Source organism: Talpa occidentalis, unplaced genomic scaffold (assembly GCF_014898055.3).
Source record: "Talpa occidentalis isolate TD23 unplaced genomic scaffold, MPIMG_talOcc4v2.1 talOcc4.8, whole genome shotgun sequence".
NCBI lineage: Eukaryota > Metazoa > Chordata > Mammalia > Eulipotyphla > Talpidae > Talpa > Talpa occidentalis.
In genome coordinates, this window is record NW_023605194.1 from 20,954,857 (window position 1) to 21,016,348 (window position 61,492).

Here is a 61,492-nt window from a genome sequence, read left to right on the forward strand (position 1 = left end):
TGTTCCAGAGACCCTTATTTAGCAATTTTTAATGGTTATAGATATTTAGAGTTTAGAAAGGATTAAGATTTTTTCAAATAAAAGCATACTTGAAAAATAGATGTTCTATTTTTTACTTGCTTTTTAATTGCACATTTTCTTAGTAGAATATATCTAGTGCTTTGAAGCAAAACTCAGAATTGTATCACTTCACTCATTCATGTCTATTTGCTGTCTCTTACAATGGGGAAGAACAGAAGTAAATGTTCTTCCTTCAAGGGCATTGACAAGCCACCCCTTTATTCCTATATGATCTTGTTGCCAATAAATAAATAAATAAATAAATGGGGGGGCCTCCCTGGTGACCTAGGGGTTAAGTCTCTGCCTTATCACTGCTAAGGTCTGAGTTTGATCCCCAGTCAGGGAGCTAACCCACATATGGTGCAGCAGACCAATCCTGTCTCACCCACTCTGCCCTCAGCAGTATATTTCAGTAGATCTGCCTGTTCTGCTCCCCACTCTGTCTCTGTGAATCCTCTTACTCCCCCTCCACCCTGCACCTCTGTACTACACCCTGGTTCTTCTATGCAAAAAAAAAAATCCCGAACATGTAAAATGAATGGGGAAAAAAGTTGTTTTCAGGCCCCAGGCCATGCCTCTTTAAAAGCCTTCTATGTCTAGCTTTATCACCTTAAAATGCACTTCTTTTCTTGGCACCCACCCCTCTAAATGTCTTCTGTCTGCTGAGCTTGTCTTTTGTAGTGTCTGCTCTATCTTAGGTGTCACACCTTTAAATGTCTTTTCTCTTGAATGCACCTGTCCCTTTAAATAACTACTTTATCCTAGACTTTGGCACCTTTGTTTTTTTAAAAATAAAACTCAGAATTTTATCACTCCCATTTTGTCTTTTCCTTATTTAAATAATTGCTTTTCTGTCTTGGAGGGATGGTTTGTGTGGAAGCATTTTATATTGTTTGAGGGAGAAACAAGTCATTGATTTTCGTGGTGTACGTGTGAAATGCCTGGGATCTGGATCAGTGATTTGGTCGTGATTGTAAAGAAGACTAAATAAGTCTAAAAGCAGTAAAATTATAGAATAAAGTGAACTGGTTAATTGGGTTTCTGATTAACTATGGGTTAATGAGAAGACACTTTTTGTTTGAAATCTCTAAATTGCCTCGGTGCATCTTCTTGCTTTAATAAGTTGTCTAATGAATATAATTAAATCTTCTCTTACTGATTCAGCATCCTGCAATGCCTTGGGATCATTACTTGGAACATGCTATATAATTCTACACTGCACTGTAGCTACAGAAGGCGGAGGAGCTCAAGATGACTCCTGGTCCTTTCTATACTTTTCAAAAATAAATCCCTGCGCTCATGCATCTCTCTGTGTGTGGCTTACCTTCATTCACTAAGTAAATGCCTATTACTTATCTTAGACTATTTAATACAGAAGAAACTTTTGAGATTTTGAAATGCAATGCCATTATTTAGCAGACAGGAACACAGAGACCCAGAAAGTAGCCAGGAGGGTTAGTGCAGCTGGATGGTGGTCAATGTCTCCTGGGAGCAAGGCCAGTGGCCCTCACTCCACCAGGCTGCACCTTTTAAATGATTTGGGATTCTTGTCTTTTGTCTTCCTCCCTCCATTCAGGTGGAGTCCATTCTTACAACTGGTTATTGGGATTAATACATTTTTGCTTAAATATACCTAAGCCCCATTAAAATGTGAACTCTCCAGGGGCAGGGAATTTTGTCTCTTTTGTATACTGATGTATGCTTAACACCTCGAACAGTGCCTGCTCCTCAGAAGTTCCTCCATAAATACTTGTTGAATGAAAGAATGAGATGAAATTGGAATATTAATTCTGCACAAAGTCACTTGATCTCTCAAGTTCAAGCTCACGGTTACACATAGTTCTGTGTTCATTTAATCAGCATTTGTAAGACCCACAGCAAGCAGATGGCAAGTTGGCATCTGCAGAGCCAAAACTCTGAGCTTATAATTAGAGAAGGAAGGAAGAGGATAAATATGAAATAATTGTTGTGATAAAACACGGTGAACTTCTGTCTCATTTTGTGTATCTCATTTTCAAACACCATGTGAGAAGCCCGGAGACTGAGTTGTAAAAACCCTTCAGATAAGTCAAATGAATAAGCAAAATAGAAAATGTCACAACTCAGCTTTGCAATAAAGGGTTTGTTAAACATGAATTCAACATACAATTTAAATGTGTCTTTTCAAACAAGGCAAAGTCATCAAAACGAGGGAGAACAGAAAATTCTTGGACATCGTACCCTGTGCTTATTATCAGATACGCCCTTTGACTCACAAAATTTGTAGATATGCTTGTATTAAGAAATACCTCAGAAACAAACCCAAAAATAAATGAATTGCAAAAGCCCTCTACTTAAGGACCTGTTTAAAATTTAACAATGTAAACATGTAAGGTTAGATGCATACATAGGTGTATTTAGATTAGGAGTCAAGGCTTCAATAATACAAAATCAGAAGATGGTACTTATCTACAAAAGTAGAACTTTGTGTTTACTTTCATATTCCACAAAATTCCAGGAAGACTTTATATTCCAGAAATGGCTTTAGTTCTACCATTCTTTGAATTTTGTTTTTCTTAAATCCACCACTAGACCGTCAGTTGTTTTAAATTGAGGATCATATCTAATTCACATTAGAACCTGCAGTGCCTGGCATTATGTTGTGAAATAAAAAGAACTTAGCAAGTAGTTGTTGAATAAATGCATTTTGGGAAAGACTTAAGGGCCTTCTTTTAAATTGTAAGGATAGAAGGAAATGTTGATAGAAACGAGTTTATGATAGCCAGGAAAATGTAACTAGAGTAGAAGTGATGGGTAGAGATTAAGGGAAATGAAAGACTTATCTTTTGCATCCCCAACCTGGAGTATTTTTGAGTTTACCTCTAAGCTCCTGAATCCTCAGTGTGACTGTCCACTGGCAACATAACCTTGGGAGATACACATACGTACAAAAACGTGTGCAGCTGGCAATTACATTGAAAAGACAACTTTCCTATAATTTCTTCATTTTTAATTTTACCTCGTTTCTGAACTACCGTGTCTTGATAAAGTTTATATGTGCTGTGGAGATATTGCTGTCTGGGTAGGAATCTGACTTCCTGCACTCTCTGCACTGAGATTTCTACTCAAATCAACTTGAGCCTCTTCTGAACAAGAGATTATAAGGTAGGCGTGATTATAAGGTGGTGAAGCGAGTGGACATCGGGAATGCAGAGAAGAGACTCCCCAACCCCCTAAACTGGGAAGATAAGACTGGGGAGCAAGGAACCTAGGCCCACCAAGTCAAAGCAGAGGGAGTGTGCGGTTTCCTAACAGATCCAAGGTCACTTGGAGGTCAGTTTGATGCCTCGGATGTCAGGGCTGTGGGAGGGTCTGGTTTCCTGTACTTAAGGCTAAGAAAAGCATTTTCAGGCCAACTTTTCCTGATATAATTTTAGAAATTTCAAGATCAGAAACAGAATCTGTGCTTTATGGTGACATTTTGCTAGTTAGCAATTGGGCTGAACATAGAAAGTTTCTGTGGTAAACAGCACTTTAGGTTAATGTTTAATTTATTAACCCTTAGGAGAGGAAGTGTCACCTTGTATTTTTATTATTGACTTTAAGGTTTTAAACATTTCACACAAATGGTTTTATTAGTTCTGTCAACATCCCTCTAACTAGATAAGCAGGCAGAGATGGCTACACAACAAATCAAATCCTTGAACTACAAAAAAGACATTAGCTGACCATGAATCCCCGTTTTTCAGCTTCTCTTTTGTTGTTGTTTTTAAATATTCTTTTCTCTCCACTAGGCAGCTTCTTCACTGAGAAGCTGGGAACTTAGAGAAATAGCCCAAAATTTCTCATCTGAGCTTTTTATCTACTTGCTATTTCGGTGAGGACCTTAATAATCTATCCATGAAAACCTGACTTCCATTGGTTAACCTCGTCCTAACAGCAAATCCTTTGACCTTCTTTGAAGGTGAGGATTAGGGCTGACCTAAGGCAAAATGATGAAATAACGTTATCTACCCCACTCTCCTCCCACCTACAGGTCAGTGCTCAGGCCGGAGACCTTCCCAAGCCTGCTCCTCCCCTTAGCTTCCTCCTCCAGGTCTCAGCTGCACTCAGTCTCCTTTCTAGAACCCAAGTTCTTCACTTTCATCTCTCTGGACCATAAATTGGTTCATCTGATCAATTGATTAATGAGTGGCTTCCATTCCCTCGATCCATTTTCCCTTTCTGCACTCACCTTAACGCATTCTGGCTTTTGAGTGGCTCATTTGCCACTGTAGGGAAACTGGTTACAAATTACTTCCATTGGGGCCTCCCTGGTGGTGCAAGGGGTTAAGATGCTACCTATGAAGCTGTCTGCAGCCACTGCAGCAGGAGTTCGATCCCCGGCCAGGGAGCAACCCACATGGCACAGCAGATCTCTCCTGTCTCGCCCGCTGCTCCCCTCAGCAGTGTGTTTCAGTCAACCTGCCTGTTCTGCTCCCCACTCTGTCTCTGGTGAATCCTCTCACCCCCCACATCTCTGGCCTGTACCCAGTTCTTGTATACACACACAAATAATTCTTTTAAAACACACACACACAAAAATTACCTCCATTGTCTGCATTGACCCCTTATTTCTTAAATAGGTTTCCCTTAATCTGAGGACTCCATCCTCTCCTGCTTCCCCTTATCCCTAAGCTCCTCCTCAGTCCTGGCTACTCGGCTGCGCAGCCCCTTCAGTGTGTTTTCTCAGTGCTTTCCTAGATCACTCTCTTTTATAAACATGATATCACCTCCCTGCTGGACTTGCATTTCCAGTTGTTTGCAGGACTTTTCCCTCTTGCATGCTTCATGGGACTTGCAGCTCTGCAGTCAGCTCTCATCCTCCAAAGTTCCTCCACGTCCATTAACTGCCCAAGTGGCAACACCGTCAGCCCATTGCTTATCGCCAACAGTGTAAGTTCAACCCCACCAAGCACCACACACTGCTAGAACACAAGCACAGGGCTAAGGACAAGCTTGATACTTGCGCTTCTTAGAATCCAATGGGGAAGACAGACGCTAAGCAAATAATTGCTCAAATAACTAGTCATTATTGTTATTAGCACTATCAAGGCAAAATTAAAGAACCACTTCTGTTGCTTCTTCCTTGTTAGTATCACCTGCCATACTGTTGACTCTAACTCCTAAATACCCCTTCAGCTTGTCCCCTGCCGCCCACTACCACCCATACCTCTCACAGGACAACTGAAAGAGCTTCCTTACTGGTCTCGCCATGTTTCCTGGTGTCTCTAGTTTCTTCACCACAACGTTCATAGGAATCTTTTAGAAGCACAAACCTGCTTGTCGCTTCCCAGTTTAAACCCCTTCCATTGCCCTTGGGACAAAGTCTATACTTCTTGTCAAGGCTTACAAGGGCCTCTCTACCTCTCCTTTCCTGCTTAAATCTGGCTTATCTCTGCCCATCCTTCTTCCGTTCTTCCTTGTTCTCTACTCCATGATACTGTTTTGTTTTGTTTTTGAACATCGTCCTGTTCCTTTCCCTCACTCCCCCCCTTTCCCACTAAGCTTTCATGTAACTAGTCCTTACTTTCTTCAAACCCCCCAAAAGCACATCCAGGTGCGCTCCTTGTTACTCCCTCATCAAGTCCTCTGAGGTTTCTGTTTTTGTGACACTCATCGCGTTTGTCCTCCACAACCACAGAGGTCATGTCTGTCTCCTTCACTATCACCTCCCTAGGGCTCCTGGGGCCTATTTAATATGTATTTGTTGAACTCTCAGCTTTTACATAAACCATAAATAGGAGACATTTAAAGGACTCTCTCTAAAGCCTGCTGTCTTTGAGGCAATAAATATGTATTAAAATGAAGACTTTCTGGCTCTATCCCAGTGTTTTTTAATTCCCCAAATGTGTGACAAATCATGAGAATTTCAGGGCACCTAGCAAGGGCAGAGTGGAGATATGACGGCTCAGTGTGGAATATTTTTTTGCAGCAGGGACTTCAGTCACACAGCATAGCACCTAGAGTGGAATTTGGAGTCTAACCAGGTGGGGGATGTCCCTGCAGGGGGTTGCCTGATATTGGGTATTGGACCCCAAGCACAGGCATCCCTTTGCCTAAGAACAGGGTATTTAAATATTATCAGAGCATTTCCCCGCAGAATAACATTAAATGCTATCCTTCCTTCACCTCCTTAACCAAGTAAAGGAAATTGATATCCCCAGGAATGGAACAAATCTAAACCCTGTGCCCCCCTGAAAAGATAGAGAATCCGGCATCTACACAAGGTGGCACTCCTGCCCGAGAGGCGTGACCTGAATCTAATCATGAAGAAATTTTAGACAAACTCACATTGAGGGCTATTTCAAAAAATAAGTGACCTTTATTCTTCAAATGTCCAGATTGCAAGTCAAGAAAACTCCATTCCAGATGGATGGGAACTGGAGAGATATGCTACCTGTGTGCAATGCATGGTTCTAGATTAGATTCTTTTGCAAAAGAAAGAAAAAGGACATTATTGGGACAATTGAATGGAATCTGAGGCTTGATGATTACCACATGGTTATATAGGAGAACACCCTGGTTTATTGGAAAATTACACTAAAAAATTCACAGGAGTTTTAGAACATCATACTGGCAGCTCACTTTGAAACAGTTCAGAAAATGTTCTTTGCACTATACTTAGAGCCTTTCTAGTGTTTCAGATTGTTTATATTAATAAGATCATGTCTAAGTTGATAAATTATTAAACAGGAGGCCTCCCTGGTGGCACAAGGGGTTAAGCCTCAGCACTATGAAGCTATCTGCAGCTACTGCAGCACAAGTTCGATCCCTGACCAGGGAGATGACCCACATGGCGCAGCAGACCTCTCCTCTCTCACCCGCTGCTCCCCTCAGCAGTGTATTTCAGTAGATCTGCCTGTTCTGCTCCTCACTCTGTCTCTGGTGAATGCTGTCACACACACAACGCTCCTGCCCCCCGCACCTCTGGTCTATACCCCAGCTCTTGTATGCATAAATAAATAAAATAAATCTTCAAAAAATATATTAATAAACAGAGGTGAAGGCAATCTCAGCCTATTGAGGTAAATGCTAGAAAAGCTGCTGGTTCAGAGGTCTCCTCTGATACAGATAATTCCACTCACCTGTGGACTCTAAAGAAACAAAGCAACAAGTGGACACAAAGCAAAACAACAAAGCAAAACATACTCTTGGGTTCTGACAACAGAATTGACGTTACCTCAGGCCACCTCCTCAGGGGATCCAGTGGAGGCTGGTGAAGGGTCACTAGTACTTTGGTGGTAACATGGGTAGTAACATACATGTGAAGAAGAGCAAACCTGTACTCCTAAAACATATACAGAGTTGTAAACCAATGTTACCTAGAAAAAATAAAATCATTCCAAAGAGTTTTCATGAAGCAAAAAATAACATGGAATATTTCATATTTTTCCACATAGTCCCATTAGATTAAATATTGCCTCTTTGAAAAAAAAAAAAAAAAGAATTTGCCCCTGAAGAATGGTTGCAAAGAGGTGGGGGTGGAGAATTGATGTCCCATTATAAACTAGTCTCTACTTTTTGATCTGCTTTCTGTACATGTAGAACGTTAATACAAATAAATGAATCTTAGCACCTAGTTGGATTCAGGGAAGAGGCACCCCCTGCCTTGAGCCCTAGGTTTTTGGATCCCCTTCGATCTTTCTTCCTACAGGTAAAGGCATCCAAGGGACAGACTAAGTTCTTGGGGCTTGGGACCCCAACATTTCTTGCCCAAAGGCTGGAAGCCTTCTTCCAGAGACTGTATGGGACTCTTTTGGGTCCCCAAGGGCGCACAACACCACCTACGCCCACATCACCAGACCCAAGGAGTGACAGCTTAAGGATGTGGGACTGGATCTGAAGGGCTGAGTCACCAAGTTCATCTGAATGAACACGAGGACCTTCCAAGTATGGAATAGAGCCAGGGTAGGGGGAGAAGATGCCAGAGGTTGGGCCTGGGTGCCAGCTCTTCCCACGCCATCCCTCTCTGGCATCGAACTCCAGGGTGTTTGAGAATTCTAAACCCAATCCAAGAATATGAAGGCATGTATGTCAAGGTAGAAGGAAAGACTATTTTATCCTATTTTATGGACCAATTTGTTAGAGTGATTTAAAAATTTAAATTTAACATTTAAACAACGGCATGTGGGCCTTTATTTGTTCTCTCGCTATAGTTCTGCAAATGTTAGGGGAAAATCTGTTGAAAATTGCTCTGGTAACCTTTGTTTCTACCTTACAATTAAAAGAAATCATGAAAATGTGTTTTTAAAAGCCCTCTGGGCCTATCTGTGCCGTTTGCTGTAATACTTCAAACTGTAAACATTTCATAAGCCAAGTTGACACAGAAATAATTCAACTGTGGGGAAAACCAGCACATGCCAAGCAGTCACTTTAGATAACCCAAAGGTCAGGTCAAAGGGGGAAAAGAATAGGAATTTATTTATATGTTTATCATATAAACAATATGATATATTGTTTTCTTTTTAGTAAAATATTTCCTGTGTGTAAATTTTTAAAAAGTCACCAAAAAAAGAGCTACACTTTAACATTTAAGATTGAAATCTTAAATTGTTCATATTTTCTGGTGGTTACAGAATACAAGGATAGTATCAAATACAATGAAATATATTAAATATTTATATTAAATGTATATTTACATGTAAAAATTTGCACAATAGAAAATTTTACTATACTTCATATAGTAAATTATATGTATTATTTCATATATTGGTAAATTTCAAAAGTATTTTTCAGAATTTTTCTCAAGTTGGGGTAAGTAGGGTAGATGGGCCTAGCTAAATAGGAAAACCTACAGGCCTAAACATTAAATAGATCTCTTTTTTCATTCAGAGGCCTTAATTGATATTTTATAAGTAAATGGCAGTTCTTATTTTTACCCTTTTTTATTGCTTTTTGGGAAAGTATCCCTTAGTTTAATGGCATTTTCATTCATGTATTTTCTATTCCAAGTCAGAATTAAAGCCTACACAGTTAAAATTAAGTGTGAAGCAAGACATTTACACAGCTTTAATTCTAAAACATTACTCAATAAATCATTGTTTTTGTAAACAAGTAAGTGAATTTATTCTTAGTCTTCTGGCTTAGAAATGATTTTAAGATCTTGGTGCTTAGGGGGCCTCCCTGGTGGCACAGGGGTTAAAGACACAGGGCTATCAAGATATCACCAGCCACTGCAGCACAAGTTCAATCCCCACTGACCTCTCTTCAGCAATGTATTGCAGTAGATCAGCCTGTTTTGCTTCCCACTCTGTACCTGGTAAATCCTCTTACCCCCACACCTATAGCTTACAAGAGCTTCTTGTATGCATAAGTAAATAGAGCTTAAAAAAAAGATCTTGGTGTTTAAAGACACTGTTCCAGATCAGTTTTTCATCCTATATTTTTTAACAGACCCTTACATTCGTGTCTGATAATAGGAACTGCAAAGGAGCCTAGTTTATCATTTATCAATGAAGACAAGTGGTTAAAATTGGGGATGGCATGACCTGGTTAGAAGAGCCCCAGCTCCCTTAAACACTATTCAGATTGAACCTCACTGCTCTTGTTGCATGTGACCTTCCAAATGATTTGCCTGTTCTACAAAAACAAAGATATCATGTTTACTTGAGTGAAGGTTCATATTTTTAATCTGGCCCATATTTGTATTTTTCTAAAAAGTTTGAATTTGACACTACTCTGATTCTGTCTCTCTCTCTCCTTCCTTTCCTTTTCTCCTTTTTTTCCCTCCTTCCTTCATGAAGACAGAGCTCATAGACATTTGCTCCCAGAAAAAAAAAAAAAAAAAAAAAGAGGAATTCTTTTGTCCCAGGAAGTAAACAAGTTTTGTTGTTTTTTTTAATAAATAAGATATCAGACTAATTTAGCAGCCCAGAGTCCATTGCTTTGACTTCCCATCCCATTTCTAGGGGGTGATTAGGAGATCATCAGGTGATTGTAAGTAAATTCTGTCACATCTTCATGCCTCTTTTTCTTACTATGCAGAACTGACACTTCTCTCCTACTGCCCAAAGGAAGTGGCTATCTGCATAAACTGAATAAGGAAAGAAAAGAACAAAATGTCATGTGAATATGTTTTATTCATGAGAAATGGTATGAAAGCAGAGTACAGTGAAGAAAGAACTATTGGTCACAGAGGGTATTTTTTTTTTCCAGCCCCACCCACGTGCTGTCAGCAATCTCAGCCAGTTGTATTTTCTCTGATTACAAAGAGGTAACAGACAAAAAAAAAAAAAAAAAAAAAAACCTCTGGCTGCCCCAGAGTCCCACCTCATATAAAAGGGACATTTTTGGAAGCAAGACTCATGGGTAGCATCCTGAGCGGTAATCACAAGGACAAGGTCCCTTCCAGTTCTGAGACTGTAGAATTTTAATTGTTTTGGGGATTTTTTTTTTTTTGAGAGTTTGGGAGTAGGACTGCTCATCTGAATAGGAGAAAGCAGTCCACTTTTATATGTCAACATCAAAATCCTGCCATAGCCCAGTCTGAGGTTGAATTTGATACCTGATCTTAATATGGACTTAAGTGTTTGTAGCTCCACAGGACTGCAAATACAGAACATTGCAAATCTATTAGCTTTCTTGCGTAAATACAGCAGATTGGAAGGTATACCATTTACTGGCATAGAAAAAAAGCTTAACCAATACCTTTTCCTTTTATTGACTCTGTCTCTCTCAGATAAATATGAGGCTGGGTAGGAAGAGGTATAGATTCCCAAAGCAAAAAATAATTGAAGCTAAGTCCTTTAGTGTTATATCAAGAACAGGTTGATATGGGCCCAATGTCTGTTTCCAGACAGAGGGTACAGGATGAATATATTGAGAGCTAATGGAAGTTTATGTCTCACAAAATGGAGAGAAACTACTACTAAAGGAAGGGGCAGAGAAAGATCCCTTTCACCCTTGCTCTAACAATCACTCTACCCCTCTGGCAGGCACCAGCCTGGCACCACTGTTTTTGAGCCTACACCAGTCTGGGGAGATCCTCCATCCTCATTATCACCTCATGCTACACTCTTATAAAGTCCCTTACTAAATAAAACCTGTGAAGAGGTCTACTTTCTTCACACAAGTCCAACAGCTGTTGGGAGTGCCACATTCCCCTTGAAGTTTGGGAACATTTGTAGATGCAGCAGACTGGTCCTCCCTCCCAAGAACAAAACAAGTGAATTCTGGGTGTGTCCTCTTGATTCTTATGGTAACCAAATAATTGCAAAAAAATAGGTGTTTCTGGAAAATATTTAAAGAAAATAAAAAATATTACAGTTGTTATTGGACATCTCTTCATGAAGAGATTCTTTTTCTTACTTTTTTTTTTTCCCCAGAATCCCCCGTCTTGCTCTGATGTCTAGCTGCACCTGGAATTTCCCTCGTGAAGGAAATCTAAGGTTCTTACTATGCCAGGCAGGTACTTGCCTGTTATCTTCCTCAATGAAAGATCACCATTTCCCTTTGCAACTCTTTGTAAGGATTCCTCGGGTAGACTCATTGGTAGATTTTGGTTTGAAATTCAGCTTTCATGGTTATGTCCAAGTGACTAATGTGGTTCGGGCGGCATGAAGAATTTAAGGAATGTCTTAGATGCCTGTTCTATTTCTTTGCCAAACTTAAACTGGGGGAAGATTGCAGGGGAAGTTTATTTTTTTCAACACAGAGGATCCCAAGCCAGTTCTTAAGTTTGCAAAACTTTCACTTCATCTATATAGATGATATCACTATGTAGATAGATTTCATCTCTATAGATAGATGATCCTGTATATATGTATATACTATACATATGTCCTATATATGCATATGATCTGATTATATGTACATATATCCCATATATGTGTGCATACTCATATATAGGATCATCTACATAAGTAGAATCCTACCTATATAGCATCATCCATACAAATAGTATCTATGCAATGATGCCATAGATATACATATCTATGTATGCAAAATCTATTTCATACAGGTCTGTTAGTACCTAGGACACTAGTTAATATTTAGCATATATTTTGCACAAAAACCTGGAGCTGAATCAACCTCCCTATTTCAATGTGCAGGGAGAGCTCAGTTTGATAAAGAGGGAGACTTATATAGAAAGTATAAAAGCCACCTGCTTCCAAGTCCCGAGTTGCTTCTGACCTTATTTCCCTACGCCATACCAGAGAACTCTGCAAATATATTTCACTCTACTGATTACTGCACTGGTAATAAATTAATGTAGGCAAGACCTTTTGAAATGAGAAAGTAAATTTTACAAAGAGTCACAAACAGAAGACTGGAGAAAGCCTTCTTGTTTACTCAGATTTTACGATGTTACATAACATGTTGTTTGCCCCAAAGGAATAGAGTTGACTTTTTAAAGTGTTTTAAAAGTCTTCCTGTTACTTTAACAATAGCAAAGAGCATTTGGACTTAGCAATTACTTTGAATGTTTGATAGGTCAAGCATCTGGCAGGATAGGAGCCCAGCGCTGCAGCCCTGCTCCCTTGTTCTAACCCTCCATTAAGCAGAGCTTGTATTGTACTGAATGCGTTGTGCATGCCAGCTGTGTTCCAGCTGGATGGGAGGAGCAGAGATGCCTAAGATGGTGACACCTTCACTTGTGAGTTTATCAGTCAGTACAGGAGATATGGGGGATGACTCAGAGACAGTCCAGCCAGGACCACAGAGGTCTGTGACAGGGTGTATATAGCAGCTACTCCAGCCCTGTGGTGGCTTGCCGGTGCTCACCATCGTACATGGGCAGGCAGGAGCATCAGTTATCTGTGGTAACAGATCTGCCCAACAGAAACCAGAGGCAGAGGGGGAAACTGGGAGGACAAAAGACTACGCAGGAGAAGAAAAGTCTTTCCTCAAGCCATCATTAATGTTCTTAAAGGATGTGAGAAAATATTGCTGCATAGAACAAGACAAGATGTAAGAAAAAGGAAAATTAGAAAAGAATTTGGCTGGGGTTAAAGAATGATAGCAGATCTGACAAGGTCATAGACGGTTTGTGAGAGGAAGTTGAGGAAATAGCCTAGAAAACCAAGACAAAGGGCTTCCCTGGCGGCGTAATATTAAGTCTCGGCGCTATCACCACTACAGCCCGAGCTGATCCGTGTATGGAGAGGACAACAGACCTCTCCTGTCTCCCCCACTGCTCCCCTCAGCAGAGTATTGCAGTGGGTCCACCTGTTCTGCTCCCCATTCTGTCTCTGGTGAATCCTCTCCCCCACCCCCCACTGCACCTCTGGCCTGCACCCCAGTTCTTCTATGCCTAAATAAATAAATAAATCTAAAAAAAAAAAAAAGCCAAAGAAAAAGACATGGAAAATAAAATACAGAGGATCAATGCTGGAGGGCGGGGGGTGGGGAGGGGGGGGAGAGACAGAGAGAGACCAAAGTAAATGAAGAGAGGGGGAAGAAATTTTTTTTTTTAAATCTTAGAGCTGAGGAACAAGCATTTCTAGATTAAAAGTGTCTGCCAGAAATCCTTGGTACTGGATGGAAATGGATCTGGACCAGAGCACATTACCATGAAGTTTTAGAAAACTGAGGACAGATACTATCTGTCCTTTTTCACACAACAAATAGAGAAGGAGCATTTCACACATACAAAAAATGGAGAAACCCACAAAGAGGAGCACAGATGATGCAGGAGCAGGAAATGTAACCTAGGAGAGAAGAAAGGGGCTCTGGAGCTTGGCTGTGCAGCGGTTTGGCAGCCCAGGTGGGGCGGCCAGAAGGCCCCAGCAGAGCAGCTTTCTTCAAAAAGGAGAACGGCAGAACAACCAGTGTCCCCACAGGTACCGGGGAAGATGCAGACGATTGGCCGAGGGCAGGTGGAGCGAATACCAAGTACGCAGAAGAGGAAAAGGAAAAGAGATAACAGTTCCAGGTAAAATAAAACTTATGCAAGGGAGGAATCATGGCTACGTTTCATTTCTCATGTGTGCACGGTTTTCACTCAGTCATCGAGGTGTAAACGCTGACTGTTGCTGGGACCAGACGTTGCAACACAGCTGTGTTGGGAGAACAAGGAAAGTGAAGGTGGCGCGTGCTCCTGCCAAGGAGTGAGGACACGGCCAGCAGGGTGGCGACGGGGAAAGGGGACATTCTCATCTTCCTTGGCAGGCCATCAGTGAACAGTGCGTAAAGTCCCTTAAAAGGCAGTGAGGGCCCACATAGGCACGTCCCTGAGAGATGCAGATGGGATGAGAAAGAGCTGAAAATGGCCATCGCTGAGGAACAGAAAATGGTGAGAACAGGTGGATGGGTCAGAATAAGCTTTGTAAATGATCTGACCTTTTAACTCTGGCTACGTATAACTTAGCTATAAGACAGAAACAAAATGCAGATTACAAGAGACTTTTCAATTGAGACTACAGGGACAGTTACTGCAGCTCCACCCGTCTCCTGTCTCCTGTGTCCCCTTCAGCAAGCGCTTCTCCACACAGACCAGGCTACTCAGAGAGTTGTGGGCCCTGGGATCTGCGCTGCCTGGATCTTGTCAGCGTCCCTGGGTCATCCTCCCTCGTCAAGACATGACTTCTCTCTAGGTGATTTAAAGGTTTTCTGCTGAAGTAACAGCTATCAGAACCAGATGGCCGCCCCTGCAGTATTTCCTCTTCCTCACATTCCACTGAAGAGCTTGCTTCCAAGACCCTTCATCCTGGGTCAATTGGATCAAAAGGGGGCACTTGTAGGTTGAAGGATAGAACTGGACTTTTAGTGTGAATTTAATGTAGTATATCGTTGTTGATTTTTAATAATGCATACATGAAACTTACATAATGTAATAATGCCAGGTTACGCTATTAAAAAAGAGAAAAAAGTAGTTAAAAAGAAAATTTTAATATTAAAAAAGTCCTTGATTTTAAAGTCACCTTCTACTTTTTTTTTTTTTTTTTTTTTTTTTTTGGTATGTTCTCCTGTAGAGATAGAAGTAACCTCAGGGTTCATCTGCTTTGAGGGGTGGGGATGATCACATTTGTCAGATCTGTAGTACTTGGGTGCAAACTATTTTTGTTATCTTTCATCTCACTGTGTTACCTTCATCAGGGTTAAAAGTTAGAGGTAACATCAGCAGTGGTTCTTTTTTGTACAGAATATTACCCTTCGCCTGCCAAATTCTAGAATATATTCCCTTTCTCTTTCACTGGTTCTTCTATTGCCTCCAGGCCCAAGGTTAGGAAATGATGTAGCTATGGGAACTGTTGGAAGGACAGAGAGTAACCCTGGCAGGTCAGGTGTGCTCACCCATTTATTACACAACATCCAGGGGTGAGGAATGTCTCACTTTAGATTGTTTAAACAACAACACAAAACATTTCATATTGTCCTTGGTACTGACCTAGACAAACATTTTATCTGTGATAGTCGATGTGCTTATCCAATTTTCAATTAAACAAAGCTAGAATATCTTGCAATTAAAAAGTGAGTTTCAAAAAGTTTTCAAGAGATGTCAAAGTTAGGCTTCACAAGTTAGAAAATTTACCAGGGATGCTTATAAATCCCATGCTTATGTTCAAAACCTTTATTTCACAAGCACAGAATGGGATGGGCCTCCCCGGTGGTGCAGTGGTGGAGTGCTGGGTTGCGAGGCTGCCCGCGGCCTCTGCGGCGCCGGTTCAATCCCCGGCTGCTCCCCGGCCACCGGAGGAGGGTCCCGCATGGCGCGTAGACCTCTCCTGCCGCCCGCTGCTCCCCTCAGCAGTGTACTTCGGTCCTTCTGCCTGCTCTGCTCCCTGCTCTGGCTCTGGTGAATTCTCTCACCCTCCCGCGCTTCTGACTGTACCCAGTGCATGTATAAACAAAACAAACAAATAAATAAATAAAACATGCCTCTAAAAAAAAAAAAAAAAAAAAGCACAGCATGGGAAAGACAGCATAATAGTGAAAAAAGGCACTGAGACTTAGGTCACTGCAGGTTTAGAAAGTTGACAGCAGGTAGTGACTGGGGAGCAGAGGCAAGACTGTTCATGCTGTATCAATCAGTTCACCAATCAGTATTTTCCGAGATCTGCTATGTGTCTAGTATGAGGAAAGTGCTGGATCATAGAAAAGAAGCAGAAATCATGGATCTTTCCACAGACTAACAGAGAATCCACCCACAGGCAATGAAGGCAGTGATGATAACTGACATTGGAGTGGTACTCTAATTTATCATGTCCAGTTCATCTCTTTTGACTTATAGCTGCCCTATGAGATGGTAGATCAAAGACAGTTGGCATTTTAAAGGTGAGTAACTAAGGTTCCCAGAAGTAAATTACTGATTCTCAAATATTTTGCCCTTGGGACCGATGTATACTCTTAAATTTATTGAAGAACCTCGCACCATAGGCAAGATTAAATAAAAATAAATAGAGACCTAAATTAATGTAAGAGCTAAAACCATGGGCCCCCCCGGTGGCACAGCGGTTGAGCGCTGGGTTGCGAAGCTGCCCGCAGCCCCTGCAGCGATGGTTCGATCCCCGGCTGCTCCCTGGCCACTGGAGGAGGGTCCCACATGGCGCGCAGACCTCTCCTGCTGCCCGCTGCTCCCCTCAGCAGTGTACTTTGGTCCTTCTGCCTGCTCTGCTCCCCGCTCTGGCTCTGGTGAATTCTCTCACCCTCCTGCGCTTCTGACTGTACCCAGTGCTTGTATAAATAAATAAAAATAAATCTTTTTTTAAAAAAAAGAGCTAAAACCATGAAACTTATAGAAGAAAACACAAGGGTTCATCTTTGTGACACTGGACTGGGCAATGGTTTCTTAGCAATGACATCAGGATCATAAGCAATAAAAAAACAAAAAACAGATATATTGGATTTAATCCAATTGAATTTTTAAATGTTTGACATTTGTGCTTAAAAAGATACTATCAAGAAAGTGAAAGGACCACCCACAGAATGGGAGAAAAATTTGCAAATGATGTCTCTGGGACACAGAAACTTACACCTGAATGCTCATGGCAGCATTGATCACAATACCCAATAAGTAGAAACAATGTAAATATCCACCAAATTTGGGTTAGATGAATGGATGCCAATATCTTGTATATCCATGTAATGGGATATTATTTTTAATAAAAAGAATTAAGTCCTTATACATGCCACAGCATGGATGAACCTTGAAACCAGGCTAAATGAAAGAAGCCAGATGATGGATTATATATCATATGATTCTATTTATACAAACTATCCAGAATAAGCAAATCTATAGAGTCAGAGAATAAAATAATGGTTTCCTAAAAGTGGGGTATGAGTGGAGAGTAACTGGGGAACACGGGGAGTGATTGCTAGTAGGTTATTTTTGAAAATGTTCTAAAATCAATTGTGATGATAGTTGCACAATGGTGACTATACTAAAACTCATTGAACTCTACACCTTAAATGGGTGAATTTCAAGGCCGGTGACTTATATCTCAATAACATGGCTTAAAAAAATTGAGGCTCCTGAAGAGTGTTTATGTGGGATTTATCTTTTAAACATTCACCAGAGTAGAAATTAAAGCATAATAAATTTAATAAATTAAATTTATTAACTTGGCTTTGTTTGTTTGTTTAGAAAAGCACTTGGAGCATCTAAAGAACCTCACTTGAAACCATGCCCTGGTTTCAAGATACCAGGACACAGATTCACCACACCCTGGATCTTCTCCCCAGTTCTTCTGCTGCAGGCTTGGCCCTCATGTTGAAAGGCTGCTCTGAGAGCTTTGCTTTCCCCAGAACATTGTAGTAAGTAGCCCAATTGCACCACATCAGTGACAGGCACAGCGCCAATCTTGGTTTTGGCAGCATTACCCGTGTCTGCTCATTGACCGGGGCCCTCAGCTTATCAAGGTTGACAGCTGGGCAGAAGCCCTGATTCCTCTTTAAATGGAAGTGCCTCGTACCAACTTTCCCAAGGTGACTCAGATGATATCTACCGAAGTTCATCCTGTGGCAAGGCACGTATGCTATCAGCATTACCCCAGCCTCCTGGGTGCATCCTGTGTTTGCCAATGTTGCCTTGGCTTTGGCTCATGTGACCCCAAAATTCTGGGTCTTACTCAGTCTGGACAATGGTATGTTGGCAGCTGAGATGAAAGAGCATTGATTTGTTTTTGAAACAATAACAAACCTATTACATAAACAACATAACTCTATTTTCCCAAAAAATTTAATGAGAATGGTATTGTTTTACATTTTTACTAATCTCTTAATGTCTGACTTAATAGGAGATAGTTGGATTCTCATAGCTGTTGCTATGATTCTCATATGCTGGTTGGTTGAAGTATGAAAAGAATCCTATCTCACAAGTAATTAGAAAATGGAGGAGTATTATAATCACTTTGTAAAAGAATTTAGATATTATTCACTGATACCATACTAAAACTCAAGGCAAGTGATAGCTTTGTAAACTGAAGCCACGCCAAGGAGCTTTTCATATGCTGTCACATATGAACTCACTCTTCTCTCTTATATTTAAATGTATCTTTTATGAACCAGCGATTTGGTGACACTGACTTTTTGTCATTTGGAAATTGCTGGTTCACTGAATAATGCAAATCTTCCAAAATGTTGACACATTTCATTCTACAATATATAAAAATCAGATTCTCTAATTTCAACACTGCTGTCATCACATGAGTAATTATTGGAATGCTGTCAAACTCAGGGCTGCACACAAGGTTTCCAAAATTGTCATCTTTTTTCTTGAAAATTCAAATTTTATCATTGGAACAAATATTGCATGTTGCAAGTAACACTCCTATTTCATTAATGTTTGAGAAAATGTCTGCAATTACTCAAGTTGCATATGCATCATTCTCTGTCATTCTTTGAAGTAAAAATGATGTTACATGGAAAGAGGGGTTAATTCAGCCCAAAGCTAAAATGATGTGCCTACAACAGCACCATTCTCGGATATGCAGAAGTATTTGTGCAGATTTCTGTGTGATGGCACAGAATTTTAGAAAGATGTATTCTCAAAGGCCATGATTTCCTCCAATTAGTAATTTGTACTTCGTTAGCAAGAACACTTTTAAGTGGATTGAACTCCCTGCAAGGGGTGGGGGGTGGGATAGTGTTAGGAGTCCCTAGATCACATATTGACAACCTCTGTGTTAAGTGACTCTTCCCAAATTACATGCCTACTAATTAGTGGAGCCACTACTTGAAACTCAGTCCTATTGACTCCTAGTCTAATTGTTTTTCCATCGAATGACAAAATGAGCAATATGGATATGAAGTATAATGTAAAATCATATTAAAACCAAATTACTAAAGTTCTTCTAGACATGTAGTTTGGAACATAAAGAGTGGTTATCATTCATGTGTGATCATTTTAAGTTCATCTAAGCCAAGTCAGAAAAACAGCTGAAATAGATGTGTTTAAAATCTTGAAGAGATGGATATGGCTAGACAATCAAAGGAGACTTGATTGACGTCCATTCCACAGACTGAAAATAACAAAACTTAACTACTGTCACCTATGGTGAAGGGACTTTCCTGTCTTTGGAATCATGGCATCTTAAAACTAGGTGGAAACTGAGAGGTAATCTAGTCCATACCTTACCCCATAGAGGAGCCACCTCATATCTTAGACAAGTTGGACAGATCTGTAGATATGTATGTAGACCAGTCAAAGTTATTACACCACCTCCTGCCCACCATTCAGCCCTGCTCTAATTCTCATGGAGTGTCGCTCCTTTATCCAACCCTCTCAGAGAAACAAGGAAGAGGTTTATTTCTTCTTTTGTGAAATATTTTAAGTCAGTTACCAAGTCCCTTTATAACTGTTCTTTTTAGGTTTGAATTACTCAGTTTCTCCAACTTTCTTTTTTGTCTAGACCCATTCCAGGGATTTTGTTTTCTATTTTATTGGCGGGCCAGGTGTGGTCTTTACTAATCTTGCTATGCCTTGCTTCCTGTGTCACCTCCTCTATGCAGTGGTCCTGGGTTACCCTCCCATTCACTAATGGGGTCTTTCTTGTATTTCAGGCATTCATGCTCTCTAGTGTTGTTGAATTCCCAGACCAATGCTGTGAAGAGAGAACCATCAGCAGTACCCCCTTATTTTAAGGCATTATACGTTGAGGATTTTTGTTAATTTATACAGCTGTATAATTACCACCCCAATCGAGATAGAACAGGTCCTTGAACATCATCTAGTTCAATGTCACTTCCTTATAATATAATGAGGGGTAGTGGATGCAGAGGGAATGGATGCCAGGGCCAGGTCTGTGTGGAGTCTATACTTTCTCCCCATGTCTGGGTTTTCTCCCAGTACTCCAATTTCCTCCCACACCCCAAAGATGTGCATGTTAGGCTCATGGGCATGTCTAAATCTTCCCACTGTGAGTGTGTGTGTGCCATGTGTGAGCTGGCAGAGAAAGTGGCCACCTGTGACCCTGTAATGCAATAAGCAGGTTGGAAAATGAATGAATACAAATGAATGTTTAACATTAACAGTGTTTGGGGACTTTATTTAGACGTTTGGTGATGTTTTTTGACCAGGAGTATGCCATAGGAATTTAACTCTTGCTTCTATCAGTCAGTCTATGGTAGAATTGATTTCATTATATGTCTATTGGTGTAGAGTCAAAGCTTTCAAGGGCCTATTGTGGAAGTAAAGGAAAGATCTATTGAGGATTTACTGTATAGAAGTTCCCTCACCCTTGCCAGTTTTTCAAAGGGACATTCAAAATACAAGAGAGAATACCAAGCTGGATATAACTCATTATTACTAAGAATATGCAGTTTAGCTTACGACTTCAGATGCCACATTGCAAACCCATAGGGAGAGCTCCCTTATGCCCTTTGCTGTCATGTATGTTATCTTTGAGATGATACAATTTTGTATATGTTATTTTTTAAACTAAGTGCTCCTCTTAACAAGATGTGTTGAACATCTTTTCATAGCAGTTACGGCATTTTATAACATAATTTTCATGTCTGTATAACATTCCATTAAGTGTTTCATAATTTGTTTAACCAATGTGCTTTTGTCAGGTATCTATTTTTAGATAGCTGCTTCTTCTCCCTGGGATGATTTTTTAAATTTTCTCTTATACTACTGTAGTTGTTTTCCATATCTGACACTTAGTTTATCTTGCTATGTCCTACTTCTACTTGTTAAATGTTAGTACTTCCCAAAATGCTTCCTCTATAATTCCTTCCTAAGTGAGTAGCCTTCTTCTTAATTTCATTATAAACTCTTTGGATCTCATCTCTCTTTTTCTTCCTGGAAACACCAGGTCCCTATTCCCAACTGTTTACTGAATACTTTCCTTGCAACTCAAGCTCCACATGTCAATAACTGAACTCTTACTCGCTTTCTAAAGTCAGCTTCTCTTTCTCTTTTTTCATACTTCATTCAGTGAGTGGAGTTGCAAGTCTTCCAGTTACTCAGGATACAGATCTCAAAGTCTTCTTTGCCTCCTCTGCTCCCTCATCTCACATACCCAATCAATTAAGTGCTGTTGGTTCCACTCCAAATGCCTCTCCTCTGGGCCCCTCTTTTCAATTTCCACCTTTATTATCCTTGCTTTAAGGTCCAAGACCTCCTAACTGCTGTTCCAGGCCTTCTCTTGCCCTCCTTTCATTTGTGGCCTCCAGACTTCACTTTGGAGACACAGAAAGAGAGTATTTTCCTCTCCCGCTTGAGAACACGGATGACTCCCTATTGTTTACAGAAGTCTCCACCCCTCCCAGGCCGCTCCTAAGACCTCCTGCTACCTTGCCCTCTATTTTTCCCCTCCACCTTCCTGCTTTGCTTACATCAGCCACAGATGTCAGGGAGCACGTCTACCCTTCCAGGCAGCACTCACTCTCTACCCTGTGGCTCTGCTGTCTTTAGTCTGTTAGACTGGTTCTTTGCCCTCTGCCTCTTACATGATGGGTGTTTGCCCGATTACAAACTAGGATAAAAATCTGCTCTGCGAATGGCCTGTCCTGGTTAGCGAGGTCTCACAACACCTCCAAGGCTCTTGTGGATCAAGAGCTCCTATTGATAATCCTCAGTTAGGGAGGAGCTGGCAGTGAGGGAGGCGAAAATCTGTACACCTCTTCGCAGCCTAGGATTGGATCTGTGCTGTCAAGGAGCCAGGTCTCCACTCCTATGTAAAACTCAAAATCCTACAGAGCAGATGTCGCCCCAGTGTTAGGGGGAAAAGGATGTCCTAAAGCTAATTCCATACAGGCTTTGTGGACTCCACCCCCAACCCAGGCCAAAGCCAAAGACACTGGAAACTCCAAATCCCATCCCCACCAAAGGGAAGGTGGCTGGGACCTGAGGGTGGGGTTAAGCAGCCAGGTGGATATAAAAGGCAGACACGTGGGCTTTTGGGGGGGCTCCCCATTTTGGCTCTCCGCCAGCTTGCAGCGTCCGTCCGGCCAGCTCTGAGAGTGACTTTGGGTTTCCAGGTTGGCGGATCGGGTAGGACGCATTAAAGACTTTATTTGCCTATTTTCTCCCTGAGTTATACATTTTCCTTATTTCCTTTTCTCTCGTAAATAAACCTTTTATTAACCTTTTGTGTGTGTCTGTAGTAGAGTATTAATAAGACCCTTTAAAGCGCGCGGGTGAGGACCCACAGCCAGGAACCCGTTCAATATCGGGGCTGCCCTATAACACCAGGACAGAACGGGGTCCGAGCACTTCCCCCATTCCAGGGAATGGCAGACTGAGTTCTAGGAGAGCAGAGTTCTGACTCAGACACTCCTCCCCAAAAAAGGGGACAGCCGACCTGTGATTCAAAGACAGAGAGGCTGTTAGGATAGCACCTCCTGATTGGAGCAGGCCGAGTCAGACAAGCTTGAGGGCTGCTGATTGGCTCGGGCCTGGTCAGGCGCTGTCGGGCTGTTGTAAATGTAAATAGCTCTGTGACCGGCAGTAACCCCGGGGAGAGGGGGTGGCGAGAAGGCTCTTCCTCGCCATTCATGTCTGCTCTAACCAGGCCCAGACAGGCAGCCCTTTAGCAGAGGGGGCTGGGCAGGACGAGGCTGAAGGTTGTATCTTGGGCCGTCTTAAGCTCGAGTTGAAAGTTAAACACCCACCCGCAGGTCTGAGCCAGGCCTGGCAGCTGCTTCCTTTCTGCACCCGGCTCTGTTCTGTGTGAGGGTGGAGGTGTTGGAGGGCGCTGGGAGGGTAGTTTTATAGGGCAAAATTAATGGCTGTCGTGGGTGTGCCACAGGGAGATGGGAGCCTGTCCTCGCCTGTTCTGGTCACAGAGCCCAGCTGTGGAGGCAGAGCCAGAGGCCAGAGCCATTCCTGCTGCTCAGCTTTGCCTGATGTTAGTCTTTTTATCAGAGATGCAGCTTCCCCACCCGCTGTCCAGGGGAAAAGCAAGTCTGTGGGAGAGGTTTCTTGAAAGTAGGGAGGAAGGAACAAGTGGTCACACATTAAGAATAAAGGGTGACCCTGCTCCTGGCCTTGGAGCTGGGAACTCTCGTTTCTTGCATGCTCCACCTCATGCCTGTGTGAGGCTTTCCCCACCCCACCATGACATCCACGGTCTGTTTATCCTTCCAAGCTCAACCCCAACACAGCTGCTGTCCAAGGCCTAGAGGCACCCTCCCCTCTCTCTCCCTGTACCTCCTGTCCCTTTGCATTTACTGGGGGGGTGAAGGGTGGGGGTACAGACAGATAAGATTCACCATATCATAGATAAAGGGGGTGATCACTGTAACCCTGGCCAAGTCCTCTCCCCCTGACCTAGGGTAGACTTAATAGAGAAGGTAAAAAAAAAAAACAAAAACACTAAAGGGTGGCCCTCACCTGTTGCTGGTGCCAATGCAAAATAGCATGGCAACTAACAAAACAGGTTGGTAGTTCCACAAAAGTCAAAGGTCGATTTGACATACTGCCCTGCAACTCCACCTCTAGGTATCTGCCCAAATGAATGGGGACAGGAACTCAAACAGCTTACACACAGTAGAAGTTTATAGCAATAGTATTCACAATAGTCAAAATTAATGTTTCTATTTAATGTTAGTCAACAGAGGAAGAGCAAAACCAATTGTGGTATACAGTATACACATAGTCAAATAAAACTGAGTAATAAAAAGAAATACAGGTCTCCCTGCTGGTATATGCTGCATGTGTATAAACAAATCTCGAAAGTATTATGCAAAGAGAAGAAAGCTAGACATAGAAAGCAGGTCACATATTATTATAGGATTCCAGTTCTATAATTACCCTGAATAGATAAATTCATAGGGACAGAAAGCAGATTGTGGGTGACCAGAACCTGGGAGGAGTGGAAAGGAGGTGGCTGTTTCATGAATACAGTCTTCTATGGGGGTGATGAGAGGTTTTGGAATAAGATAGAGGTGGTGGTTGTACAATATTACATGTCAGTGTAAATACCAGTGATATGTTAGCTTTAAAATGATTAATTTTATGTTACGTGAATTATACTTTAATATATACCAACACACATATAGACATTGTGTGTGTGTGTGTGTGTGTGTATAACAAAAAGATGAAAGGGTGAATCCTTGCTGTTGTGTAGAATTTTCTAAGAAAGGAGCTGGAAGGATGGGAGTGGACTGCAGCGCAAGTCTGTGCCCTCTGCTGCCTTTCACTTTCACTTTCTTCTCATAGCTCATTTTCTCTTGTTGGTCACAAAGTTGTTTTAACCTGGCATGGCCTGGCTACTCACTGCTCCCATGGGAAATGGCCAGGAGGGAGTGGCCCCTCTGGCCCCTCCAGTGGCTCTTAGCCTGCGCGGAGGCTGGGTGAGTCAGCACAGCACACACTTCCCTTTGTGAGGGGCCTGTGGCCTGGGTGTAGCCAGTTGGGCAGGGCCTGTTGGGGGAGGGGCAGGCTTGGATCCCAAAAAGGGAAGGCTCTGCCTCCAGCAACCCCAGATTAGAACCTCGGCACCTCGGAGCCTGCAATTAAGGCCTGAGGCATTTGTCCCAAAGTCAGTGTACAAGAATCAGCACTTCGCTTGCAGCTCAGAGAGTTAACTAGAGGTCACAGAACATAACTCCTACTCCCTTTGACATTCCATTTGATCACGGAGACAGAACTTAAAACGCAGACATGAGATTGTTGAATCGTTTTATCAAGTTCTGCAGGAGACATTCCTAAAAGACTCGTGCCCCTCAGAATCACCAAACCTGACAAGAGGGTGGGGTGTCATTTGGAAAAGTGTAGAGGAAATGCCAGCCGTGCCGCATGGCTTGAGAGGAGAACAAGGCGCAGGGTTAAAATGGTCACCAGGGAGAGGGAGTGGAAGCTCCTGGAACAGAGAAACAGAAGATGCATCTGCAGGTTGACTTTTCACCAATGAAACAACCAAACCCCTGCTTCTCCATCCAGGCCTATCTCTGAATTCACCGGGAATATCCTTGAGTAGGTGACAGCTGCACGCTCTGGCTTATCGAGTCTGTCATCAGCTCCACACCCAGTGAAGAAAAGAGGTTCGTCCGTTGCTCTAGAGCCCAATCGCTCTTTCAAAGCTACTCTTCCTCCAGTGAGCTCAGTTACCTCATCTGCAACGTTGGGGTGAAAAGAGCAGCAGCTTTGGCGCCAGTGAGATAACACTGGCCCCAAGCCTGGCTGAGTACGCACGGTCCTTAACCTTGACTCCAAGTTCTGATGGGCTCAGAAACTTGGATTTCCCTCACCACAAGGATGTTAGATTTGTGTTTATGCAGCAGTCTCAACCCGTTTAACTATGTAGAGCCCGGCATATGAATTTTCCCAAGGAATGTGGTATATAGTAAGACTATTACACTAGGGCCTCCCTAGTGGCGCAGGGGTTAAAGACAGCGCTATCATGCTATCACCAGCCTCTGCAGCATGAGTTCCATCCCCCTCAGGCCAGGGAGCTGCCCCTATGGCTCAGCAGACCTCTCATGTCTCAGTCTCACCTGCTGCTCCCCTCAGCAGTGTATTTCAGTAGATCTGCCTGTTCTGCTCCCCACTCTCTCTGGTGAATCCTCTCACCTCCTCCACCTCTGGCTTACACCCCAGCTCTTGTATGCATAAATAAATAAATCTTAAAAAAAAAAAAAAAGACTATTACCCTAGAGTCTCTGGTTTATAGCCGTCACCCCTCCTCATGTGGCCTGGGTCTGTTCATTGTAGTTTGAGAATAAAGACCACATCACCAAAGAATTGAGAGAAAATGGGGTTCTTCCTTTGATCATATTTGGGTTTGAATCTCAATTACAATTAATGGCAAAACCATAAAATCAGAGGTCCTTTTCTCTTATACTCCCTTTGAGATAATTCATACATCATAAAATTACCCTTTCAAGTGTATGAGGCAAATGTTTTTAGTATATTCAGTGTTGTGCAGCCATCACCACAATCTAACCTTTGGACATTTTCATCATCATCCCCCCAAAATTCCCATAAGGACTAGCAGTCTCTCCCTATCCCCAGCTTCCCTCCCTCCCTCTTTCTCCTTGCCCCTATCCCCAACACCAGTTTGTTTTCTGTCTCTAGATTTGCCTGATCTGAACATTTATAGAATCATACAATATGTGTCTTTTGTGCTGGACTTCTTTCCCTCAGGATGTTTTCAAAGTTCACCCATGTTGTTGAGGTATGAGTACTTCATTTTTTTTAATGGTTGAATAATGTTCCATTATATGGTACCACATTGTGTTTATTTATCTCTTAATGGACATTTGGGTTGTTTCTAATTTTGGGCTACTAGATAGTATATGAAGCACTTGTGAATATCCATGTACATCATGTTTTGTGGACATATGTTTTCAGTTCTCTTGGGTATAGACCTAGAAATAGAATTGCTGGATCATATGGTAATTCTAGCTTTAACTTTTTGGGGAACTGCCAAACAATTTTCTGAAGCAGCTATGTGATTTTAGATCTGCCCCCAGTAATGTCTGAGGGTTTCAATTCCTCCTCATTCTCACCAACAATTGTTAATTTACTGTCTTTTGGATTACAGCCATCACAGTGAGTGTGGTCTTTCTGTGTGTGGTTTCTGATTGGCATTTCCTTGATTGCTAATGATTTTGAACATATTTTCATGTGCTTATTGCTCATTTGTGTATCTTCTCTGTAAAATGTCTATTCAAATACTTTGCCTATTTTTAAATTGAGTTATCTTTTTATTGTTAATTTTTTTAAAGATTTATTTATTTATTTATTTATGCATACAAGAGCTGGGGTACAGGCCAGAGATGTGGGGGATGAGAGGATTCACCAGAGACAGAGTGGGAAACAGAATGGGCAGACTGACTGAAATGCACTGCTGAAGGGAGCAGCGGGCGAGTCAGGAGAGGTCTGCTGCGCCATGTGGGTTGCTCCCTGGCCAGCCGGGGATCAAACTAGTGCTGCAGAGGCTGCAGACAGCTTCATTGGTTGAGTCTTAACCCCTGTGCCACCAGGGAGGCCCTATTGTTAATTTGTAAGAGATCTTTTTATATTGTGGCTACTAGTCTCTTACCAGATACATGATTTGCAAAAATTTTCTCTTATTTTGTGGATTGTTTTTTACATTCTTAATATCTTTTGAAGCATGATTTTTTTTTTTAATTTTGATGATGTTCAAGCTATTTTTTTCTTTTGTTGCTTGCACTTTTGGCATCATTAGGCAGTCTAGGATTAGATTGTTTGTTTTTTAAAGATTTATTTATTTATGCATATAAGAGCTGGGGTGCAGGCCAGAGGTGTGGGGGTGGGGTGGGGAAAGGATTCACCAGAGACACAGTGGGGAGCAGAACAGGCAGATCCACTGAAATATACTGCTGAGTGGAGCAGTGGGCAAGACAGGAGAGTTCTGCTGCACCACGTGGGCCACCTCCCAGGTCAGGGATCAAACTTGTGCTATAGTGGCTGCAGATTGCTTCATAGTGCTGAGACTTAACCTCTTGCACCACCATTGAGGGCTCTCTAGGATTAGATTGTTATAGCAATTTATGCCTTTGTTTTCCCCTAAGAGTTTTAGTTTTAGCTGTTTCACCGAGTTAATATTTGTCTATGGTGCGTGGTCATGGGTCAGCTTCACCCTTCTGCACATGGCTACCCATTTGTCCTAACACCATTGTTGAGTTATCTAGATACCTTTGTCAAAATCAATTGATGGTAAGTATCTGGGCTTGCTGCTATACTGTAAATTTTATTCAGTGGATTGATATGTATGTCCTTATATCAGTACCAAAACTGTCTTGATTACTGACAGGGAAATATGGGTTCCCCAACTGAGCTGCTTTTTCAAGTTCATTTAAGCTACTTTGGCTCGCTTAAATTTCTGTGAGTTTTAAGGATTAGCTTGTCAATTTGTTTTTGAAAAGGCAGTTGGAATTTTGATGAGGACCACATTGTATCTGTAGACCAAAAAACAAACAAAAAATACTTTGGAGAGTATTACTAACTCACTAATGTTAAATCTTCCCATCCATAATGTGCATTGAAATTTCTTTCCATTTACTTAAGCTTTCTTTTATTATTTTATAGTTTATAATATATCATTCGTAGTCATGCTTACCTTTCGTGAGATTTATTCCTACTTATTTTCAATATTGTTATAAATGGAATTCTTTGCAGATAATTCACTGCTAGTTTACAGAAATGTAATTGGTTTTTGCGTATTGGTCTTACAATCCTGTGACCTTTCTAAATGTATTAACAATTTTTTGTATGGATCCTTCAGGATTTATATATAAAATCATGTCATCTGCATATGGAATAGTTTTATTTCTTCCAATATATAGGCTTTTGTTTCTTTTTCTGCCCTGGAGCACATTTTTTGGAAACTACCCTGTTTTTTTTTTTCTCTAGGGAAGAGGGAAAAAACTGGTGACTATTGGGCACCAGGAATTTTCTCTATCTTCTCCACTATTCTACTTTTTACTCTTTTGTCCTGTGGTTAAATCTTGATTCTTAAAAAGAATCTTATTATCCTTACATATTCCTACACAACCTGTCTAAAATAACAGTTCACTATTTTGCCCCCAAGGAGCTGTATTTTAAAACTCACCTTCGGGCCTCTCTGGTGGCACAAGGGGTTAAGACGCAGCACTGTGAAGATATCCGCAGCGACTGCAGCATGAGTTCGATCCCAAGCCAAGGAGCTAACCCACATGGCCTAGCAGACCTCTCCTGTCTTGCCCACGGCTCCCCTCAGCAGTGTATTTAAGTATATCTGCCTGTTCTGTTCCCTACTCTGTCTTTGGTGAATCCTCTGCTCCACACCTCTGGCCTGTATCCCAGTTCTTTTTTTTTTTTTTTTTTTAAAAAGATTTATTTATTTGTGCATACAAGAGCTGGGGTATAGGCCAGAGATGTGGGGGATAAGAGGATTCACCAGAGAGAGAGTGGGGAAACAGAACAGGCAGACTGACTGAAATACACTGCTGAGGGGAGCAGCGAGGGAGTCAGGAGAGGTCTGCTGCCCCATGTGGGTTTCTCTCTGGCTGGCTGGGGATCAAACTTGCGATGCAGAGGCTGCGGATCACTTCATAGTGCGGTGCTTAAACCCTTGCGCCACCAGGGAGGCCCCTGTACCCCAGTTCTTGTATGCGTAAATAAATAAATCTTTAAAAAAAAATAACTCACCTTCACAGGTTCATTACTTAGTCACTTTCTCTCTCAATCTTAAAAACAACTGAAAATATGGATCAGACTCGTAAGAGCTTTCTCCCTTCTTTCAGTGAATAGTTGCAGATAAGAATAAGAAAACAGCCCCATGTTGAAATAACAAATATACAAGATACAAGTAGCTATGGAGAAAGCATAGCAATATTTAACGCGAGGGAGGCCAGCCAGGCATAAAACAGGAAGAAATGAAGAGTGAAGAAAAATTGTTTACATTGGATGCCAGTTAATAGGAAACAAAGCAGGAACTTGGAAAGAATAGGGAAGTTAAAGAACCATGAAAAAGTTGTCCAGCAGAACATTTTAAACAAAATAAAAGGCGTGGGAAGCCAGATATGAAGAAAGATGATGACACAATCAACTAAAGTTTCTAACGTTGGACAAGACATCCATGACCATAGATTTGAATTGGATGCTTGGAATTACCAAGAGACTCTTTTTGTCCCAGGTGAGGGCAATCTGAGATCAGAAATTGAGGGAGTGGGTTCTGGGGAAGTCTAGAAGCCCAAATATTGTGCAGGTGGATCCTGTTAGAAGGTGGAGCTGCAAACGGCCTTCCCTTTTCCACCTCAGGTGTCTCTGATAAAGCAGTAAAAGCCAAAGCCTTTGCTGCCTCAAGATCCCGAGGCCCCGTCTCTCCTAGGAATACACGCCTTTCCTCGGATTGTTTTTCCTTTTTTTTTTTTCCTGCTGTGGCCAGTCAGCATTTCGGGAAGCCACTTCATTCCCTGGAGGGATGACATCTCAGGAATGCCCTGGACTGTGCAGCCCGGTTGCAAGGTAAAGACCCTCTTTCCCCGAGTGCCTCTCACGCTGCTCTCTGCCTCTCCCTCTTGGGTCCATGTGATACACAAAAGACCTGGCATTTCTCCAGGTCAAGGTGCCAGCTGGTGTGAATGTGTTTGACCTCATGGCAGCAGACTCCTGGTTTCCTGCCGCCAAGGCTCAGAGTTTAACCTAAAGTTACCCTTAGGAAGGGCTGGGCCTGTTACTGGGGCATGAGTCAACCACTGTAACATCTACTCCTTTTTTACTCTTAAAGGTATAGGGACAGGGCGTGGCTAAGGCTGTGGACCCTAAAAGGCAACTCCCAGGAGACTTTGAATCACAAGCAAAAAACACACTGCAATCAGATTCACTTCACTTTTATTATGAACAAACACAATCTCAGATCAGTACAACTAGCTTCAGAGTTGATATTAATAGAAATTATTCCAAAATTATTTTTAGGTCACAAACAACTACTGTCCCACATAAAAAGGGGAAAATCCCACCCAGTCAAGGAAAAGGTATCCTGTGCATGTTTCCATGGCAATGAGTTTATGCATTCTCAAATTTTGCTTGGCTAGTTATCCACCAGTCATCCAATGAATTCAGTCTCCTGGAGAGAAGAACCACATAGACTGATAGCCGCTGAGACACTTGGTTCATGGTGGACACAATTCTCGGTGGACACAGCTACTATAAAAATACTCAGGACTTAAGAGAATTCCTCTGCTGAAGGATCCCAAAATGCTTTATAAAAAGCATTAGTCACGCCTCAAAACTGCCCTTTGAGGTAGGTCAGTATTATTATCCCCATTTTAACAGAAGGAAAACTGAGGCACATTATAGTTAAGTGACTTGCCCAGGGTCACGTAGCAAGTCAGTGACACAGTGGTAGGAGAGGCCCTGGCCTTTAGCCACCCACTAACATTGACAACTTGCTTTCTTGAACCTTTCATCCTGACCCATTTGATCTACACGTACAGAGACTACACTCAGGATACCAGCAAATCAAGGAGAAAAAGTTTCCATTTTAATGCTACAACCACCTTTTAATCTAAAGAAATTATAAACCAAATACATTCAAATTACTTTCACCCTCCATCCATTGTGGGCACTGAATAAAAAACAGCCCTAAGAAAAGTTTTCAAAATGAAGCCCAGAAGGGAATCCTGCCAAAGCCATCCCCATAATTCTCCAGCCAGGCCCCCTTGTCTACCAGCCATGTCTGCAGGCTCTCAGGTGCAAAGGACTCCACAGAGGGAGCGAGGAGGAGATGAGGGCAGGCTCATATGCAACACTGATTAGAAAAGATGTAAGGCACCCAAATAAGTTGTCAGCACACCCACGAAGCAAGGACTGTTGTTAGAAATTCAGAATAAATCAGCATTCATGTGTCATTTGAATTTAGCTTAGAATCTCGAAAAAAGTGTTCCTCAATCAACAGAATCCCCCCAACTAACACATCCACATCCATACTGAGACCTGCAGCCCGAAGACCCCCCTCAACCTTGTGTAGCAGTCACGATATGGATCAGATCCATGGAACACCATTAGGATAGAAAGATAGAGTTATTTTGATCATAAATTATAAAGCAGGCATCTGATGGCCCATGGAATTAAAACCACCCAACAGACATCTCCAAGGGGTAGGCACACAGGTCAGCAGATTGAAACTATAGCATTCTTCCATTAGATTCTTTTCCAGCAAGAGGAACAGCTTACCAGACAGGGTTGACTTTAGTCCAGGCTAACCCTCTATCTGTTCAATTAATAAAGGAGGGCCCTGCTCCCTTCCACCATTGGGCTCAACAGCGGACAGAGCATTTGATATCGTACATTTCCAGTAGGAATAAAGCCAGGCTTCTGCACTGACAACGAGGTACAGCGACAGCAACAATCCAAGGTTCTCCAAAGGCCGAGGGTGTTTTTCAGACCTCTTCTATACTACTGTCAGCCCTAAGCTGTGGTGCAGGGAAGGCTGGTTAGTTTGCTAAACAGAGATGCTATTCAGCAAAGTTCACGGCATCTCAGATCCTAAGTCTCAAGCCAAAGCTTTGCAGTATGTCCTGGTTCTCGGGAATGGGGCCTCCTACTGAGTGAGGCACTTAGAACCTGCCTTTGCTTCTTGTGCTTCCAGCAAAGACCAGGCTCCCCTTTACTGCTACTGACATTGCACTGTCAGCTGGGAGCACTGACTCAGATTGGGCAAGAGGCTTACTGAGCAGGCAGGAGGCATCCAGCATGCTCTCCGGTTCTGGCTCAGACAAAGGAAGCTGAAAACAAACCCTCTTGTGCTCCATGACTGACTCACTGGCACGGCGCAAGGATTTGGCGTGGCTCTGCCTCATGAGAGTGTCTCTCTGAGCCAAGGATGTTGCTAGTAGAGTTTGCCAGCCTTGTCTTGAGTCATCAGTGTGGCAGGGGAGCCCAGGGGTATAGGTGGAGATTCTGAAGGCAAGTGAAAGGGGCAGCCAGCTCAACTTTGTAAGGAGAAGCAGTGGCTCAGTGAACCTGAGCATTCTGCCTGCAGGAGAGGCCGCTGCCTGGACAGCACTAGCCATCAGCGCTGTGCTTACACACAGAGGAGGCCACCTGCCCAGAGGAAGAAGCAAACATCAGGGGAGAGAATCAATAGGAGAAATGGACATCTAGGGTGGAGTCAGGAATCAGTGGTCAGAGTAGTCAAGAGAGCCCTTGCTCCCCTTTGCTCCCCCGCAGCGGCCCATGCTTTCGGCTCGATGTTAACACAGAAGGAATGAGCAAAAGGGGCTGAAACTACGGGGAGAAGCTCTTCCTAATTCCAAGGGGAAACTGGAATTCATGAAGGACTCTTAACATCTAACTTGTTTTTATAACCTGCTCACATATTAGGAGACCCAGTAACTTATGCTGTGACCTCTGAAGCCCCAGCAGTGCATTCCCAGAGCCCCCTTTGTAAAGCCATTGCTCAGGAACTGCCTACAGATGCTGCCCTCAACCTCTCCATCTCCTGGCCAGCAGTGAGGGGAAAGTAAACAACCCACCTAACTCCTTCCCACCTTCCATTTCTTTAAGCCCCTCGTGTCCGAGGGAAATAGTCTGAATTACTTTAATATTCCAAACTAAGCATATATGTATATATGTTTATGTCTGATCCAGCTCTACCTCCTAAAATTCTTCCTTTTTTGGAAGGCAGCTCTGTTCACCACCACACTACCAATGCATTCCTTTCTTGTCTGGAAATGCTGCAGCCACCTTATTACTAGGAGGGGAGTGCATCAACATCCCAAAGGTGGCAGAAAAGAAAGATGCTACTGGATTCGCCAATTCTGGAAACACCCAAACTCAAGACTTCTTGTTATATGAAATAATAAATCTTCCTGTCATTTAAAAAACAAAATAAACAAACAGACAAAAATAACAAAAAAAAACCCAGGCCTTCCCAGCATAGACCAATGTTACTTCAAACAATACTACTTTATCTGCAGCCTGAATGATATTGGGACTTTGAGACTTTTTTGTTTGTTTGTTATAGCACTGCTGAGCTCCATCGCCACTCCTTACTTGGTGAGAAGAGAAAGGAAGCATGTGTGTGTGGGGGGGAGGGAAGGGCTTCAAGTCCTTTCCATGCAGGCAGTTGTGTGTCTGATCACAGTGGGAGGTTTCTGCCTTGTTTCCCACTTCATCCCATCCTTACTTATCAATCAAACCATGCATGCTAACTCTCTCCCCTGGCAATTTACCTGTTTTAGAAGCTTCATTCCAAATGGTTATATTTCCATCCCATTTGGCAAGAGGCTGGTGTGAAGGTAATTAACAGGGGCCTTCCGAAAAGATTTGTCATTTCTCTAGCTTGAGTCATCTACCTTAAAGCTCAGAACAGCTCAAGGAAAGAGTTATCTGGGGCAAGAATCACTTGCTTGGGACTACAGAAAGGTTGTCTAAGCTTTGGAAGCCGGACACCCACCAATGACTGACTAGCTATTTGCCTGGGAGGCAGTGAGGGGGACGAGAAAGAAAGGTGATAGGAATAAAACAAAGGACAATGGGACTAAAAGAGAAGAATATCAGCTTAGCATCATGAAGGCAGAGTTGTTGGCTTTCAATACTTTTGCATTTTAAAAGAATACTGTACTGGATAGGTTAACATCATCTTTAGCATCCTGGTAGCATTATTCAGTAGTTAATAAACAGAACATTAAAACTCTGCCTGGCTGGCTTTTGGAAAAGGACCCTAAAGGACCCAAAACTCAGCCACTTTTGAAGATTCCATCTCCAGTTCTCTTAATCCTGGCCAAGACAGCAGCCTTGGATACCTTCTTCCGGTCATAAGCCAGGCCAATGGCAGCCATACAATCGATGAAGAATGTGGTGAGGTTGATGTGCCAACGGTACTCACTGGCGGAGTAGTCATAGGGAAAGGTATGGTGGTAGTTATGGAAGCCCTCACCTGAAACAAAAGCAAGGAGAACATTATGAAGCTACACTGTGGCTCGCCGCCTCCTGCTCTCCACGCCGAGGAAAGCACCTGGGACCGAGGAGAAACTTCCGTTGTTGAATGAAGCCAGTCTCTTCTACTATGAACCAAAAGATCTCAAAACTCTCTTAAGAGATGACTGGGAAGACCCTGGTCAACCCCGGCTTGCTGGGAGTCTTTGTGGGAAGGGAACCAGCAATTTCAGAGGATAAGATGACTAAAGAGAAACTTACTACTGGAATGGATTTGAAAATTCCAGAATCCTAAAGGCTGTGTATGTACATACTGAACAGGAACTTCTGCTGTGTTTCGTAGAGCATGGTAACTAATAGCCAAAAGGCAGAAGAAAGGAGGCTCAACCAGGGGCCTGACTTTCTTAGTCACCATGGATTCAGAGTGGACTGCTCTGGCTTCTAATTCTTTAAGCTTCGATCCCAGTGTGGGGACATGCTGATAAAGCAGAAGCTCTCTGAGGGGATAAGAATCAAAATGCATCTATCTTCCCTCTAACTCCTGAGATTCTGAGATATACAGTGCATTTGCTGGACAGAGGAAAAGCAAAGAACTTCCAGAGTCAGGATAATTTCTGTAATGCAGAAAGTCTTGGAACCTCTGTAGACAGCAAGTTATCTAATCCTTGGCGGGACGCTTCTTTCTGAACACATTCAATAACATCAACAATGACCCTTAGGAGACTGTGATAAAGCCAGGCAAGAAATAACTAATAATAACTAATAAAAGATCCACTTGAGCCCTTTGAAGATAAAAGGACCCCAGCAAAGACTAATGGTATTAATAACAAGTGAGAGAAGGAAGTCCTGCAGAGTAAATGACATCATCCGGTGCATCTCCAGGTATGTCCTCTCTCTGTGATGCCTGATTACCCATAGTGTGAACTGAGTAGGAGGGCAGAGTAACCCCAAGGCTAGAAGGACTGAGAGGATTACTAATTTTCATAAATAGCTTTGCAGCCAGGCTCTGCATAACCTAACCAGGCCTATATTTAATCAGATTTAAAACTGAATCAGACACACCCATACCCAAGGAAGAAAAAAGGGAGGGCCAATGGGTGCAACTGGGACAGTGAGAGACAGCCCATGAGAGGCTCAAAGGAGGAGGTCAACCTTGGCAGAGCATGTGACCGTAGGGGAGGTAATTCAAGGAGACAAAGATTAGAAAGGCAGGAAAGGGCCTCCTCTGTGGTACAGCGGTTAAACGCTGGGTTGTGAACCTGCCCGCAGCCTCTGCAGCGCCGGTTCCATCCCCGGCCACCAGGTGAGGGTCCCACATGGCGCGCAGACCTCTCCTGCCGCCCGCTGCTCCCCTCAGCAGTGTACTTCGGTCCTTCTGCCTGCTCTGCTCCCCGCTCTGGCTCTGGTGAATCCTCTCACCCTCCCGCACTTCTGACTGTACCCAGTGCTTGTATAAATAAATAAATTAATTTAAAAAAATAAAGTTTAACATCTTAAAAAAAAAAAAAGGCAGGAAACCAAACTACAGAAGACAGAGTGTGGTGATGAGTGAGGAGGGTGGCAGGTGTAGAGAATGAATGCTAGGACCAAGTATGGTGCTGGCAGCCACCCTGAACTGATGTCATAGAGGCTGGAGCTGGAGAACCTCACTTTAGGTCCATTTACAGTACAGGACAGAACTCATTCCAGAAACTTCCATTTCTATGAAAAGCTCAGGCTTCTATAGCCTAGGTAATTTATTTCAAGCATCACTCAGAATGAGAACACAGAGGAGGGAGGAGATGTACAAGTTAAAGAGATAGGGAAAGAATGCCAGGGGCACGGGAAGTACGGACTGTTAGGGTTGAGGCTACAGAGAAGAAAAAAAAAAAGCGCAGGCTAGACCAAGGTGTGCATCCACATGCAACGAGTCCACCCAGGTATCTTGGATGACACAGTTCTCATGACTGGTGAGAAAGAAGAGGCCACTGCGTCTGCTTAGGGAAAACTTAGTCAAGATCTCTATTTAGTTGAAAAGAAAGACAATAAATAAATGGAGACAGATGATAGGACCCTGTTGCCTTAGACTCTGGCTATGACACTGAATGAAGAGAAATAGGTGACAGTAAAAGGCCACTGTAGTACAGGCTTTGACATCCTTCATATTGGCATCACCAGGCAATGCAACCTGGCAGAGACTTCAAATATTGCCTATCTGAAAAGAGTGTGCAGATAAAAAGTTTACTGAACCAAATCTTAATGAGTAATTCTACATTTTATATGGCATATTTAAATATGAAACACTAGGCTTTTGGCCACCAAGATGACTGACACACATATCCCCTGACATAAGCAGGGCTGCAGTCCAGCCCAGAGGTGACTGAGAAAAGGAAAACCCAAAGGGGCTTATTGCATATAACATCTGGGGATTGTTTTGGAACCTGGACTCAGAGACATTGTTGTTTTGAACCTATTCTTTTTAGACTGACTTACCCACAGCTCCCAGTGAAACCAGGATGTTCTCTCGGGGATTGATGTTCTTGTCATAAGGGCGATAGCCGTACATGTGGGCAGCGCTGTTCACCAGCCAGGTGGCGTTGAGCACGATGGCGTAACGCAAGAAAGTGGCCACATACAAACTGTTCAGAAAATTTTCATCCCAGAAATAGCAGGGCACCAGCGTGGGCAGGATGAAGCACATCAGCAGGACAGCGGATTTGTAGTACCTGCGTGAGAGGTCACAGGCTGAGTCCGAGTCCGGGAAAGAGAGGGCTCGGAGACCTGCCTGATTTGCCACTGGATGTCTCTGTCCCTGAAACTTATGAGTGCAGTGTGGCAGCAAACAGCAAGTCACAATGGAGTGGGGAAGCTTTTGTGAGTTAGTGTTACTCCCTCACCGTTCAGGAGAGCTAGTGAGGGGTTAAATGACTTTTCTAGGATCCAACCACTAGGAACTGGTGGAGCAAGGACTGGAAGGCTTGTCTCCTGATTCTAAATCCATTGCTCTCTCTTTTCTCAATGATAGCATACTCCCACGTTGGGAAAACAGGGAAAGTCCAAACCAATAATCAGAGCTCTCCTTCGGCAGTTTTTGCATTCTGCCTCTGGGTGCCTTTCTCTTGCCTGCAGTGTGTGTGGAGAGCCTGGCCTCCCAGTCCTGCTAGCCACCCTCTCGGCCTTGCTCTTCTTTTCCTTCAGAGGCACAATGAGTGTCCTTGCCCGCCTACAGGTCTGTCTCTCCGGAAGCCCTGTCCCACTTTTCACTCTCTCGAATGCGGACCCGGCCATTGCCGTTCCAAGAGAGCTGATTGCCTACATCCCTTCAGCAGCCAAGTCTCCCCTCTGGCATCATTGGTATTCCCTGCACCCAACTCCTTTCCATTCCTGCCACCGCGACCAGGCAGAGATCGTTACCTCCTAACGCCTGGTCCTGCCTCTCATCTCTTTGGTTCCATGGCTCCTTTCACCTGCCCCAGGAGTGATCCTTCCAAATTACAGCTCCAACCACACCACAGCTCTGTTCAAAACACTCTGCTTTCCTGTTGTCTATTGAATTCAACCTAAGTGTACTTTTAAGAACAGCATCAGTCTCCCTTTCTGGTCTTCTTTTCTACCACACCCTATACTTCAAACAAAAGGACTCTATTGCTGGAACATGGTTAAGCTCATTCTGGTCTTACTATTTGCACTGCCCCTCCCCATATACACCTGTGAAAATCTCCTTCCACTGGTAGATTCCAAAGCTACTTTCTTCATAAACCCTTCCCCGGTGTTCCCTTCCACGCGGTATCCCTCCCCTATGTGCCTCTCATGGTATGGGAAGTATTTTACCTTGTTAATCATATATTTGGCTAGGAAATATATGACCCCCCCCCCAAGCTATGGAAGTATTCAAAGTAAGAGCTCTGACACATTCATCTCTGTATGCATGAATATCCTAGGTCAATAAACATATATTGAATTTGATTGGTTTAAATAAAATAGCTAAGAAAGAAAGACAGTCTGTAACTGTGAGGCTATAGGCTGTTAAAAATTGGGGTTCTAAGTTATGATTTTGAATATGCAAACCCAGGATGTTTCTTATTTAGCTCATACTTTATATCATTGGAAAAAATTCCTAAACACCAGCCTCCCCAAACCCTCCCCATCATCACATCACTTACCTCCTCTGAAACATCACCAGTTTCTCCGCTTTTAGGTCAGACAAGTCTAGCAAACCACCCTTCTCTTTGACAGCAGGGTGCTTGCGCACAAGCAGCCAACCCACATGGGAAAAGAAAAAGCCACGCCGGGAATTATGAGGATCAGCATCTGTTTCTGAAAACTTGTGGTGGACACGGTGATCTCGGGCCCATTCAAAAACGTCATTCTAGGGGAATAGAGAATAGCAACATAGGTCTGAGGAGACACACTCTTAGATTAGGGGAGTCCCAATAGATAGTCAGCAAGATACCATGACTCTTAGCCCAATCTCAGAAAACACCCAGGGGTCAGAGCTCCAAAGAAGTAATGGAGTCGGCTCCTCTCTTCCCCAACTTGCCACTAAAACCTAAGTGGAAAAGCAACTCAAAGTCCCAGGACCACAGAATCTATTCCACAGAATAGAACTAATTGCTTCTTGAAGGTTATATGGTGTGGAGGATGGTGGTAGATCATACAGAGCTTGGATAGTTACATTAGAAAAGCAGAATGCAATTCTTCAAGGAAGAAACATTCGGACCTTGTGGGATGTCCAAATGCCTGGGCACAGAGAATGCCTGGGGTGTAGTTGGTAGATGAAACCAGCAGAGAGCTTCCAAGCTGATGTCTCTGCAAAAGACAGCTTGTACAACTCAACAAAACCAAGCATGTAAATGGAGATGTTGGCCACAGTTCCAAATGACCTCTGGGATCCTCTGTGACTCGCCCTATCCCTGAGACAATGTGCCAATATCTCTTCCTACCCTTTGTTCTGCAGGACATCAAGAATGTCTTCAAGGTATAAAGTGCTAAGGCAGAGGTGGTTATGCAACTATGGTGCAACTATGGTAAGTATCTGGAATACTGACATGAAGAAGAGGACCAACTTGACTGCCTACTTCTGGCCCCAAGCTAAGCCCATTGCCACTGCTTAATAACTATGGGCTCCCTCTTCCAACCCCCGTCACATATGTCTGCTACATACTTTCTGCCTCAACAAACCTCAAAATTTGACTTGGCCTGGTCAGCCCAAGATAGGACCACAATGTTGATCTACCTAACCTGTCAGTGACAAGTGTCCTTATCTTTATTTTATTTTTTTAAAGATTTTTTAAAGATTTATTTACTTAGTTATTTATGCACAGAAGAACTGAGGTGGGGAGGGGTGAGAGGATTCACCAGAGACAGAGTGGGGAGCAAAACAGCGGATCTAGAGGCCTCCCCTGGTGGCGCAGCGGTTGAGCGCTGGGCTGCGAAGCTGCCTGCAGCCTCAGCAGCGCTGGTTCAAACCCCAGCTGCCGGCGAGGGTCCCACATGGCATGCAGACCTCTCCTGCCACACCCACGGCTTCCCTCAGCAGTGTATTTCATCAGTCTGCCTGTTCTGTTCCCCACTCTGGCTCTGGTGAATTCTCTCACCCTCCCACGCTTCTGACTGTATGCAGTCCCAGTGCTTGTATAAATAAATAAATCTTAAAAAAAACAAAAAACAAAAAACAGCAGATCTACTGAAATACACTGCTGAGGGAAGCAGCGGGTGAGACAAGAGAGGTCTGCTGCGCCATGTGCATCAGCTCCCTGGCAGGGGATGGAACATAGGCTATAGTGGTGATAACACTGAGACTTAACCCCTAAGTCACCAGGGAGGCCCCCAGTTTCCTCATCTTTAAAATAGCAATAATAAAGTACCTGCCTTCTAAGATTGCTGAGGATTAAATGAGGTCATCAATATCAAGTGTTTAGAACAGTGCTCTGTGTGTGTGTGTGTGTGTGTGTGTGTTCTGCAAGATGGATGCCTACCTGGGAGCTAAAGTTAACTCCTGGCTTATGCACTGTGGTTCCTTAGGATGCAAGAGCACAACAGCCAGATTATGTGATAATGGGAGGGACTTTTGGATAAAAAAATCATATAGGAAAGTATTTCCTAGTTCCCTCCTATTTCTCTTTTCCAGTTACTCAGAAATATCCTCATGCTTTATGAACTTAAGGGCCTAGACTTAAGGTGGCAATAAGGAAAGAGGAGAAAGCAAGTGGCTGTCCAGCCGTTGCTCCTCTTAGGTCCTGACCCCCTCCATTCTGCCCTGGATTGCCGACAGAGTGGAGGAAAAGAGCTACAGAGGTGAATTCTTACCTGAAACGCCATCGTGTTGGCAATGATCAAAAAGAGTCGCAGGGGCAGCCGAGCTTTATAAGTTCGGTGACTCCACAGGCGATGAGCTCCCGCTGTTATGCCCAGGGCACTGATCAAATAGTAGAGAAACGCTGCCAGGGAAGACAGTGACAGTGATTAGACTCAATCTGGGGGAAGTGTCACATGATGGTCTCAGGTTAGAGTCTGTGTTTCCTCTAGGCTTGGGTGAGAATCTTGTTACACCCTGAATTCCATGGGTACCTGGCTCAGGCCTCTTCACCTTTACTTGAAAAAGTGTCTTGCATCCACTTGACCTGGGGATTGGAATAAACTGAGTTCCAGGAACTTCAGAAATGCAGGACAGAAAACAGGACTCTTAGCACCTAGTCACTTGCCATTTTCAGTCTTGAGGACATCATCCCAGATCCCTGACCTTCACCTAAACTCTCTCCAAGGCTTCAGGACCACAGACTACACCTGCAGAGCCTAGAACCCATAAGCAAGGATAGTATTCAAATATGCAACTGCCAGTATGGTCTAGGCACTGATCAATGCAAGGGACCCTGGGTTCTTGGGGGGCACTATGGGGTTTAGAGATGTGTCTACCGACCAACTGGTACAAAAGCATTTTAATTTTTTAGCAGGCAGTGTGGCCACATGGGGGGAGATGGATCTGCCCTGCATGTAAGTCATATCTACAGTGTCTTAAGCTTTGCCAAGGCCTTTATATTCTCTGACTCACCTAATACTTTTGGAAGTCATGTTTGCTGTTCTTTACCACCTGTGTACCATATTTTCTGTGGGTTGACTCACTGAATACCTTGAATGGGGTTTAATAGCCTTGCTTTGCACTTAAAGAAAAGATGCTCAGAGAGTTAAGTGTTTATCTGTGGTAAGGAAGAAATGGCAAGGAAGAAATGGAACCATGATTTGAAACCAGGTTTTTCTGTCAGCAGTTTATGTTCCAGCTGCTTCCCAGGATATGTACACAGTTTTTGTGTCTTTTCTTTGCCACTTTCCTGCCAGCCCTTACTCCCTCTAGTTAATTCTAGGCAACAGTGGCATAAGGCTGTTGCTGGAGCACCCCAACATTGTTTTGCCTCAACTTCCTGGAGGCCAGCAAGCTCAGGAGGTGCCAGATGCAATCCCTAAGTGGGCAGTGAGCTGCTGAGTATAGCCATCTTCCTCTGGTCAGTAGCTCTAGGAGGCAGGGACTCAGGCCTTGGTGGAGCAGTGACTATTGACAATGTTTCATTCCTAGGGAAACAGCTAGAAACAATAGCTCCTCAGTGGTCACAGAACTTGTTGCAGTTGGAGATACCACACATTGTAACAAATTGTCCTGTGTTCTCTGGCCATAGAAACCAGTTTCCTAAATAGCCCCACCTCCTCTCCCCCCTACCCCTCCTATTCTTCCTGTGAGAGAGCCAGGGGCTGCAGTCTATCCCAAAGAAAGTTAAGTCCATAGGGCTTCTGGGCTAGGATTAGGACCCCAAGTGATTTACTAGCCTGAAGCCATGTGGTGCTATCTCCCCAGAGGCAGTATCAGCCTGAGCCAGAGCTGTAAATCAACATGGAGAAAGAAAACTGGCTTTCGGCAGGAGAGCAGAATCACTCAGGCCAGAAACAAGGAAGCTACTAGGGTTGTTTGGAGCCACAGATGCCCCTGGCAAGTTCTCAGAAACTACCTGAGATCCGAGTATTAACAGGAAAACTGGGAAAATAATCCAGTGTCCTTTTTCTTTAAAAGATTTATTTATTTAGGGCCTCCCCGGTGGGTGGCACAGCGGGTTGAGCACCACGCTGTGAAGCTGTCCTCAGCCTCTGCAGAGCGTGTTCGATTCCTGGCCAGCCAGGGAGAAACCCACATGGCGCAGCAGACCTCTCCTGTCTCGCCCGCTGCTCCCCTCAGCAGTGTCTTTGGTCCATGTCTGGCTGTTCTGTTCCCTGTTCTGTCTCTGGTGAATTCTCTCACCCTCCTGCACCTCTGACCTGTACCCCAGTTCTTCTATAAATAAATAAAACTTTTTAAAAAAGACAGAGTGGGGAGCAGAACAGGCAGAATTACTTAAATACACGGCTGAGGGGAGCAGTGGGAGAGACAGGAGAGGTCTGCTGTGCCAAATGTGGGTTAGCTCCCTGACTGGGAATCGAACTCAGGCTGCAGGGGTGATAGTATGATAGTGCAGAGATTTAATCCCTACACCACCAGGGAGGCCCCTATGCTACCAGGGAGCCCCTCCCCCCAAGTCCTTTTGTAGACATCTCTCAGCCTATCAAAGATTCATCCTCTATCAATGTCCAAATTGATGGTTAAACAAAATCTCAAGCTTTAGCGCTAGAAAATTTTGCCCCTAGGTCTTAGAGATATCCCTTGAGCCCTACCCTACTCTCAGGGCTCTTCTGAGACAAGAGAAATGCTGGAATCACAACAGTTGCTAAGGTAACACTGTCCTTAGGAATAAAGCCAAAAAGTAAAGCTAAGCTTCTAAACTCAGGTGAGACCCCAATTCCTCTTGTTCCTTAAGACAGAGTTCTCTGATATTCCCATGATCTAGTCAGTCATTCCATCAACAAAGTCCTCCATCACAGAGCTCAGGGTAGGAGTGAAAAGTCACACCATCCAGTCTCTGCCTGCCATGTTTCTTTGTCCAAGAGGCACAGCACACACCTGGGAAGGGTACCCAAAGGTAGCAGGCATAGCCTTGGATTGGGGGTAGCATTCTGCTCCCGGCAACACAGGCAAGGAAGAGGACCCAGGAGAGGCTATCTGACCAAACTCTGTTTCAAGAGGCCCACGAGGGAGGACTGGGGAGGCTGGATGGGGCTTGTGGTGACGAAACGACCTGTGAGGATTCCTGAATTGGGGAGAGGTGGAGAGAGGACTCTCCTGGGGAGATCCTTATATTGCTCTTGATTCCTCTGGCTGCAATTAAAGTTCTGCTGTGTTCTTAGAGGAGCGAGAGAACAGAGTCACTCTTTCTGTGGAGGAACATGTTTCGCTCATGACCTGCCCTAGCAATGACACACACATAACCTGAGGAGCCGCCTTCCTAACTCGCAACAAGAACTGTCACCCGTTTCTACCCGGACACACTGAGCTCCCCAGAGAGGGGATCTACTCAGTCACCTTTCACTGTGGATTTCACAAGATAGAGCCCCAGGGACTGGATTCCACCACCGGTAGACCTAAGAGATCCTGGGGAACCAGCTAGCTTGGCCTACCAGCTCTTGCACTAACCCTCCTCCCCGTCCCGAGAGTACAGCTGCCAGCAAGCTCTTCCACACTGCCCTGGGAGTCTGAAAACTATTCCTGGAGAGGGAGTTCTGGTTCACCCACCTCAAAGAGAGCTCACTTGGACACCCTGAGTCTTTCAAACTCCCTGTTCCCCGCTTCCCGTCTCCAACTTACGGTGCGGGGGTGACAATGCCCGTAAAGCACATGCATGTGCTGGAAGCAAGGTCCTGCTGTCAGCCCAGCCCCATGGGTCCCTGAGAGAACCGAGTGAGGGCAGCTCAGAGACCAATGGAGAACTTTCTGCCTCAGCGAGACAGCCTCAAGGCCCGGCTGCTCACGAGGGGCTCTCTTTTCTGGCCAGACCTGGCTGTCCCTGGCAAGGAGGAACTTCTTGGCACCAGGAGAGAGGGGCCAGACAGGTTAAATGGGGAATGGCACATGGAACATCTCTGCAACCTTATTTCATTCAAGAGCATTTTGTTGGGTGCATTTGTAACTTTCTTAATATCTAGATGGACTTACAGACCCACATAGTCATGGATCTTGGCTTACACAGGCGCCTTCTTCATCTTTCTGTGTAACAAAGAAGGCTGGGGAGGCCAAGGGGTTAGGGCTAAATAGTTGTGTGGATGGCCACCGCTCCCTTCTACTCTCTGCCTGAGCATTTTCTTTTCCTGGCCACTGTGCTCAGTCTGTAGCCTCTCAAGTCACTGGTCTAGTCCCCATTCCCCTGCCTCCAGGCAGGAGCCTGGATTCTTTTGTGGCTGCCAGGACATGCAGCCACACAAGTGGCTCAAACAGAAAAGCTTTTTCAGGGAAAGCTGATTCTCTGGACCAGGTATACTCGCTCCAAAGCCCACAGCACACAGTCTCAGGGCTCCTTCCCCAACAGTCAACTCCTTCTCCAATCGTCATACTAAGGGATGCCCAGAACTGATACTTCTGCATTCCAATCTCCCTAGATTCTGTTCTCAGCCCACTCAGCATTTCAGGGCACCAAAAAGACATGGCTGGGGAAACTTGGACCTGGAGGTATCTGTGTTCCATGTTGGATCCTGCTTTATAAAGAGTGGCGAGGAGCTGGGTCAGAAGGACAAGGAACCTCTTACCCCAGAGACAGGTATAGAGCTTGCAGGACGGGATCATGGTGATCCCAATCAGGGCTCCCAGGTGTAGCAGACTCATAAGGATGATGTTTCTCCAAACATATTCAAGCTTGGGCTTTGGACCCTCCTGGTCCTTGTAGCTTGGGTCATAGATGTCATCTTTCATTTCAGGGCGAATGTCTTCTTCCAAAAACAGTGGAACTTTCTCCAACTTGCCTCCTCCATTCTGCAAGACTCTGGAGGGAGGCGCTGTGATGGTGGTGGTGGTAGTGTAGGAGCTAGAGATCTGGAAGGCGCAGGAAGCGGAAAGTCAGGAGAGAGGAGAAGACACGTGGAGGTAGCAGGGGCCACTAGCCTCGGGCTGGGGGGGAGTGGAGTACAGACCCTGCTCCGAAACCCAGGTTAACTGAGAGCCAGCTCCTCCTAAGCGAGATGAGGAAAGTTCCCAGCAACTGCGCAGATAGACTGAGTAGGGGGGTGAAACCTAAAGGTGAAGGGGCAATAGGAAGGAGGGTAAAACACTCGCACCCCTAAGACACACAAAGGAAAATCCGCAAGCACACACACATAAAGGCACCGACACCATCGGATTTTCCATCAAAGCTTAAGAAACGAAAGTTGGAGAAAATCACGTCCCCAAATTGCAATCCATATTCCCAACAAATTGAAGGCAGTAGTGCAACTCGCAAAAGATGGCTATGCCTTCCGCGAAGCTCGCAACTCTTGCCCCAGCAAGCGGTCCCCTAGAAGCCCACCCAGCGCCGGCCACCCCGCGGTCTGCGGGCCAGGGCTCGCAAGCTCACCTCCTCTTGCAGCAAGTGGGCCGGCATCTGGGCTCTCCGACGCTGGGATCACTTTCTCGGGACTGAGACTGCGGAGCGGAGTTCGGACAGTCGGCAGGGAGCGGGGACCGGGCTCCGGAGTCCGCTTTTGCACGATGATCAGCTGCGCTGCGCTCGAAACCTTGCTCAGCGCCTCGCGCTCGGGATCCGTGGCCAGACCCTGCACGCTCTGCCTGGATCTCCCCGGGCTAGGGATTTAAAGGCTAGGGCTGGCAGTGGGTGACGGTGTCCCGTATTTCCTCTGACCCCTTTTATTCGCTGCCAACAAGGGGCAAAGTGCGCAGAGTTGGCTCGCCGCGGGAGCCCCACATGGGCGGGAAGGGGAGGAGACAGAAGCCGAGGCGCGCAGGGGGCTGGAGACGCCAAAACTGGATGCTGCAGACGCACCGCGGCTCGGCCGCCGCAGCCCCTGCCCCTGCCCTGCCCCTGGGGAAATGCTAATGGTTCTGCAGACTCTGGCGCGTCATTGGCCGAAGGGAATTTGGTGCCACCTCGTCCTGCCGCTGCCATTGGCTCGGCGCAATCTGCTGTTCCCTGTGCCGCGAGCTCCGCGCCCCCCTCCCTCCCCTGCTGCTTCTCGGCTGCTCTCCGACCGGCCGCTGGGCCCCTGCCCGGCACCCCGCGGCCTCGGCGGGCTCGGGCGCTCGCCCTCCGGAAGCGGGAGAGGACTCGGCCGGGATGGGGGTGGGTGCCCGTCCGGGGCTGGCCCCCCGCACTTCGCGGGCGGGTGGGTGCCGGGGAAGTTGCACAGGATGCGGCGAGGAAGCCACGGGGGCGACCACCGCGCCCAGCGCCGCGGCGCCGGCCCGCTCCGGAGCCGCGTGGGAGGGAGACGTGGCCGCGGGCGCGCGTCGGGAGGAGAGGGGCCGCCGCTGCGCCGCCCCCCTCCCGGCCGAGCGTGGGGGCTCCGGCAGCCGCGGAACAATGGCTGGGCCCCGCCCACCCGCTCCCAGCCGGGCCCCGCTCCGGTCGCCCGCGCGGGCGGCGGCGCACACGCAGGAGCCACCTATGTGCGGACCTGCACGCGCGCACCGGGTGCCGCCTCTGCGCGCGCTCCGCGGAGGACCCGGCCGCCCGCGGCCATCCCACCCCGGTGCGGGCGCCCCCAGAGCGCGGACGGGATGTTTGCAGAGTCTTCAGATTGTCGGGTTTTAAGTTGGGAAGCTCCTTCTTGGAAAAGGCAGGAAGCACAGACGTGTGCTTTCGCCCAGAAGTTGGGACAGGACTTGTGTGTGAACACGAATATCTAACAGGTGTTGAATTATTACTGCAAGCCAGCTCACGAGGAGCGTTTTGTTTCGTCCTCACTGTGACCCTGACATGGGTAGTCCACGCCGACCGCTGCAAGAGGAGGGACGTGAGACACGGAGGGATTCAGTAACTTGGCTGTGGTCACAGCAGCCCGTGCGTGGTGCAGCTGGGTCTCGAGTGCAGAAAAGACAGAGTTGAAGCCTTTAATCCTCGCTCAAGTCGGAGATTCTCCGACTTAACAGTTTCCCCACCACCCCTATCTTTTCTGGCCCTGTGGGAATCTTGCCAAAAGAGTAAGCTCGGAAGTTGGCAGGCTCTGCCTTTCCCCAGCCTGCTTCCACACCTAAGCCCCTCCTCCCCCGTACTATCCCAGGATCTTCTGGGAAGAATAGAAAATAAGGAATTTTGTGCCCGGGGTACCTTCTCGGGAAGGTACACTGGGGACTGCCCACGAGGAGCTCCCTTACTGGTCACAGATCTCAGGATCAGGCCAACTTCTGGGCCAGTCTCCAGGCACCTTCATTCCAGCTCTGCCTCCCTGTCCAGTGTGAAAATTCTGAAATGAGACTAGATGCCTTCAGATATGGCTAGCTTGTCTCATCATGCTTCAAAAGTACTTGGCGTATAAACAATAAGTATGTGCATGCTGCTTCTCTTCAGGCTCTCTGCAATGTTTGCTTTATTCCTCTGCCAACATTAGGGTTATTCTTCAGGGGAGGAGATTCAGGATGTCTTTGGGGCTGTACTCTCATTAATTATGGCTTGTTGAAGGTGGCTGTGCGACCTTGCACAGCTTTCTTTAACTACCTGAGTATATTTGATCCTGGTTTTCTCCAGACTTCATTAAGTCCTCAAGAACTTCATCAAGAACAATCTAAAAATAATAATCAGGATTCCCTGGACACTGCCTTCTCCTCATTTAGATTCATAGGTATTATTGCTGGAATCACTTAGTACTGGCATTATCACTTAGGCCAAAGTTCATCTGGCCATATCCCATGGATGGTGTGTCACCCACTACTTAGAACTCTTAGTAGCTTGCCACCAAATTATGCCTGATTGGTAGGAGTAATATGGGGAATGCATGAGTTTTGTGTCAGGTATTAGGTCAGCGTCGTTATAAGTTATAAATATGTGATTAGTATTTGTATATAAGTTTATATATTGAGATGATGAATATTTTAGTATACAAGAACGAAATGCTAAATGTGCTTGGGAGATGGAGATTGGAGCTGTAAACCTCTGTGGAAGGGGCACAAGGTATTATGATAGTTTTTGAATTTCATTTTGATTCTTCAACTCCAGAGAGCAAGCAGAAACAGAACTTCTTTGGCAGTCTTCATAAGGTGACAGTAGCAAGAAGCAACAGAAAATAGTCTCCTTGTTTATTCAGCTCTTCTTAAGTGTTCCTGGTTCTGGTGCTTATAGGCAAGGAACTACTCACATGCAGGACAGAGTCAGGAATGCAAATCTGTGCTTAGAAAATTCTCTGGCTCACCCCATTTCTCTGGGTGTCCTGGGACTATATGCCTGGAAATCCCAAGGTCCTCCAATCCAGCACAGCTGAGAGCCAGGGACCATAATGCACCCGGAGGACTGTTTCAGTGCAACAATTTACCACGGCTATTTATAATTGCCCCTCCATCATACCCTTGGGAAATTGTCACTACATTTAACATGAACCTGATGAGAACATAATTTTAATTGAAAGATTCTGTGTTTGTGTCTGTTTCAGCTACCACTCCATTCTCCTTATTAGCATAAGACACTTTGAGATGCTTACACTGGGAAAAAGGAAAATAAAAAAAGGTCCTCAGATGAATCATCTGTGTATACCTTTATTCTTTTTCCCTAATTCCTTTCAAGCAGGGGTCAGTACTCCCGAGGCCCTGGTCACACTGTGACTCTCCAGTGACAAGGGTCAAACCAACACACTGACTTGGAACTTAAGCCTGTTTCTTGGTCAAGGGTCCTTAATGCAGCAAAAGAGACAAATTGTTCCAACAGTTAGGAGAACAAAATGTTATCTATATCATTATGTGTATCATAGCCCTTTATATATCAAGGGCTCATATAGACATATATTCAACTGAAACTCAAAATTATAAAGAAAGAACTGAATAGGCACTTCATAGATGAAGATATGCAGATGGCAAACATACACTTGAGAGATGTTAGACTTCACTAAATATTCAATAAAAATTAACAATGATACTTAATTCCTACCAAAGATTAGGAAAATTCAATATTGGTGAGGGAAGATAAGCATTCTCTCCAGCTATTGGTGGGAGAATAAATAAATTGATTCACAAACACAGTCACCACAGCATTGTTTATTTATTTATTTATTTATTTATTTATTTTAAAGATTTATTTATTTATCTATACAAGCACTGGGTACAGTCAGAAGCGCGGGATGGTGAGAGAATTCACCAGAGCCAGAGCGGGGAACAGAGCAGGCAGCAGGAGAGGTCTGCGCGCCATGTGGGACCCTCCCCCGGTGGCCGGGGAGCAGCCGGGGATCGAACCGGCGCTGCAGAGGCTGCAGGCAGCTCCGCAACCCAGCGCTCAACCGCTGCACCACCAGGGAGGCCCAGCATTATTTATTTATTTTAAAGATTTATTTTATTTATTTATGCATACAAGAACTGGGATATTGGCCAGAGGTGTGGGCAGGGGATGAAAGGAGTCACCAAAGACAGAGTGGGGAGCAGAACAGGCAAACTGACTGAAATACACTGTTGAGGGGAGCAGCGGGCAAGACAGGAGAGGTATGCTGTGCCATGTGGGTCAGCTCCACCATGTGGTCAGCTTCCTGGCTACCAATAGCTTCATAAAGTGCTGACTTCACCCCTTGCACCACCAGGGAGGCCCACAGCATTGTTTATGATATTCAAGATCATGTTACAAAACATATTACAAAAAATAAACTAGCTTTATGCAGCCAACACCAATAAAAATACTATGTGGGAAGCGTTTCTAAAAACATGGGGAATATGTCGTGCTAGAATATTAACAAAGGGAAACAAAAGCATATATTTATGTCATCTCAACTGTGTAAAGTGAGTAACATTTTACATCTCAAATATATAAAAACTGTGTAGAAGGAAGGAAAAAAGTCAAACTGAGATCCTGATTCTGACATTTACTGACATACCTGCTAACCTTGGGCAGTTTTCATTATTCTGTGAACTTCAATTTCTCTCTTCCTTTGTAAAATGGGGAAAATAATTTTTGTTTTGCAAAATTGTTGGGAATAGTAAATAATATATTAAGGTTGATAATACACCATTGCACACACAGTAAGTTACAATAATTATTTCATCTACATCCAGTCTCCTTCATTTTAATATTCATTTTTTTAAAGAATTATTTATTTATACAAGCACTGGGGGACAGGCCGGAGGTGGGAGGGTGAGAGAATCCACCAGAGACAGAGCAGGGAGCAGAACAGGCAGAAGGACTGAAATATACTGCTGAGGGGAGTAGCGGGTGAGACAGGAAAGGTCTGTTGCACCATGTGGGAATCTCCCTGGCCAGTCGAGAATCAAACCACCGCCTTAGAGGCTACTGACAGCTTCACAGCAGTGCTGAGCTCAACCTGCTGCACCACCGGGGAGGCCCCATGTTAATATTCATTTTAATAACCCTCTTCAGCCTCATTCCTCCTACCTGCCCTGTTTATACCTTTGTCAAACTACACTCACTGATTTCTGGATGTGCTGCTTCTTCCCTGTTTTTAATTCCCCTTACCTCTGTCTGCTAAAATATCATTTTCTCCAAGACCAAATTCAAGCCATCCCTTTTCGAAAACCTACCTGATCATCTTCACCACTTCTGGGATTCTCACCCTTTCTCTCAGAGAGTTTAGCACTTTTGGCACTTCTTACGCAGATTTAAGCTTAATTACTTGCTTAGATGCATATATCATCTCTATTATAGAACACCATGTTTCTTGAGACAGGGACTATACTGCCCTCTCATCTGATTTATGGGGCTGAGTAGGAGATCAGTGAATATGTAACCTTTGGCTCTAATCAGCTGGTTGCTAAGGATAAAGGTAGAAGCCTAGTGTTTGGTTGATAGTAATGTGACGGAAGAAAACATTAAGAGGGCTTAGACTGTTGAAAATATTAAGAAAGGGGCAGAGAAGGGGTATCTCAGATTCAAAACAAAAATCTCTTAGAGAGTTGGAATAGTAGGAAACCTCCCTAACTTGGTAAATCTACAAAGAGCCTGCAGCTACTGTTTATTATATCTAACTGTGGAATATTAACTCTCTTTTCCCTAAGATAGGAGAATGGCCAAGTACATCTGCTCTCACCACAATTATTCAACATTGTGCTAAAAATTTCAGCTAGTAGCATAGGTGAGAAAAGAGAAAAGGGCATAAAGATAGGAAAAATAGAAATAAAATTGTTATTATTTACAGAAGACATAATCATGCATATGGAAAACCTTATGGAATTCACAAAACTAAAAAGCCAAAATTGGTGACCTTAGAAAGGTCAAGGATACCAGTCAATATATTTTTTTTCATGATAATGATTTTATTTATTTATTTATTTTTAAGATTTATTTATTTATGCATACAAGACTGGGGCACAGGCCAGAGATGGGGAGGGGTGGGTAAGAGGATTCACCAGAGACAGAGCGGGGAACAGAACAGGCAGATTGAAATATGCTGCTGAGGGGAGCAGCAGGTGAGACAGGAGAGGTCTGCCACACCATGTGGGTTTGTCTCTGGCAGGCTGGGGCTGTGGATTGCTTCATAGTGTGGTGCTTAACCCCGTGTGCTGCCAGGGGGGCCCTGATTTTATTTATTTTTTAAAATTTTTATTTATATACTTTTTTACATTGTTCATTTTTGTACATTGTTTGATTTCTCCTCTCAGGTGTCATTCCCATAAAATTCCCACCACCCATATACCTGTGAACCATCCGCATAGTCTCTTGTGCTCTTCCCTCCCCTGTTTTGCTCCCTCTCCCTCACCCTTCCTTGCTGAACATCTCTGGTTTGTTGTTTGCCTTCTAGTTTTGTCTTTTTTTTTCCTGATCCCTCGTATGGTTTCCCTGTGTTCCTCCTATGAGTGAAACCACGTGATAATGATTTTAATAGAATATTATTCAGTGATAAAAAGAAATGAACTATCAAACCATGAAAAGACATAGGAGAATCTTGAATGCATATTACTAAATATTACTAAACTAATCTGAAAAGACTACATACTGTAGGTCTCCAATTACATGACTTTTTAAAATTTTATTATTTTTGTATTCAATATAAAAATGAATTCCATTCTATATACTGTTAAAACACAATTGGAGAATAAATTTAAGATACACTGTTTGCAATAGCATACAAGCTATCAAATATAAAGGAATAAATTAACAAAATATTTGCAGGATCTCTACACTGAAAAGTACAAACATTGCTGGGAGGAATTTTAAAATTCTTAAAGAAATAGAGAAATGCTATATTGGTAGGTGGGAAGACTCAGTGCTGATCTATAAGTAAAATTAATCCCTATAATATTACAACAGTTTTCTTTGAAGAAATAAACAAGCTGATCCTAAAATTCAAATGGACTTACAAAGAGTTTAGAACAGCCAAATCAATCTTGAGGGCGGGGTGGGGGGGTGGAGAAAAAAGTTGAAAGGATTAGCTAATTTATTTCAGGACTTACTATAAAGTTAGAGTAGTTAACATAGTGTGATTTTAGCAAAAGCATAGAAACAGCAATGAAACAAATTAGAAATTCCAGAAATATACCAACACACAGATGGTTAACTGATTTTTTACAAAGGTGAGGTCAATACACTGTGGAGATGAAAATCTCTTCACAAATATTACTGCAACTACTGGATAGCCATATAGAGTAAATGAACCCCAATCTCTGGCTTGCTTGCTCTGTACACAAAAAATTAATTTTAAAGTGATCACAGACCTAAATGTGAAACCCACAAACATAAAGCTTCTATATAAAACCACAGGAAAATATCTTTGTGACCTTGCAGTAGACAAAGTTTCTTTGAATAGAATATAAAAAGCAATAACCATAAGGATAAAAATAAATAAATTAAACTTCATGAAAGTTAAAATTTTCTGCTACTGAAGGAAAATGTTAAGAAAACATTTTCTTAACAGAGAATAGAAACATACACCAGAACATATAAAAAGACAAACAATGAAAATGGCAAGAGATATTTCACAGGATAGACATTTCACAGGAGATGTTGTAAAAATGGCTGCTAATAAAAAATAAATGGCTGATAAGCAATTACCTAAAAAATTGTTCAACATCATTACCCCTAGATAAGACACCTAGATGAGCAAGAGAAGAAAAAATAGAAAAACTAGAGTTTATCAAAATTAAAAACATTTGTGCATTAGAAGATATTATCAAGAAAGTGAAAAGACAATGGAAGAGAATGTATGTCAGCTATATAATAAGGGGCTTATATCTAGAATATACAAGGAACTCTTGCAGCTCAATAATAAAAGCCAACCCAATTAAAAATTAATGGACATTCCTTCAATGAAGATTCAGAAGTGACCTAAATGCCATGAGAACATGCTCAACATTCTTAGTCATCAAGGAAATGTAAGTGAAAACTAAGTCATACTTCATACCCATTAGGACAGCTATCTTCAAAAAGACATAATTACCAGTGTTGGCGAGGATGTGGGGAAATTGGAACCTTCATACACCTGGTGGGAATATAATACGACGCAGCCACTTTGGAAAGCAGTTAAGCATTTCCTCAAAATGTTAAACATAGAATTACCATCTGATCCACCAGTTCCACTCCCAGGTATACACTTAAAAGAAATGAAACATGCATCCATATGGTAATGTGTATACAAATACTCATAGCAGCAGTATGCATATTGGGCAAATATCCATCAACCGACTAAGGGAGAAATAAAATGGGAGTATATCTTTACAATGAAATATTATCAGACCACAAAAGGGGCAAAGTACTAACATATGTTATAATACAGGTGAACTTTGAAAGCATTATGCTGAGTGAAAGAAACCATTCACAAAGGAACCACATATTGTATGATTGCATTTTTATGTAACATCCAGAATAGGGAAATCTATGGAAACAGAAAATAAATTAGTGTTTCTCTAAGTCCTCAAAGGGTTGTAGGGGAGGTTGGAAGGACTGTGGCAGAGGGAAACAGAGTTTCTTTCTGGTATAATGAAAAGATTCTAAAATTGTTAGTGGTGATGGATGCACAACTTTGTGAATATACTAAAAGCCGCTACATTACATGATTGTATGGTATGTAAATTATACCTCAATAGAGCTATTTTAAAAACTGGAATAGACACCACTACACACTTATTAGAATGACAAAGTTAAAAAAACAGAACATTAAATGTGGTGAACATGTAGAGCAACCAAAACTCTTCACAGCTGGGGGAAGCATCAAAATGGCACAACTACCTTGGAAAACATTTCGGCAGTTTCTTATAATGTTAAACATTCATGTATCCTAAGATCCAACAGTGCCACTCCTAGGAATCTCCTCAAGTGAAATAAACATGTATGTCCCTGAGATTTGTACAAGAAAATTCAACACATAAAAGCCTCAAATAGGAAACACCCCAACAGTTCGCTTGTTGGAGAATGGATAAACAATTTTTGGGATATTTATGCCAAGGATACTCCAAACAGAAAAGAATGAAAAACAAATGTACGTAGCATGCTCACCAAAGAACTTAGATGCCAAAAGCACACACTGATTCCTTTTAAATGAAATCTAGTCTCAGGAAAAATAAATCTACAGTGAATGTGGTTGCCCAGAATGGGGGGATTTGTTTTTGGAAGGGGCCCCAGCAGAGATTTTGGTGGAAATATTTTAAATCTTGTTTTGGGTGCTAGTTACCTGAGTAGATACAATTGTCAAGATTCATTAAACTGAACACTTACAAGCCGCACGTATTATTGTATGTAATTATGCCTCCACTTTAAAAAGTAGGAAGGACTGGGAACCAGTCTGAGCCCATGAAAGGGAGTCCTAAAATTTGCTGGCTTCCTTCCTCCTTCAGTCAAAATGTAATAAATATTTATTGAACACTTCCTAAGGAGCAGGCACCGATTAGGGAGCTGGTAACACTGGTTAGCCAGCTCCCCCCTTTCATAGAGCTTACATTCTGGGGGGAGACAATTAGCAAAATAAAATTATAGATATTTGTGAGGTGCAGAAAAAAAAGGATAAGGGGATTTAGAGTAAATTGTTCTATAGAAGGTAGGCACTTGAAGATTCTGGGCATCATTTTTGCTCAACAGTTGCTCAGACAAAGCTCAGGTTTTGTTTTTGTTTTTGTTTTTTTTAATTGCTGTCCTCTGGCCCAGTAAGCCCGGTACACCAAGTCTGTAATTAATAATTCTCTGAACTGAGTTTTATTTTGGCTATGACTTATCTGGCTCCCCTTTGGGCCACAACTACTGTTATTAAGTCTGGTTATCACGGATGTTTCTAGGGATGGGCCCAGTCCTCAGCCCAGTAGGCTGACTCCTATCACGTGAGGCTGATGTCCAGAGAGCCAGTAACTGCAGGGAAAACCTGAGGGCAGACTCCCCAGAGGCACTGTCTGATTTCCTAAGTGGATCTTCCTTCACCTTGTTCACTTCTGTCAGGGATGACCATTTTTCTTAGGAATTCAGTGTCCTGGCTCTTACTCAATTTTGCTTCTCATCAGCGGTCTGGCAGCTGAACTCTCCCCAGCACCTGCACTGTTGCATGTGTCTGAATTTTGTCTCATCTGGACACCTGACAAGAGGGAGGACAGTTCAGAGTAATCCTCTGCCTCTTCCTCTGTGGAGAGAGCAAGGATGTTGTCTCTCCTGTCAAATTTTCCTTCCACCTACAAAGTGAAGGCATGACCCAAACAGGCCATTGTCTGGAGAGATGACCAGGAGTGATAAGTCTCCTGCACAGGACGCTGCCTCATCCCCCTCCTGTCCTCCCACTACCTCTTGTGGAGGACTCCCTAATGAGTCACTGCTGCATTCATGGCTTTGAGTTTTCCAGACCAACACTAGTGCAATAAACTTCCCTGGAAAGCCATGATCTCGCTGGAAAGGGGAGTCCTTCTGGGGAGGGGAGGGTGGTTCATCCCTAGGGCTTTCCTGAGCTTTCGGGAAGAAGCAAACTTGTAGGGAGTTGTTGTATCTTACTCTTGGCTGCAAAGTCAGGGGCCACGTCTGTTAAGATGATCGCTGTGGTTGCTGTGACCTGGCCTGGGCCAGGTTCTTGGAATGAATTGGCGTGCTGTGTGTGCTGGTCATTCTGACAGCTGATTAACCTCTCTGCTGCCTGGACTCTGTGAAACCCCAGAGACCTGTGCATTAGGATACTGACTCTGCAGTGTTTTGTAGCTGACAAACCCCACACCCTTTGCAGGTTTCAGTTTCTTTCCCTACGTCACTGTAGGCAAGGGGATGACATAGTAGCTGAGCAGGAGAAATTAACTGACGTGTGGGGAGATGGAAAAAACCGTGATTTCTGACCCTGTTTCTATCTCTGCTAGTTCCAGTCCCAGCTTCATCTCTGACTTGCTCTTTCTATACCTGCCCCTAAGTTTTTCCTCTGTGAAATGGGGGCAAGCTGACTTAGCCAACCATGTGCTTTCTCGCAGATGGGGAGTCAGCATATCTAGCTCTGGTTTCCTAGGGGCTTGGGGAAAGTACAAGGGGCCCCGTGATAGGCTTTCTGCAAATGAGTGATCTTTATCCCAGGAAATCATGTGATTCTGGTGCCTGCCTAGGTGTGACATGGACCGGCCCCAGCAAAGGTGATGGTTTGGTTCTTCTTTTCCTCTCTCTAGACACATGAAGGAGTGGGAGCTTAGCAGCACATGCGGGGGATAGTAACTCATTAGTCTGCAAGAGAGACATGGAGTCCCAGGTAAGTGGTGGGGGCTAGACATGGTTCACACCTACCAGAAAGTCCTGTGATCATCCCCAGCCAGATGTCAAAGTCAAATGGAATGAAGGTATGGGATATGTTCCCAGATCTTCCAGTAACCGTGACAGCCCACTATCACTTACTGTCTGGGCTCCTTGCAAGGCGAGGCCATCAAATCCACAAGGACCTGATCCTGGGAGAGGAGGCTCAAGGATTGGCCATGAGCCCCAGGTGCTCAGTGACCACAACACTGTCTGCTGTCCCAGCTCCCCTCTGAGTCCTGAACTTCCTTAACCTTCTCCATCCTCACTCTTTTATACTTTTTAGCACAGATCTAAACCAAAACTTTGAGTATACGTAAAGCTAATGTTTCCCTTGACCTTAGGCTCCACCTCATGAGTAATAGACACCAGACCCATGTCCTCCCCCATGAGTGACAGGCTCTAGACCCATGCCTTCTAGCCACTGTCATTCAGTGCCCCCAGATCCTGAGATTAAAGAGTCAGCTTGCTCAAACAAACAAGTGCACTGAGAAAAGTCATGATCCAACCAGCCCCACATATCTGTCCACTCACACTGCCCGTGGCAAAGTGGCATCAGGGCAAAGGGCCAGAGCTGTACAAACTGTCCTCACAACCCTGACCTCAGGCTTTCCCTGGGGGCAGAGGGCAACGTGGAGAAGTGTGGAAGCCAGCTTCCGTGTCTGGTCTCATGTTTGACCCAACCAGTTCTCTGTGCTGAGAGAGGGGTGGGGGTGGGACCCTGTCCTGTGATCCAAGCTGAGTCACAGCAGCAGGAGCCTGCAGAGAGAGTGTGAATGAATGCTCTTCCTCTAGGCCGAGGAAGAAGACACCGGGCACTCTGGTCTTCTGGAATCTCTCTTGGCACCAGGGGTTTCTGGAGAGACAGTGAAACAAGGGCTGTGGTCCCTGCAGCTCCTTGAGTGTATTGGTTCATTCACTCAGTGAAGGTTTGTGGAACACCACATGGTCCCAGGCACAGTGATAAGTACTAAGGTCACAAGGAGGCAGTTCACTCTGGTGGAGGAGATCTTCATGACTCTGGATGATGGAGCAATGGGCTCCTGACTGGAAAATCAGGGAAGACTTCCTGGAGGAGATGGCACTGCTAACCCTCAAAGGGGCCATTGGGAGAAGGGCACTTGATAAGTTTAGCGGTCCAGAAGGAGGAGAGGAACTCTAAACTCACCTTCCACTGACTAGGGCCTTGGACATGCCTCCTCCTGGGCCCTGGCCAGAGAGACAGTGCATAGATTTTCTGCTGAGCAATCCTGGTCTAGAAGAGGCCAATACTCTTGTTCAGCCAGTTCCCTGTGCTCCCAGATGCCTGTGCGCTGCACTATCTACAGAGCCAGAGTCTCCGTTTCTCTCCAGTCCTTCTTCCCCAAGTTCTCCCCATCAATTACAGGATAACTGGAGTGTGTGCATGTGTGTGCATACATACTTGTGTGTGCTGGGGTATGCGCCCAGGAAAGAGCCTCTCCCAGATTGTTACCACCTATCTAGGGAGTCTGGGGGGGTTGTCTGCCGAACAGATAGTGAGCAGGAATGACTGGGCAGGTGAGACCTGGGGACAAAGGTTGCAGCACCATGGCCAGGACTGGAGAGTTCTTGGTGGCCTGACCACCCAGAGAGACTCTTTTCCCCAGCCCGGGCCAACCCCTGCTGAGCAGCCCATCATGGATGGGCACACAGGGAGGACAGGGACTTATTTGCAACAACAAATAAGTGAGCCAAACATCAGTCCTTATCCAGATTCTGCTTCTGAGTCAAAGTCGGGGAAAGGATTGGGACCTGCCTCTGTGGTCGGAGACATAATCATACCTGCCTAGTCTGCTTATAGTTGCTGAGAGTCCCGGGGGGAGGTCACAACTAGTCCAGAATTCCAAACGAGTACCTCCCTCCCTCCCATAGGTGGCTGGCAAGGGACTTCCGCCAAGCCTCACCTTTCATCCCCACCCCCTCTTGCTTCTCTCCTTCCCTTTTCCCTCCGGAGGTGCTGTTCAGACAGACCCCAGCCAGAATTTCCTCCCCCAGGCACCCTTCCCCCAGTCAGTCTCCCCCAGAGAGTCAAGCCTGCTCTCCCTGCCTTCTCTTTGCCTGACAATAACCTCTTCTATGCTGATGTCACCCTGGCTTTGCACTAACACTCAGCTGAGCCAGGCTTGGCAGGATTTGAGGGTCAGAGGGCAGCTGGCTGTGTCCAGAGCTTGCTTCCCTCTGTATCCCTCCCACCCTAGCCTTTCACTGCCAAGAGTTGCTGTTCCCCCTGGATGTCCAGCAGAGCCAATGGCTCCACCTGGGAATTGCATGTTGACTGAGCCTTCCCTGTGCCCAGTGGAAAGTCACTTCCCTGCTCCATGCAGGGAGAATGGAGCCAAAAGTCTGGTCCCGCCACTGGGGAGTTTACAGATTTCTAAGAGAAGCAGGACAAAGCACAATAGCCAACTGGATAGTATCTGGCAACCTGGATAGCACAGGATAGTATCTGGCAACCTGGTGATGATGGCAGAGTGCAAACACCCTATTCAGTGGGGTAAGAGTTCAGGGAAGTGAGAAGGGCACCCCAAGCATTGGTTAGGAGAAGGAGCTTGAAACACACCCGTTTGACATTTTTTTAAGTGTCTACTTACATGCACAGGGATCTTTCAATCACCACATATTGAACCTTCTTTTGAAAGGTTTAGAAGAGTTGTGTCAGCATGGGATTATTGGGGGTGGCGGGTGTTGGAGTGGGGATATATCAGGTACACCTGCTAGGTGTGTGGTAGGCACTTCATGAATTTTGTTTCTCAAGGAGTTCTTTCCAAGCACAGCACAACATGCTAAGGAGAGTGGGAAGGAGACTTGCCAGACTCTACTCCTCTGCCTTCCCACAACCCACATGGCTCCTGTTGTCCAATGCCAGGCTCCCTGGGCAAGCCACAGTCTGGAAGGCCCCTAGGTCACTGAAGGCCTCTTTTACTCCACTCCCAACTCACCTTTCTCCTCCATGTCTCCCCCCCTTCCTACCCCCAGGGTAAAAGAAAAATCCCACGCTTGCCCTCAGCTTCACCTCTGAGACCTATGGTTTCAAGTCCTGTAGTCCTATGGCTTCCTAGGTTATTTCTCTGCTGCTCCCACACCAGGGGTTAATCAGATTCCATGGAAAACCCAGAGTTATTTCCTTCTCATTTTCCTTGGGGACTCTAGATTTGCAATATCATCTGGCCCAGAAAAACTCTTATGGAATCCTTTGTTTCCCCATGTCCTCCTTCCAGCCAGCAGCCCAGTGTGCCAGTTGTGTTTATCACATTCCTCCCAAGCCTGTCTGGCATCCAAGAGTCAGCCAAAGAAAGACACGGGCCAAACCCAGAGCCCCACACACTTAGGGGTCCCTCAGCCCCAAGAACACTCAAGGATGCCCACAGTGGTTGGCCCAGTTAGCTCCTGTCATCCAGGCATCTAATAGTCTGCTCTCCTAACTCTCTCATCACCAAACCTCTACTCCCCCTGACAAATATCAACATTTTCCTGACCCTCAAGAGCACCTGACCCTCTAGAGCACCTGGCAAAGTTGTGGTTGCCCTGCCACATAGTTGGCCTTGTTCTGAGGCCAAAACCACCATCTCTGGTGCCAGGGGAAAGTCACCTGAGTTAGAGGGAACCCGGGAAAGGTATGTGACTTGGTGCTGGTCATCCAGCTTCCTGCTAGGGCAGGCTGGTGCCTAGGCCTGTGGGCCGGGGTTGAAACTGACACCCAGCTAATCCTATTACCACCTTCACATTTCATGGCCATAGCTGGAAGGCAGTGAGAAGATAATGTTTGCTTGGGAGGGTGCCTTTACCTGGATTCACCCAGGAGGGCAAGAAGAGTCAGATGCAGGGTGTGGGAGAAGCTGATCACTGGAGGGGATGGGGAGCGGGGAGAAGTGGAGAAATGGAGATGGACTTGTTCCCCTAAAGAGGTGGGGAACAGACATGGCATGATGTGGTAGAGCCTTCTGAGGGTGTGGCTGACCCTTCTCCAAAGGAAGGCTGG

At 44.4% G+C, this 61,492-nt stretch overlaps 1 protein-coding gene across 1 annotated transcript; it reads right to left on the reverse strand.

The window, feature by feature from the left end:
- Positions 1-34,447: 34,447 nt before the first annotated feature.
- Positions 34,448-46,681, reverse strand: SCD (stearoyl-CoA desaturase). The gene is made up of 6 exons (XM_037496577.2): positions 46,237-46,681; positions 45,437-45,719; positions 41,090-41,220; positions 38,944-39,149; positions 37,274-37,506; positions 34,448-34,802 (listed from the first exon to the last, which is right to left on the reverse strand). Exons 1-6 carry the CDS (start codon positions 46,261-46,263, stop codon positions 34,603-34,605), a joined length of 1,080 nt encoding a protein of 359 aa, XP_037352474.1. The 5' UTR covers positions 46,264-46,681; the 3' UTR covers positions 34,448-34,602.
- Between the last annotated feature and the right edge of the window lie 14,811 nt (positions 46,682-61,492).

Bases quoted from the DNA above. Each gene is read 5' to 3' on its own strand.
- SCD (XM_037496577.2), bottom strand. From the start codon at position 46,263: ATGCCGGCCCACTTGCTGCAAGAGGAG. The intron at 45,720-46,236 runs GTGAGCTTGCGA...TGCGCCTTCCAG, and splicing joins CCCACTTGCTGCAAGAGGAG to ATCTCTAGCTCCTACACTAC. The intron at 37,507-38,943 runs GTAAGTGATGTG...CCTCTCACGCAG, and splicing joins CTGGTGATGTTTCAGAGGAG to GTACTACAAATCCGCTGTCC.